The following is a 72,089-nucleotide window of genomic DNA, read 5'->3' as shown; positions in this document are numbered from 1 at the left end:
ATAGAATATGGTTGAGCCAAACCACATGTTTCAGCTACTTGAAGACTGTTCATATTAGCAGGAATTTCCCAACAAAGTCAAAGGCACCCAACTCAAAGAATGACAAAGGAAAAGAGAAGGTAGATGTTGAACACATCAAAGGAGAAATGAACAAGACATGGAAGAAGAAAGATGAGAGTAGTACATCAGATGAAGGGATCACTTCACCTAACAGGGCAAGTGGTCACACTTCATCAAATTAAGCAAGAGAATGCATAAAGGGTCTAATTTTAAAAGTTCTATCATACATCAGTTCCTAGAAAAGAAAGTACTAAAAAAGAATAGATCAACATGAACAAAGATGCAATTTTTTTTTTCAAGATTTCACAAGTGTTGCCGAGTTGCCCTCAGATGTCGAGTAAAAATCTAGCACAAGCCAAGTTAATTGTCAAGACTATAGGAGCCAAATGATTAGTAGGATCTAAGTTGGTAGAGGAAGCTAAGTGAAGAAGAAATCTTAGTTGAAGCTGAGTAAGTAACACTCCAATAGAAGTCGAGTAATGAAGAATCCTTTACAAGCTAAGTGGATAGCTGTAAATGCACTAAGAATTAAATGCAATGAAAATAGGGTATAATATCATATTTTCAATCATTTTTCTTCATTGTAAATGAAGAGCAAAGATGAGAAAGAGCACATAGAAAATCCAAAGAAGAGAATCCAATGTATAAGAAGATTTCTATAGCATTCCAAGCATGATTCCATTGATTTCATGGTATTTACGACTGTGCCAAGCTACATAGTTTCATGTTTTCTTTGTGTTGGAACCCTAGATTGTGTAAAATGACATCTAGCTCTAGAAAAAATTAGAAGAAGGAATCATTTGAAGTCCAATTAGTGTCCAAAGAGGTCAGACAACCCAATTTCCACCCAATACTTGAAGTTGCATACAAGAATGACCTAGCTGGAGCCCTATCCATCATACCCCCTAAGGTTGCAATGGTTCAAGATGTGAGGAAATTATATAATTGCAAGATAGGAGCCATAGGTGATATGGAAATGAGGGAGGCATATGAATTTTTTTGTGATAATGGAGTATTGAAGGAAGAGTACTAAATTGTTGAAAGGAAGGGTTTAACGTGAGCCCTAGAGTTCCCTACAATGTTCAAGACATAATGGATTAGACTAGTGTTGACCAGAATGCATGATGGTATTTTATGGTTGGAGGATGGCCTTATCAAGATCACAAAGAGAATTTTACATAGAGTGATAGGGTACCCAACCCTAGATCGACCAAAGACCCTTAGAAGGGATTCTAAGGAGGCAATTGAGAAAAACACAAGTGCAAATGGAATAAGAGAGGGATGACAATTGACACTATCCAAGACCCTCTAGTTGACTTTGTAGTTAGGGTCATTACACACAAATTCTACTAGTCCAATAGACTCAACACTGTGCCTTGCATTGTAGTAGATGTAGGATACAAACTGGTGAAGAAGGATCATACATATGATCTTGTAGAGTTGCAACTACAATAGGTCAATGAAAATCTAACAACAATTAGGAGAACAAAGGGAGCCCAATGCAAATTTGGTTCCATTTTGATATGTATTTTCTTTTATGTTCAGAATGAATTTCCTTCCTTTGGCAAAGTGGCATGGAAAACTGATAGGTCAATCATAGCTTAGGTTAATGGATACATAGAGCAGATGGGAGCTAATTTTGAGACCTTGATGATAAGTTATTTTGAAGACTTTAAGAAAAAAATGAAGCGAAGGCTCAGAATTCAAATTTCCTTAGTAGAGAAACATGTAAATGATGTATGTTTTCTTGTAGATATAGACTATACATACATACAAGCGGCCATACCAAGAGTGAGTTGGTTAAGACCTCTTGGGTATGAAATAAACATAGATGAAGCATCAATAGCAATAACTGCATTATTGGTAGAGGAAATTGACAAGGATGCACCACATTTTGGAACCTATGACATGGTGAGATCAAAAGTGGATATGGAGTTGAAGACTGCCTCCACTTTGAAGAAGAAAGACAAGCTTGTTAAGAAGCTGAAAGCTATGTTTAAGGAAGGCACTGCAGAAGAAGAAGGTAAAGATGCCAAGGGTGATGAAGAAGAACAAGATCAAGGGCCACTTGCCTTAACCCATGGTATGGGGGAAGATGCAGATGAAGAGGAAGGTGCTAAGCAGGAAGCACCAAAGACTAAGCCAAAGAAGAGAAAAGCTCAAAAATAGCCAATTGCATAGCCCAAGGGAAAGAAGAAGGCTACAAAGCTAAGCCTAGCTAAGCCAATTACAAGAACTAACACTAGGGCTACAACTGAAGGGGCAAAGGAGTAGGAAAAATAGAAGGTAGCAGAACAAGGAGGACCTACAGAGCAGAAAAAAAGAAGAAAGTATGTTGCACCTCCTAAATCAGACAAAGAGAGAACAAAGTCTGATGAAGAACAATTTAGATTGGTAAGACATTCTGCCACATCTAAATTGGAAAACATTTGCAATAATATTAGAGATAATACATATTTAACTGGTCTAAAGACCATAGATTTCAATAAGTTGTCAAAGGAACAACAAAACATAGTAGAAGAATCCATCTACACTATTATGACTAAGTTCAAGACCACCCCACTTGAACGATAATTCAATGCCTGAGGAGCTAAGCTCATTAGTTGAGTATAAATGACATTACTACCTTAAAATGGAGAAAGAAATAAGGGAGTCCACATTGGCTCATGTAATGCTAGACCTTACTAAAGGTCAAATAACAAAGGCAAGTAAAAAGTATGGGAGCAAATTTGCACCCAAATACAGAGCCTTCAAAATTTTGCAAAACTAGATAGAAGATGTCCAAAAGTCCACGCAAATGTGGAAACTAATATATGGTTTGACAACTATGAAAGAAGGGTAGGAAGACCCATTTGTGGGTAGAAATGATGAAGAAGAAGAAAAGAATGAGAAAGAGCAAGAAATAGAGAAATAAAAAGATGAAGGAGAGAAAGAGACAATGGAGAAGACACATGGTGAAAGGGTAAGAGCTAAAGAGTAGTAGGAAGAATAGAGTGTCCAAGACACCCAACTGCCACCACCAAGTCCTCCACACACAACACCTGCAGAAATAATTATTACAAAGGATATTCCTGACACCTCAGGTTAGAACATCACCTTTAACTGCAGAGGATCTCAAAAAGATCCTTCACCAATCTACATTGCAAGCACAACTTTGTACAAATCCAGTTTTGGTGAGTGTTGACGAATTATAGAAAGTTGTAGTAGAGATAACAAGGGAGAAGGAAAGCACACAAGAATAACCTACACAACCTCCCACAACTACAACAGATCAACCCAAAGAGCAAGAAGAACAAGAAAAAATTGCTAAGGTTGATTCTACAATAAAAGAGACAACAACTGCAGAGGAGTAAGCAAAGGAACAAATAGGGCAAGATGTTCCTTCTGCACAAAGTCAAGGTACACCTCCACAAATTATCCTCATTGATCAAGGTAGTAGATAAGAGGAGAAAGAAGACGTAAAAACCCCTAAGGAGTAGGAGGCAATACAAACATTGGTAAACTTTCCTACCTCAGGGACTCCAAATAAGAAGCCCAGCACTGATTTAGTACCATTGTACATTTTAGCACCAGGCTCAAGCTCTACCAAGGTTGCAAGGGTACTTTACTATGGAGACCTTGCACTTGATGAAGAAATAGTCATACCTGGTTATCACTCAACAACCATGAATCTACAATAGATAAGTGAAGTGCAAGAGGCACTAGAGAGAAGGAAGAAACAAGAAATACTTAGAAATGAGTTTAGGCAAAAGCAAGCACTGGTGGAAATGAAGGAGATATTTCTTGATGCATTCAACTTGCAAGTACCTGATGAAACCTAGCCCATAATGGAGCAACTATCCAACATTTTCAACCAAGTACAAAATGAGGACCTAGAAACTAATGTTAAATTATTAGAATGGTTAGAAAAGAAGTTTCGGATGAAAGTAAGTGAGAAAATATCAAGTGAAATAACACTTTCACAAGTTGAATTGGAAAAGAAGATTGAAAAAGTGAAGAAAGTACTTGAGAATGTATTCTCACTGTACAAAAATTTGTGAAACTAGCCAAAGAATATTGAACTTGGAATGAAATCTAAAGATTTCCAACACTTAGCTACCAAAAGATCTAGCTCAGAGTGAGAAGTATTTTGTATCTAGCTTCAAACACAAAAAGAATTAGTTGTATTGATAGCCAAAGAAGCCAATATTAAGGCCAAATTGATGCAAATTCAATCTTCCATAACCCCACATCTAGAAGTACTCCATAAGGAGCAAGCCTATGCAAAAAATGTTCTAAAAAAAGATCCTATGTTGGAAATATTTAGGATAAGACAGGTTACTGAGAGGGGAGGGGTGAATCAGTAACTTATAAAACTTTTAAACAATTTAACATTTTAACCATTCATCATTTATTCATCTAATCTACTACATAAATGAAAGATCAAGCATTCATTGCACATGTACACAGAGATTTGGTGACCCAGAAACCTTCCAAATAGAAAGTAAAACTGGGGTGGGGATGATGCCCACAAAACTTCAATACTGGAGCATAAAGTTGGTTTTTTAAGGCTTACAATGATCACTTCTAGTGATCTGCCCTGTTAGGAGCAAGTAGGACTGCTAGATCCACCTTGTTGAGGATTTACAAACATACAATAAAATATGCACTCTGTTAGGAGATTTACAAAAAGACTATTAAGTCTACCCTGTTAAAGGATTTATAAACTGATTCACCTGTTAGGATGAAACAGTGGATCTGCTTACAACTATTTTCTAATAAGATCTTTTTTGCATTGATCACCTGATGTGATAGATATAACTTTTTTGCTCCTATGTTGACCTATTTGTATTCCTTTTACTTTGCTGTTGATTCACTTTCACTTATCTCAAAAATAGCAACACCTTCTTCACATGCAAAATTCACTTTCTTCATACCCTCCATACTACAAATGATATCATACATTACATATATACCATTCCAATATTTATAATTACAAGGTCAGCCAAAACACAAGTGAACAAAACATTATTGAGTTGGCTCAATAGTAAATAACTCAGGTTCACTGAACTGACTCGGTGATCTTCTGATACTCGACATCCACTACATTACTCGACATCATCATGCACTCAGTAGGAATAGAGGCTCAGTTCATACTAGCCACACAACATTTCCTAGAACTCGGTAACCATTGGTGACTTGGTAGATATAGTGTCACTCGGTAGAAACTAACTTCTTCGTTTACCTTGCTTTGCTCGGTGAACATTGAGTCCTTCATTTACCTTTTTCACTCGGTAAACACTGAGTCCTTTGTTTACCTTTTTCACTCAATAAACATTGAGTCCTTTGTTTAACTTTTTTGCTCGATAAACATTGAGTCCTTTGTTTACCTTTTTCACTTGGTAACCATTGCTGAACTTCTCATTCACTCGGTATCCTATGGAATGCTCAGTGAGAACTATTTACCTACTGAACTTATAAGGTCACCACTGAATGCTTGGTATACATTGTAGACTAAGTGATGAGCTAGATAAGCATTCAGAATTGAATAAGTGTTTGCACTAATGACAAATGTATCATAATTCCAACAATCTCCCCCTTTGGCATTAGTGACAAAAAACACTTATGAGCCAAAACTTATGTACAATATTTGATGTACTGATTTACATATATCTCCCCCATACAATATGCACAGAGTATTTACAAATATCTCTATCTTTACACATGGCTTCCTTATTTACATATATCTCCCCTTTTTGAAAATAATGCCAAATTACACAATATCTATTTACACAGAGACACCAAAATGAGAGATAAACTCAGAGTGTACCTTGAGAATAAGAGCCAAAGTCTTATCCCAATTTTATTGCAAAATTGTACAGGTGGAGAGTGCTATTTGAACTTTAGCTGAAAGTTCAATCACATGATCTGCAATTGAAAAATTGTTGTCATGGATCAATGTTTTGGAGTAGACAATGTGTTTCTACATTGTGTCCATGATAGGAAGGATCATATTTTGAATGTCAATCAAGGTAGACCTGATCCTTACTTCCTCTCTCAACAATTCTACTTGCTTTTCTAACAAAAATTTGATTCTAAAATGATGGGATGAACTTGAATTATGGTCAAGTTGTAGCATTTGGGCACTGACCTTCATATCCTCATCAATTTTTCTTTGATCTCCTTGGTGTACTCGGTAACATCACAAAGTTTGGCAAAAAGTGAAGTTACATTATTAAAGGAAGTTTCAAGATTGGCCCAAATTGTGGACAATTCTACCTATTTTATTGCAATGTGCTGAGCAATGTGCTCAAGCATCTTATTATCAAATTTCTTTTCAGCCTTTTCAATCAATTTTTCTTGACCAAAGGTGTCCTCATTGAATTTATTTATAGCCTCTTCTAACTGAATCAAAATGTGTTGAGTAGAATCTACTTCAACACCTATAGCATCTATAATTATATTTTTGGCATTCTCAATTATTCAGTATCTCTTATCCTTTTCAAACCTTAACTGCTTCTGCATAGCTTTCATCTCAATTAGTTGACTAGCAAATCTCATCTCTTCAATGGTAGCATTTTCATAGTCAATCTTTGGAATCACTATCTCTGTGTCTAAGTCAATATCTTCTGGAATTTCCTTTCCAGTGATCAGAAGTCTTAATGGATGCTTTTGTTTGACTTCTGTGATGACTGGTTTGACCTTAGGAATAGACATAATAGTGGAGATGGAAGGACTAGTAGTAAAAACTGGGATAGGATTTGAGGATTGAATGCCAATAGAAGTATTTACCAGATAAAAAATTGGAATACTTCCCAAAAATGATGATACACTCAGTATAGCATTATCTGAACTAATTGGGTTTGAAGTAGATGTAGATAATGCTGACAAAATTGTAGAACAAGCTGGAACTGACAAAATTGTGGAACAAGCTGGAACTGACAAATTTGTGGAACTTACTATTATATTGACTGATGATGAAGGAGCTGAGGAGGCTGGCTTGGTAGCTGAAGAAGAGGGCTGCAGCTCGGTAGATGAAGTGGTAGACACTTCCATTGATGATACTTGGAGCTGTGATGTGGTAGGTGCAGATGATAAATTTGATGTAGATGCTATCAAACCTGCTAAAGTTGACTCCAACCTTGATGTTGTGATAGTTTTAGGTGGAGAGTGAGGAAGGGATGCAATAACTGCTGCTGCAATTTTTACTCGATCATCTTCCTCCTTATCTTCCTCTTCAGCTTCTTCCTCCTTGTCTTCTTCCATTAGTGCATGCAGCTCTCCTGGTGAGACTATGATGGATGGAGTGCCATTAATATCATTACTATCACTTCTGTCATCATCCTTGATTTCTACTGGGTCTTCATTGGGCTTATGCAGATGATAGATGTTTTTCCACATGTTTGTTGCATCATTTACCACATGCTCAATGTCTTTGATTAAAATCAAACAGGTGTGAAATTTGATCATCATTTACCTTCATGGTTTTTCATTTCAGTCTTTATTTATGATCCAGTGAGACTTGGTCTAAGATTCTTCAGAGATTGCTCATAGATGTCTTTTACCATTTGGGTGGCTGACTCCCATCTTAGTTGTAATCTCTCGAGTAGTTCTTTGGAGATTTGAGAGGCAAGCTGGTCCGAGGAGTATTTCCATTTACCCATCTTGGAGAGCACCAGTTCCTCAATCTGTATTTTCTCAGCATCTATTCTTGTTTCAAATTTCAATGCCTTGAAATTTGTGATGCTTGCTCCTTCTTCCAATTGTTTGAGCCTTTCCTCAAATGTGGGTGGAGGCCTGACTAGTATAGGTTCCTATTTGCTTTTTCTGGTTCTTCTGGTGAATACTGCAGTAGGCTTCTTCTTAGGTTTGGTAATGATTGCCTTACCTTTCTTCTTTGGAGGTTCTTCTTTAGATTCTTGTTCATCTTTTCCTTCTCCTCCTCCTTCTTCATCATCTTCTTCATCCTCACCTTTTCCTTCTATTAGCATGAGAGGGCTGGTTGCAGTTTTCAATTTAGCTATCTTCCTCTTGCCTTTGCTTATGGCCTATGGTAGTTTGATTTCAAGCTCAATTCTGGCCTTGGCTTCATCATAAGTTCCAAAGGTAGGGATGTTAGGAATAGTTGGTTCATTCACTAGTGCCTCAATGATGTCTCTTGCTTCATCAATATTTAATTCATAAGGCAATGGTTTCACCCATGCCACTCAGGGTATGATTGCATGTATGTACACTTTATCACAGTCAACCATGAAACATATATCATCTTTATAATCCTCAACAAGCTTAGGAGGAATTGTGAACCTGTTATTCATTCTTTCCTTGAAGTCTTCAAAATAGTTATCCATGACTTTGTCAAAATTTTCACCCATTTTTGCTATGAACTCATTAATCTGATATAGAATTGGAATGTCTTTTCTCCATACTATTGTTCTTTTTGATGTAAAAAATTTTTGTACATAAAAGAACAAGAAAATTAACAATGAGCAAAATTTACAAGGGTTATTCTTTGAAGTCGTAATACTTTCCATATTCTTGTTTAATTGTTTCAACAGTAAGTTTGCCAAGTCATATTCCAATTTTTTCTTTAATATCTTAAATGCTAAATCCACAGCCTCACACGGTACACTATTCAATCTACTGGAATTGTATAGTTTTTATGCAATTACATGAATGCCAAACCTTAGTTCCATATTAGATATTTGTTAAGCTTCAGTCCTCTTCTATCCCATTCTGCTAGGGTTTTCTTCTGCAACTCATCCTGATCTAGGGTTTTAGTGGTTTTGGCTTTGCTGAGCATAGGCAAACCTGTGATCTTATGAATCATCTTCTTGGTTATCAATATGGGTTGCTCCAACCACAACTGACCATTGTGTACATGACTCAGAACATATCTCACCCATTTAACTTGAAAATTCCTTGGTAGGTGCAGAATGTGGGTCAAGCCTTTGTCTTCTAAGTGTTTATGGTTAGGTTTTAGGGCCCCATCAACACATAATTGTCCTAGGGTATTGTCCATATCTAATGTACCAATTTCTTGAATAATGCATTTGAAATGAGTGCAAATATCATTAACAAGAAGTACCTTGGGTGGAATTTGCGATTGAGTTCTGTGTGGGTCAAGGGATTCAGCAATTGCGAGCACTAGTTTGAATTTTGGGGCTTTCCATTCGACTCCTTTCATGAGCATTTCAGAACCCCTTTTCACCTTGCTGGTGCTGGTGCTTGCAGATGCCATTGCTACTCGGTGGATGATAAATTCTTCAAATAAATTCTTCGTAGGAAATTCGCTTCAAATCACTTAGAATCACTGGCGTGCGACTATAAATCTTTTAGCTCTGAGTATTCTTAAGTCACGGTGAAAAATGAAATTGAATTCTGCCCTTTTAATGGAAATACTGTCATTAATGCTTGGTACGAAGGTAGATGAGATGACATAGTGCTTGTTAGTCTATCATTGATCTACTCAGTATAACCTTGCAACTCGGTGGTTGAAAAAAATCTTTGATATTCCCGACCTAGCTGGGTAAGGTCTTTAGCCAACCTTGCTTGGTAGATGCAACATGGTGAATGATAACTTTTCTTTGATCCTTGTATCTGAAATACTTATTTTATCATTTGCACTCTTTCACTCTAGAACTGCTTAAGATATGGCTAGAAAATGCATTTGTTGATTCTTCTTAAATCTAATTGGAAATGGTGGAGTCACCCACTTCTTGAGTGATATGACCATTATTTGAATTGTCTTGCTCGGTAGATTTAGGAATCCACTGTTGTCTCATCTGCTTCCGAATGTTATCAGCTTTAGCCTTCTTTTCATCTTCAATTCCTCCAATATTCATGCAATTCTTGGCTATATGACCAAGTTTAGTACATGTGTAACATCTTATGGTTGTATCCTTCTTTCTTAGGTGATGTCTTGCATAGTTTATCCCAATGCATCCATATTCTCCACAATAGTGACACCTGCACCAAGTATTGTAGTCCCAACCAAATATTACTTTGATAATTTGTTCTGTTGGATTGAATATTTTCAATTTGCATTCAGATGCCTTGTGACCTTGTTTCTTGCATTTGTGACATTTGCCTTCAAATTTTGCTTTTTCTTTGCATTCATTAGCTTTGTGACCATGGTGATTGCAGTTGAAGCATTTACCATTGAATTTTTACTTTTCATTACTCCAACATTTGTTTGATATATGACCTATCTTGCTACAATGATTGCAAGTGGGTCTTTGATTCCTTTGTGCACCTTGTTTGGAGGTTTCACCTTCTTCCTTATATCCAAGACCAGCTTTACCTTTTTATTTATGAAGATTCTGCTCATTTTGTTGATTTAATTGATTCATGTCTGCTTGAGATTTCATCATCCTTTCATTGACTTGCTTTTCAACATTTAGGTCATTTTCCAAACTTTCATTGATTTGTCTTTCAGATCTCAGATCACTTTGTAAGCTTGCATTGATTTGTCTTTCAATGATTAAATCATTTCTCAAAATTTCATTCTTAGTTCTTAGATTCATAATTTCTTCATTTGCGTTAGATAGTTGACCTACAAGATCTTCATGCTGAAGGGATTGATTATTTCTTGCCCTTAAGTCTTCATTTGCCTTGTTTCTCTGTTCCAAAACTTCACATAGCCTGATTGATTGGATTTCTTGTTCTCTTTTAAGCTTTCTTACTTCTTCCTGCAGAGAACCATTCTTTGCTAGGAGTTCCTTGATTGCTTCATTAGCTTCATTTGAACTACTTGTTGGTAAAAGGTCTTCAATGTTTTCTTCAACATATTGATGATCATTCATTTGTCTTGCAAGTTCCTTCCTTATTTTTAGAGATTGAGAAAGATGCTCCTTTGCTTTTTTGAGTTGAGTCATGGCCATTTCCAGATCTAGCTTTTCATTTTCAATGGATTTGTCAAGTTTGAATATCTCCATAGTCCTTGATCTTTGCTCAAGCTATCAAACTTTATCTTGAGAACCACAAATCTCTGATACCAATTGTTGGAAATATTTAGGATAAGATAGGTAACTGAGAGGGGAGGGGTGAATCAGTAACCTATTAAACTTTTAAACAATTTAGCATTTTAACCATTCATCATTCATTCATCTAATCTACTGCATAAATGAAAGATCAAGCATCCATTGCACATGTACACAGAGATTTGGTGACCCAAAAACCTTCCAAATAGAAAGTAAAACTAGGGTGGGCATGATGCCCACAAAACTTCAATACTGGAGCATAAAGTTGGTCTATTAAGGCTTACAATGATCACTTCTGGTGATCAATGCATCACAATATTTTATTGAATCAATTCAAATCATTTTCGTTGATCAAATTGCAATTAATTTAATTATTTCGATATCTCCTAAGGTTTGATCATTTCATTAATAATCTTTTTTAATTAAAAGAAAATATGCTTTTAAATAAATAAAATAATCTTATTTAATTAAAATAAAATCTCTCTTTTAATTAAATAGTTTTATCTTAATTAAAATCTCTCTTTTTATTAATTAATCTTATCTTATTGTATTAAAAGCAAACAACATTTTAAATAAATAAGATAATCTTATTTAATTAAAAGAAAATCTCTCTTTTAATTAAATAGTGTTACCTTATTTAATTAAAATCTCTCTTTTTATTAAATAATCTTATCTTATTTAATTTAAAGAAAATCTCTCTTTTAATTAAATATTTTTATCTTATTTAATTAAAATCTCCTTTTTTATTAAATAATCTTATCTTATTTAACTAAAAGAAAATCTCTCTTTTAATTGAATAAATAAATTCCCACTTAAAGTTCTTTTTTTATTAAAAAATGAAATAAATTAAATAAAATCTTATAAAGATTCCTTTTTCTTTGCACATATTTGTATGTGGTGGGCTTTTTCCTCTTACTTTCCTTTTTAGGGATTTATCCCATATTGCTCTTGTGAGAAGCCTCCCACCTCCACACTTTCCTTTATAAGGAGTCCTCTCCTCATTTGGATAGATGTTAGTTGCTATAGTATTGTTATGCTACAATTTTGGAGGAGTTTGAGCATTAGGGTTTGGGTATTGGAACTTCATTACAACTTCTCTCTTCTTGTCTTCTTCTCTCATGCATCCATGACTTCCATCATCATGCCTCATCCTTGCATTTTCTTATTAGCTTAGAGTCATATTTGATTTCATAGATTTATCTTGAATTTTTATTTTTTTTCATAGATTAGATTTCCTTTCCTGCATTGCTTTGCATTGTTATCATTTAGATTAGCTTGCATCTTCATTTGCATGCATATTTTGATATTTGAATCTCTCATTTTATGGTGTACTTTCATGGGCACAAACTAGGTCAAACTGAAGGCCTCTATTACAAACCCTTGAACTCCATGAATAGAGAGCTATGAGTCACCATTTGAGATCTCATTCTTAAGAAATCTTAGATATAATGACTTATAAAAGTGTGTCAACATTTTAGCACACAGAAAGCATTAAACACTGCCTCACACTGATCCAACCAAACATACTTCTTCCCTTTCTGCTGAAGAGAAGTGTTGGGATGAGCTACACTTGACAAATCATTCACAAAGAGACAATGATAACCCACCAACTCTATGAAACTAGGAACCTTAAAGACATTAGTGAGTACCCACCAATCCATAATAGCACAAATCTTCTCCGAATCCACTGTAATTCCATCACCAATGATGATATGTCCCAAATACTTCACCTCTAATTGGAAGAACCCATGTTTACTCATATTTTCATACAAATAATGGTCTCTCAAGCATTGTAAAACTTGGCATAAATGAATTTCATGCTCCTCCACAGTCTTCAAATAGATCAATATGTCATCAAAGAATACAATGACACATTGATTGAGGTAAGTACAAAATACTCCATTCATCAAACTCATAAAAACTGATGGTGCATTGGTTAACCCAAAGGGTACGACCATGTACAAAAAGTTGTTCGATGAATATTAAACTCTTGGATATGAAGATAATGGCATCTTGAATTTAGATTAATCTTTTAGAACACTTGTGCTCCTTTCATCTAATCGAACAAGTCATCTATCCTTAGCAAAGGATATTGGTTCTTCACCATCACCTTTTTCAACTTCTGGTAGTCAATGCATAAACACAATGATCCATCCTTCTTCTTCATGAAGGTGACTGGTGCACCCCATAGGGATACACTAGGATGAATATGGCCCTTGGCCAATAATTCCTCCAACTACAATCTAAGGTCACTCAACTCTTGAGGAGTCATGTGGTAAGGAAATCATGAAATCAGCTCCGCTCCTAGTACAAGATCAATCAAAAAATTAATGTCACACTATGGTGGCATACCTATAATCTCATCAAGAAACACGTTTTCATACTCACAAAGGAGTCAGTGATCATCAAGTGTTACTATACAACTCTTAGCTTCCTCAAGATCACTAATAGAAATAAGAAAAAACTAATAACCCTTCTACACACTCCACTTCAGTTGATTAGCTAAGATCATTCGAAGTGATACTGGTCTCTAGACTCCCAAAAGTTCCACTTGCCCAACTATGTCATCAACACATTGTACCAACTTATGGCAGAAATCTATATCCACCTGATGAGTAGCTAACCAATCCATTCCCAACACAATATCATACAATCCCAGAGGTAGGATACAAAGATCCACTATGTGGTGAAGGTTCCCAAATTCAAAGTACAACCACTAACCAAGGAGTCTACAACCACTTAGGAACCCATGGCTGACTCAACCTGCCACTTATTGACCTAATGTACTACCACTAGCCCACATCACTAAACAAGAGGTGGGGAAATGAATGAATTTGAAGCACCAAAATCAAACAAAATTGAAGATGAAATGCCATGCAATGTACTTGTAACCTCAACTACCATACCCTGATGTTCATCTTTGTAGTTGTCAACTATTGCATGTATATGAGCAATGTTAGTATGCTAATAGAAACCAAATTTAAATAAAGCTTCTACAAACTAAAAAAAATTCATAAACTTCAAGATAGACTAAGATGAACTCTCAATTGATAATATGAGCCATTAATGGACTCTCTCAATGAGAAGCTCTCTTGTTGAGTGGCTTTGTCTAAATAGATAGGATGTATGCTCAAACTTATGCTTGAAAAAGGGCTTCAAATGGAGTTGGAATTTGGGTGTGAGTGTATGGTTTTGATGTAAAATGGCTTCTTAAAATGGCATTATGACTTTACTTCATGGATTGTGTTATTTTGCAAAGGGGAAGGATCCAATTTATAGGCAAGAGGCTTGAGTGATTGAGGGCTAAGATGCAAGGATGGGAAAAAGCTCATGGAGGGCTCAGATTGCATGAGAAGAGAGCACATGGATTGTGCTTCTTTACAACCAATCAAGGAGTGACACATGTCACATGGTGAGAGGATGGAGTAAAGGGGAAGCATGAGTCAACAAAGGAGGCTCAAGGGATAAAATCTTCATAAAGACCCTCATAATGGCTTGTAAGAGCAATAAAAGGGTTTGGAAGAGTCATTTATGGCCTAGTGGGCTTCATAACGTTTTATGGTTGAGATATTTTGAGGGAGATGAGAGAAATTTTGACTTGGGCTTGATTAGGAGGGTTTTAAGCTTTCTTAGGATTGTGCAAATGATTAGAGGATGGATTAGGATGGTTTAGGATTAGCTTAGGGATAGGCAAGTGGATGGTATTTAATGAGGGTGGGTGAAGGAGGAGATATTTGTTAACTTTGGCTTGGGTTAGTAAGTCTTAACCCATTTTAAAGAAATGTGACAAGGTTAGGAGGGGATTAGGATTAGGTTTAAAGACATCTTCTAGAAGAGTCTAGACTTTAGATGAGGATAAAGACTTTGTAGAATAGTCTAGAACTTCCTAGGATGAGGATGAAGACTTTCTAGAAGAGTCTAGAACTTCTTAGGATGAGGATAAATTAGATTTTTAGGAAATAAATAAAGTTTTATTTATTTCAAGGGTTTGGGTTGAGGAGATATTTATTAAAACTTTTTTAATAAACATGAGGATTAATATTTAATCTTAATTAAATATTTTGAGTTGGGATTAGAGGTAGGAAATGATGGGATTAGCCTTTAGTCAAAATTAAAGAAGGATTAGAAGATTTTGGAAGAGGTTGGTGGTCTTAAGGAAATTGGCCAAGTTTTGGGCAAAATTTTTTTTTAAAATTTATTTTGGGTTTTTTGGTCAATTTATTAATTAAATAATTAATAAATTAGGAAATAATGTTTAAATAAGATTTAAACATTTTTGGGAGGGATTCCTTAATTAAATATTTTTAATTAAGATAAAGGGATTTAATGGCATAAAAATAAATAAATAAATAAATAAATAAATAAATAAATAAATAAATAAATTAATAAATGATGATGTCATCAGGATTTTTTTAGAAAATAAAAATACTTTATTTTCTAAAAGTTTTTAGGTGTCTACATTGCAAAGACTTGATGATTTCTTCCAACATCTCCCACTGTAGGCTTAGATCTAGCTACACTCTTACTAGGTCTTGTAGGTGGTTTAATATAACACTCAAAAGATCTATGGTCAGGCTGACCAAAAGAATAACATTTCCTTGGAAAGCTGGAACTTGTTCCACAACAACCCTGAGTAGCACTATAATAAGGTGCACTACCCCTGCTAGAGTTTTGTTGACTGCTCTAAGGAGGGGAGTCCTTCCAGGTCTTCTGACCCTGTCTTTGGTCATCTGCCTTCTTTCTTGAGTCACCAACATTTGGTCCACCTTAAACCATTTTCCTTTTGAATAGAAATGATGACTACCACCTTGTGAGGGTGATGATTGGGTTTGGCCCTTCCTTAAGGACTGGTTAAACTATGCATCCTATCTTGAGTTTTGTATACTCTAGTTTTGAGACCCGAATTTGCTAGTAAAGTCTCTAGCCAAATTACTCTCTACAATACATTCCTTCTCAATAATGAGAATAAGAGTCCTAGGTTGATGCATATAGACTTCTCCATTAAGGGCATCCTTAAGGCCTCGAATGGAATGTCGAGTTATTAGTGAATCATCATGATTGTAGCATGAGTACTACCTAATCTCAAAGAACCAAATTTTGTATTGATCCACCATTATGTTACCTTATCTAATCTCGTGGAACTCATCAACATTAACCTATATGAATAGAGGAGATAAGAATCTCTCTCGGAACCTCTCCTCAAAGATCTCCCAGGTAAGATCTACAATGCTGATTTGGAGCTTCTGCCCCTCAATATTCCACCATATGGATGTGTGATCCCTTTGTTAGAAAGGACAAGGTTGTCATTGCACCAAAAGATCGACTTGTTAATGCTTGATATGACCAATAGTCTTATAGAACCACAAGAGGCAGTTAAGCCATGTCACAAATCCTACAAGAGATATTGGCCCACTACCAAAAATCCCCCTCCCAGAGTCACTCACCATGGCCAGTAGGATTTGAACCTATGACCAAGCTTTGATACCAATTTTTAGAAAGGACAGGGTTGTTGTTGCACCAAAAGATTGTCCTTTTAATGCCTAATACAACCAATAGTCTTATAGAACCACAAGAGGTGGTTAAGTCATATCGCAAATCCTACAAGAGATGTTGGCCCATTGCCAACATCCTCAACTACATAATTACATAATGGGCCTTCATATTGGTTGCATATGGGTACAGGGTGAAACAACACTTCATGTCCAATAACCAAGTTGCTACCTTGAGGCCACTTCCCTCACCATCATGCAATGGTGGTTTGGATTGTTGAAGAGATTTCATGATATCCAAATGGATGGAATCTTCACTATTGTGGTCTGTACTACCCTGATGGTGCCCTTGGCCACTCGATGGAGTAAAAAAAAGTTCATGATCATGCTCCTCCTCTTTATGCTCTAACTGTTGGGAATCCCTATGATGAGATCCCTCTTCCTGATCATGATCTTGTTGGTGTTCCTCTACACGAGGGCCCAACCAAGAAAGAATTTGTTGAAGCATTGGCATCAGTACCTCAATGCCACCCTGATTGTTATTACCTTGATCTCCCCCACGAACTTGAAATTCTTCCTCTTGGTGTTCTTCTTCATGATTATTGCTATGGGTACCACCCCGACCACTAGGTCTACATGTAGGAGGCATCACTAGGGAAGCAACAAGATAGGGTTGGAACAAATGAGTCACAAGAATAAGAGTTACAACAAGATATCAAAATAATACTTAGTAACTAACAATACACAAACAAAAAAAAAACTATAGTAGAAGCATAACACAAAGATCCTAATGTTGCAACATTAGCTCTGATACCAGATGTAATGTCCTACCTAGAGATCCTTGGAACAAGGATAAATATAAGTGATGATTATTATTTAAAAAAAATTTATGGATGCACACGACATGCAACATACAAGGATCACAAAGATCACAATTGAAGACTAGACAATCATCCAAACACCAATGAATCTCCAAACGCCACTACTAACCAAAATGATGAACCACGAAAGGATGCAAATGATTTAAAATACAAAAACATTTTGAATTCAAAATCCAATTCCCAGGTATTTGGGAACACTATAAAGGGTATCCAGAACACCTCCAAGAAACTTTTGGTCAAATTGAAAAGTTCTTGCTATCTACCTAGACAAGTTTTTCCAAAACCTAGGTGATACTCTAATACAACACTGTGTGATACTTTCTAGTATCCTATGACCTTTCTAATGAAGGGGTGTGATACTTTTAAGGTTTGGGCAACACTTCTTAAGAAGGCATGTGATACCTGACAAGTATTGTACGACCTTTGTCTAATGTACATGTGATACTTTCTAGTATCACACGATATTTCTATAGAAGACATGTGATACAATCAGGGACCACACGATATTTCTCCTTTGGCCATGTGATACTTTAAAGTATCACCCAATTTCGATGCATGGTTGCCAAGGAACAATAAGAAATGGTCTAAGGAGAAATCAAGGGATAAAATAAGAAGGTATAACCTCCATACTAGGAAGTACCAGTTCAACATATTGAGGAAAGACACTCAATCCAATAACTACAAGATGGGAACTGCATGTAACCATCTAACATAATAGTGAATGGAAAAATAGAAAGTAACATCATATAATTGAAACATCATTGCAATGAACTAAACAAAAAAACTGAGTGCATGATTCCTCCCAACTGTAATAGCATCATGAGGCCTTGAAGGTTCGAGCCATCCCCCACATGTAACATCCAAAACTACCAACTGAATAGTTGGAGCTATCTTATAAGGATGTCACTACTAGAGTGTAATAAAATCATAAGAATAGGAAATCTAACATGCTAAACCATAAGCAATAGATACTCCAACAAAGTAGATAACATCATAACTTCATATGCTAAACATCATAATAAGGAAATGTGCCAATACAAACATCATCTAAACATGATATACAAGCATTCCAATCAAAGCATAAATCACAAGGAAGAATACTCTGGAACCCAAAGTACCAAGTGAAAACATCTAGCAATGGTCAAACTAGGTCAATAGATCATCTTTGTAAACCGGTCCCCAATAGTGTGAAGGTAGCAACACCTCCCAACCATGTGAAACCCATAGGTCCACTCCCATCATGCTGATGGAGATAATTATCCAATCACAAACACACTTAAAAAAAAATCCATGGCTAACATTTACGCTAGACAATAATCATTACTAAAACCAAGATGAAGAAACAATGCATAAACTACATGTCATAGTTAGACACTCAATGGGCTACTAAGTAGGAACTGACATCATGGAGAGTCGCTTCGCATCCAAAAACTCAAACTAGTTTTGGTAGTTGCACTCCCCAATAGAAGGCACACAATCTAGGTGGTACTCTCCCCAATGGAAGGTACACTTCCCAATTTTTTAATTATCTTATATTTATTACTACCCAATATTTTAATTTAGTTATCACTTATATTTTAATCTAGGTGGTACTCTCCCCAATGGAAGGTACACTTCCCAACTTTTTACTTATCTTATATTTATTACTACCCAATATTTTAATTTAGTTATCACTTATATAAAACTTCCTTTTCCAACCAATGTGAAATAGTCGCTAGGTTGCAAGATAGAATCCCCTCTATGTGCTACCCTACCCTACCCATGCTCATCCAACGATGAGTGCCCATAGGCATGCATATCCCCAACCCAACCCCTAATGGTCATAACTTTTGACAAGTCCATGTAAGATTGGGCCTCGCAAGTCACCCAACAAATGCATGCACACATGCTTGTGTGTGGTGCACCACCATCACAAAGATCATAACACAAGGATTGGATGAGAACACAAGCAAAATATCACTCAATTAAAACAACTCATGAGGATGGATGTGACATGAATCCTAATGTAACATAAAAGTACAATAATGGTATGATTGATATCCAAATAGATGATCTAGGTCCATGACCAACATCATGCCTAGAAAATTTGAGAAAACAAGGTGATGCACAAAATGAGGTAAAAACACCAAAAATTGGAAAACTTTGAAATTAAAACCCATTTTGTTTTAGGGCACAAAAGCCTCAAAAAACTAATAAAAGTTGGGTTCAAACACTATATGCAAAAATGACTAGTATAACAGTGCAAAACTCAAAACCCTCATCCCAAAAATAGGGAAAATATTCATACCAGACCAACTGGGTAGAACCAACAAACAAAAATGGAGGGAAACACTAGTTGTCAGCCTCTAGACAAACAACTACCAAACATAGATACAAAATTTGAGCCAAAAAAGAAAACGGGGGAGCCCTACCTGTTAGCAAAAGGGGCTAAAGTGGTAATCAATCTGATAAAATTAAATCCAATGAAAGTAGCCAAAAATTGTGGCAAAGCAAGGTCTTCTTGAGCTAGATCCAATGAGATTGATCTTGTGAAGATCCTACACCCGAAGCTCTCACAAAAAATAGAAACATGATCCTCCAAAAGAGGATTCTCAAAAAGCTCTCAAATTTGTGTTTCACAGAAGTGAGAAGTGAGGAATTAAATTCCTCTTTCAATACTTATTCACTTTTTGAGTGGACTATTTGTTAGGGCAAATAACTAGCCAACCTAGTTAAATCTCAAATCAACCCAAACAAAAATAGGCTATTCCTATAAATAGGAGTTAATCTATGGAAAAGTTTCCCAAAATTAAATTCAATAAAAATTCAATAAAATTTAAAGCCTGAAAACTCAAAATCACAAAAATTTCCTTAATAAATTTTGCAACAATGTGAATTTCTAAATGCATAGACACACTCACTAATCTAGTCACAAAATGCATATGAGTTTGGATCTACTAATCATTGAAAAGTTTAATTTAAACAACTAAATAAGGATACATCGACCATACAAGGATGACATTGGTGAAATATGAATAGCTAAATCACTAACTTAACTAGGTTGGCTAGTTATTTTCCCTAAACAATTATTCACTCAAAAAGTGAATAAGTATTGAAAGAGGAATTTAATTCCTCACTTCTCTTTTTTTTGAAACAAAAATTTGAGAGCTTTTTGAGAATCCTCTTTTGGAGGATCACGTTTCTATTTGTTGTGAGAGCTTCGGGTGTAGGATCTTCACAAGATCAGTCTCATTGGATTCAAATCAGGGAGACCTTGCTTTGCCATAGTTTGGCTACTTTCATTGGATTATTATTTTATCAATTGTAATTGCATATAATATCATAGCCGAAGAAATAATGACTAATTTAACTTCGCCAATAAAAAAATATCTTACTTTGCCACATAATCCTTCATATAATATTCTAATCTAATTGCATGCATGAAAGAATGAAAGAAAATATACATTCATAACAATTTGACACAAGATATGGTGACCTAGAAACCTTCCAATTGGAAAGTAAAACTAGGGTGGGGATGATACCCATGAGATTTAATATTTTAGTATAAAGTTAACCTATTAAGGCTTACAATTGACCACTTTTGGTGATCTTCCCTATTAGGAACAATAAGGACTATGAGGTCCACCTTGTAAAAGGATTTACAAATATACAATGAAGTAAACAATCGGTTAAGATATTTAGCAAAGACTATTAAGTCTACCTTATTAAAGGATTTGGATGATGCACCTGTTAGGATGAATCAATGGATGATCTATGATTTGCAACTTGTATTTGCTAGATAAGATTCCTTGTATTAAAATGATCACCTAATTGTGATAGATAACACTTTGTTGTCCCTTGTACTTCTTGTAGCCTTCTTTAATTTGCACTTTTGCTCATCATATTATCTTTACATACATTCGTGGATATGATATAATACATTAGATATATACCAATCCAAATCATAACTTATTAGAGTTGACTACAATACTAGTTTCATCATAATTCATAAAGTCGGCCCAACTATTGTAACTTAGGTTCTGAAGACAAACTCGATGATGTTCTAATTCACAAAAAACACTATCAACATCCAAAAATCTTTAGCACTTGATTGAACTTGAAGTTCAGTCCATACTAATCAATTACAAGTAGCTTGAACTTGGTCAACACTATGTGACTCGATGAACTCTGAGAAACTTTATAGCAACTAGATCACTAGGTTGGCACTATATGAATCAGTCAACACTAGATCCACTTTGTTAATGTTGTGAGCTCGATTAACACTATGAAATTCTTGATTTCCACTACCTAGCTAAGTAGCCTCTGCAATGCTTAGATTGCATTGAACTTTGTTTCTAAAGCTTGGTAAACACTGTAAATAGACTACTTAGCTTGGAAACAATTGAATCACTTGGTTAACACTACAAACTGAATGATAAGGTTGGTAGAAACTATAGATCTTGGTAGAAACATAGCCAATTGGACTAAGTTTTGAGTCATTGATAGAAAAATTGACCTTAATGTCAATAGTTGAATCATAGAATCTAGTTCTTTTGTGGCTTCAAACTTCTTAGCTGACTTTTCTCCAAGATACCCAAGACTAGTCTTATCATAGGAGGGTCTTTGTATAAAGATATGTTCATCAAGATTTTCACTACTGGAATACAAATTCTCAAGAAGTAGCTTAGACTAAGTTAGTTCTCCTTTTAGAATTGTATTGTACTTCTCAAATTATGTATACTAGGACTTTGTTGACTACTCAAGCTTAGATTTCACTTTGGTAAGGTTAGATCTTAGATCTACATTCTTAGATTTTAAATTTGACTCAATTTTACCATCATCATCTTTCAAGTCCAACTTTAGATTTTTAATCTTCAGTTTATGCTTTGGTATTTTATTTTCTTTCTTCAGTCTTGAAACTTCATTGGTACCCCTGATCTAATCTTTAGGATCTTTCTTTGACTCTAGATAATCCATCATATCTTTAAAATTTTCAATGTAATCTTTTCCATCTTTATACTTGTCTTTCAAAGTATCTCTTTGTTCAATAAGAATATCAATATGCTCAAGATCTTCTTTTAGGTACTTCTGTAACTATTCCATATCCATATGGATCTTACTGAAGTTGTTAGACCTTTTCTGGGTAACTGGGCTCTAATACCAATTATTAGAAATAGAAAATAGAGAGAGTGGGGAGGGGGTGAATCAATATTTGATAAATTTTTTCCCAAAATTGGATATCTTTAGCAAACTTATAACCTACATATGAAAGTATAATAATTATGTAGAATAGAAAACTCAAACATAAAGTAAAGCAACTCATAACACCATATCTTGTTAACTAGGGAAACCTTGGCCAAGAAAAAACCCAATGGGGATGGTACCCACAAAATAATCCACTAATCAAAAGTATCTTGTGAAAGAAATTAACCTTGTTACATCCATATAGTGTCTCGATCCTTGTTAGAGGACAAGGCCTTGTTAAAGCCTCAACCCTATTAGAAGTTTTTATTATAATATAAAAAGTATGCAAGATGAACCCACTGCCCAAAACATGCAATTTATAATGAACTTCTTCAATACAAGAGATAAATATAAAACCTCTTAATTGCTAATAATATCTTCAAAATGTAAACTTTGTGGAAAGTGCAAATGTAAACTTTGATGAGCACACAGAAGTCCAAGCTAATGAACCAAAAAGAAAGAAAGAATATAGAACCTTTGTGTATTCTTATGAAGGAATGACTGTTGACGAGGATTCTGTCAATCAAATTGAAACTCAACAACAAATTTCAGTTTCGGCCGAGTCACAACCAGTGAATGCTGAGTTGCATTCAGAAGTTGAGTTATAGAATGAAGAAAATGCACAATCTGATCCTGAAGTTAGTTTACATGAAAGAGATGAAGAATGATGTAGGAGCATCCAGAGGTATAAGGGCAATCTTGTGTCACCCAAAAAAATGTACTTAGACTTAGTTTCTGTTTCATGTCTTTACATTTTTGGATACCCATTTGGGTCAAATAAAGGTTCCAACTCTCACAGTTCCACTATCAGTGTGTTTGAAAATCCCGAAAAAATAGGAGCATGCAATTTGGCCATCATTTTGGTGACCTAGAAGGTGTGAATTGGCCAGATGAATGTAATTGTGATTTAGAGCATTCTAGAAAAAGAATCAGGTCAAAAGGCCCCACGGTTTGAAAGTTATTGCAGTTTTTTGAGTTTTGGAGACCTCCTAAGAATGCTTCAAAGTCAGGTTAGGGGCATTAAATGACCTCGAAAAGGGCCAAAAAATGGGGGATGAGCAATGCTGGTCCATAGGGCTATAGAGCGCTTCAAGAGCTTTTCAAAAATGTAAACGGTTCGTCAATCGGAGCTACGGTTCAAAAGTTATGCCTCCCGGAAGTTCGATTACCGTTTCTAGATTCTTCTAGATTTGCACCGACTTCTAACAACGCTTTTGGAACCTTCTATTTGGTTGGTGGATGCCTACTAGCACTTTCTAGAATGTACTCCTAGTCCTTAACCCTCTGGGGTCTATTTAAGGAGATTTTTGGCATTGTAAAAGGCAGTTCAGAGTGGATTTTGAGAGGAGGTACCATAAGGAGAAATTATCTCCAGATTTATGCTATTGTAAGCCCTTAGGGCATGTTTTGAAGTTTATTTTCCTATACTGGTTGTACTAGCTTATTTTCTCAGTTAATATAATTTCCCTTTTCTATTGTTTCCATTCTGTTCTTGGGTTGTGTCCCCATCAAAGAACAACCTGACAACGAAGTGCATAGTGATCCTGAATCTGAAAGATCAACCATGGAAACATGAACAGAACCAAGATTATCCAAATATGTAAAAAGACATCACCTTGCTGAATAGATAATTGGTGATAAAGATGCAAGGCCAATGACAAGGAATAGACTAAGACATGAATCATGTCTGATCAACAAATCTGAACCTAAGACAGTATATGGTGCATTACAAGATGATGACTGGTATAAAGCTATGGAAGAAGAGATTGATCAAATAAAGAGGAACAAAACCTGGAGTTTAGTTCCGAGACCAGTTTACAAGAATGTGATTGGCACCAAGTGGGTATTCAGAAATAAGGTAGATGAAAATGGTGAAATTACTAGAAACAAAGCTAGACTAGTATGCAAGGGTTATGCTCAAGAAGAAGGATTAGACTATGGGGGAACATTTGCCCCTGTTGCTAAAATGGAAGGAGTAAGAACTTTACTTGCATATGCTTCATATAAAGGTTTTAAAGTCTATCAGATGGATGTAAAGTCTTCTCTTTTAAATGGTATATTGGAAGAAGAAGTCTATATTGAACAACAAGAGGGATTTGTTAATGAAAACAATAGGGATATCATTTGTAAACTACATAAAGCACTCTATGGTTTGAAACAAGCACCCAGAGCATGGTATGAGAGACTTCACAAGTATCTAGTGCAAATAAGATTTGAAAGAACTGATGATAACAACAACATGTACATCAAATCAGAAGAAGGTAAGGATATTATTGTATCTAAAATCTTTGTGGATGACATAGTTTTTGGAGGAAAGGAAGTAATTTGCAAAGGCTTTGCTGACAAAATGAAACATGAGTTTGAAATGTCTATGTTTGGAGACATCAAATTTTTTGTTGGATTTCAAGTACATCAACTAAAACATGGCATATTTGTGACACAATCAAAGTACATCAAAGAGATACTTAAAATATTTGGATTAGAGGAGTCCAAACCAGTCAGCACACCAATGGCGATAGGAAATAAGTTATCCAAAAATGATGAATCAGCTGAAGTCAATCAAACAATATACAGATCCATGATTGGGAAACTACAATATGTTGTACATAGCAGACCAGACATAGCATTAGCAATTGGAATAGTGGCTAGATTCTCTACTAATCCAAAAGAAAATCATCTCATAGTAGTAAAAAGAATAATGAGGTATCTCAAAGGAACTGATAACTTTGGTCTATATTACAAAAAGAATGAGAAGTTTGAACTCAATGCATATATAGATGCAGATTGGGGAGGCAACATTGATGACAAAAAAAGCACAAGTGGAGGTTTATTTTTAGATAAAAGGCTAGTTACCTGGACTAGCAAGAAACAAACATGCACATCCCAGTTCATTGTAGAATCAGAATATGTGGTAGCAATAGTCAATTGTACAAATATTGTGTGACTCACACATCTATTGAAAGGAATGAAAGAAGAGGTAACTAAACTTGTGATATTGTATTGTGATAATACAAGTGCTATAAACATATCCAAGAATTCAGTAATGCATGCAAAAACCAAGCACATTGCAATCAAGTATGACTATGTCAGAGAGTTGGTAGAAGACAAACAAGTGAAGTTGGAGTACATTCATACAAAGGAACAAACTACAGATATCTTCACCAAACCATTGCCCAAGGATGTGAAGTTGGAGTACATTCATACAAAGGAACAAACTATAGATATCTTCACCAAACCATTACCCAGGGATGCTTATGAATATCTTAGAGGCAAGTTGGAGATAATACCCCTAACTCAAGCAGTATAAAATAACAAGGATGTTGCCTTGTATCAACAAGAACAAATCATTGAAATATCAGAAGAATGATGCAGAGGAAGACAATAGGAGCAGAAACTCCAAATCAGTCACAAGCATGGTGACAAAGGGAGAAAACATGAGATGCAAAGCTCATATTTTACATGATAAAGATGCTACATCTTTGGCATTTATGTCAAAGAGGGAGAAATATGGAAAAAATTGATCAATACAAAGCAATAGGGAGATATAAATGAAAGAGGGAGATATAAGAGATCAGGAGTAAGGATGCAGCAGCCAAGAAAAGTAGCAGACAATGTATACAATCTTGGTGGTAACTAAGTTGATCAATTGATCAATTTGGTTTGCCATCAATGCCAAAGAGGGAATTGTTGGAAATGATTGAAAATATCATGAGGGAAATTGTTGGAAATGATCATATGGAACTGGTAAAGAATGTTCTCAATCATTGTTTTGTCATTGATGTCAAACTTGCTACTTGCAGGAATGATAATTACTTTAGTGATCCAAATACTATCAATTAGTTGATTGACAAGGAGGAGGCAATCAATAAAGATGTAACTAGAACACCTAGAGAAAGGTTGAAGTTATGTTATTGTAATAAAGTACAAGGATTAGCTAAACTATTGATGAAAAAGTGTACTGATGACATACTCTAAGACACAGAGAATGGGCACACTGAAACATATCAAATATGTAAGGTTTTAGCTAAGTCATTTGTAAAGCCTAACTAAGTAGAGAGGAAGTCGAGCAAGCTGTTAAGTGCCAAAAAAATTCCTAGTTGAAGCTGAGCAAGTTCAACTTCAAGTGCCAAGTGAACTTCAGATGTCGAGTAGATACAAGTGCCAAGCAAATACAAGTGCCGAGTAAAATCAAGTGCCGAGTAGAATCAAGTGCCGAGTAAAATCAAGTGCTAAGCAGAATCAAGTGTTGAGCAAATACAAGTGCTGAGTAACACAGAGATGCTGAGCATCAGTAAACCAATAGTGCCGAGTTGCTACATTATTTCAAAAATCAAAGATTCACCAGATCTAAGATGACAAGGTTGTTATCTAGAAGTCTATGAAATAAATAGAAGATAAGAGTGATGAGCTGGTGGCACAGAACACCATGTAGAACATTTTTGGAGAATACAACTGGAGTCTAGACAAAGTTTCTAGATAAGAGCAAGATATAGGGTAGATACATTGTATTCTACCTAATCCATTTGAAACCCTAAAGTTGGAAAGGGAGAGTCAAGCGGCAAAGGAAAATCAGATTTCTATTTAAGGAGTCATAAGGTAATGAAGCAGAGAGAGGAGGTCAAGCATGAAAGCATAATTGCTGAAGGAGGTGCTAAAGAGAAAGAAAGCACATTTACTCTTCTTCAACAGATGACAATAGATATGGATGCATTGGTATGATTAGTAAGAAGACTCAAGGAGACGAAGCTTGAGATGTCAAGCTGTAAGAACTGAAGTGATTAAAAGCCAAGCAAAAGGACCGAACTGAAGAGTGATCTAAAATCTACAAAGTATGTTGTAAGTTGTGTTAGATAAAAAATCCATTATTGTTACTCTCTAGCAATTGTAACAGATAGTTTAAATCCTATGGACTTAGGTTGATTTAATAGTCATGTTGTAAATCCTTTAACAGGGTGACATTCCAAGTGAATGTTCTAAAGTCCTTTGATCAGGCCCATTCCTAACAGTATGGTGAAATCCTCTAACAAGGTCACATTTAACAATGTGTTGTAAGCCTTTAACAGGGCAGGCTTTTAACAGGGCATCACTTTAGAAAAGTGAAAATCAAGTAGCATGTTACTGGTGGTTTTTCCCAAATTGGGTTTCCACGTAAATCATTGTGTCATATGTTGATCTTGCATGTTTTATTCTTGCATATTGATTTACTGTAACCTACTAAGATGGTTGATTTAAGCTTGGATGGATGAATAGTTTAATGGGCTCACTACAATTAGTGAAAAAGTATTATTAGGGCATTTAGACCTTGAATAATTGATTCACCCCCCCCTCTCAGTTATTCTAAAGAATTCTAACATATTTCATGTAGTTCACAAGACACAAGTTGTATATTGTTGATCTTTTCAAGATAAACGGGTAGTGCTTACCCACTATATAAAAGTGCTCGACATTTAAGTAATGCGGGCAAGTGCCAACAAGACATGTGGCATGTGATTATGTCATGGACCCACATCTTTGAAAAGTAATAATGCAGTCTATATTGTGGTAGTTGTCAAACACGTTGGAAAAAAGAGAAACATTCTATTGGTTATCCTAGTTGACTAGATTTTACAAAGGCATGATCTTGTAAGATTGTTGATCTTGGTAAGATCAACGAGTAGTGCTTATCCGCATTATCAACTTGATTGAACTTTAAGTGAAGTGGGGAAATGCCCACACACCATGTGGCAAGGTGGGACCTATTGTAAAAAGGATTGTCGAGTCAGGATAGAATGGAAAAAGGTAATGAGATGGAACAAAGTAATTGGCTAGATAATACAATGCTTGCCAGGTTGGAAATAAACATGTCGATGGGGTCACATTTTAAAAGGCTTATTTACAAGGTTTTAATGATTTTTTCAAACCGTCGATCTTTGGCAGATCGATGATTGGCACTTCATCACATTATGAAAGTGCTCAAAGTTTAGGTAATATGTGAATGCACCTATTCAACATGTGGTATGTTTTATAAGGTTTTATTGAAGCTTTTTGTTTTCCAAAGGAGGTCATTAGATGACCGAGAATCAACAGTCATAATTCAAATTTTATAGTATAGCACAAATTTGATCTGTGCATCACTAACCATGATCAATGCTACCTCATGCGACCTTAATGTTATAGTATAACTTGAAAATTCACCATTACTGAGCCACACAAATTACAAAATTCTTAGAGCATAAGGGTTTCCAGAGCTTTGGCACAAGATTCTACAAGACTTTCAATAATTTATAGAATAATTCACAAAAAAAAGAAAGTAGGAATTAGTGGGTGAGTGGTCTATAACCTATTAAAAAAATGAGAAATTATAGTTGTGCTAAGTCAAATTGAGAAGATGCCTCATTGAAAGGAATTTTCTACCATGATAAATTATCTAAAAAGATCTGTTCATGATGATTTTCTTGAGCAATTGCTTCCATCTATAAATGAATTGACAAAGGGTAGAGAGTTCATCCCTAAAAACCCTAGGTTGGTGGTTAGTGAGGGTTTTTATGACAAAGCCATTTATTTAAGAGATGCACAAGTTTCAGTGGGGGGTTGGAATTGTTCAAAAGATGGTTTGCAAAACATAACTTGGACACCTCACTGAGCAATGTTTGGGAGTTTGACATTGGGAAATTGGTGATTCCTGGGGTATTTTTTGATAGTGACCTATTAATTGACATGGCTAAGAAATATGACCCCATTACTAGAATTGAGAAAAACCATGCTGGGGATAATCTCTTTAGGGTTTCTCTCAAATTGATCAGAGAAGTGTTCAAACTCAACCCCAACCATGCCATCCATAAAAAAATTGACATGAAAGAGTTCTAAGATAGGTATGATGTGCAAAGGGTATATTTGATGGGAGAACTATTGCAACAATATTTTGTCAAAATTGGGTCACTGCCTTTGGTTACACCAAATACCCCACAACCTTTGCTAAAGAAATATTTTAATCTTAGGGCATAGGCCTTATATTTTTCTTTATGCAAAATATTTGGAATAGATGAACACGACTATATTCAAGGATCTATTGTCCTTATTATAGCTCAAACCTTGTAGTTTGGAATGAGCTCTATTCTTGATTTTGCCACCGACCTTGCTAAGGAAATTCACAGTGGTTTGATTGGGATGGATCAAGATAAGGTAAATAGGCATTTTTTCTGGTATTCTCATTTGATGTGTATATCTCTATATAAGGTAGTAACTTTCTTCTCCAAGTAAATGAAATTGGAACTAGAGAGAGATGGAGAGAAGCTCCTAGTTCAGTTATGGAGTGCTAACATGACATGGGAAGTTATAGATGCTAGCTATGTTAGATTTGATAGGTATTTTGCCTGAAGGCTTAGACTACTTTTGAAAGGAGACAATCCTAAAATCCCACAACCTTTGTTAGAATTGATAAGATCCAAGGACCATGCCAAAGGGTTGTTGGTCTGTCATAATTAGGGGGATATCATCCATACCCCATTTCCACTATGATCAGAGCCTATGAAAGTATGGGAAAACCCCATGTACTACCTTATCACGTGCCTTTAAAGATAGGAATTCTAAAGTTATTGTGACAGATAAGATTAGTTGAGGAAAGGGATCTGCTTGGAAAAGGTAAGGGAACATTTTTCCCTATTTTCATTGCGGTGCATGATTTTGTTTTTGTGAAGAAAGGATGGAGAAATTTGGGCATATTTTTGGATAAGTATCAAATGGTGCAGTTACATTCCTACTACATCAATCTAGAAGGATTCCATGACCTCCTTAGGGGAAGGAGTAAAAAGCTAATACACAAACTATGTACTTCCCAAAGGATGTCATTAGAAATATACTTTCATTACAAATAGATAGTGTATAGAAACTTTTTGGATTTCATATATGTTTTTGAGCCCAAGTATAACCCTTTGGTAGGCAAGAAATATTGGGGGGCCAAGATGAATATGTTGATGAACACTTTTCCTGGAATAATGCAAACTTTAAATGGGAAGAAGGACATCTTCGCAAATGCACATCCAGATAGAGCTATTGAGGTGGAAAGTAGAATAAATAGGAGAATGGTTGTGACTCCAGGCCAATATACATTGTAGAAAAGGGCTAGATATGTGGTATCTCAAAATATACAATGCATTCCCCCTTACAAAAGGCCAAGATCAGAGATCCCATCTAACATTAGTGCTCATAAGAAACAAAGATTAGAGTAAGGTTCATCCTCTTAAGCAGGAGAGTACTCACCATCCTAGACTGCACTCAGAATTGATGATGAGGCATCCGTGAGAGAACAACTAAGGAAAATTAGAGGGGAGAGAGATATAGTTGTTACAACTACTGATATTCAAAGAGGAGTGCTTGAGGAGCCTCCCATGCCATCCTTTGACCTCATTATTGCTGATTATAGAGGTAAGGAAATAGATCCAATAATTGCACAAGCATCCCAAAAGTTTATAGATGATGAAAATTTTGTAAAATCTAGGGCTTTTGCACAATTTTTATGGAGGAAAAACATTGCCAATTTTGAGGAAAAATGTAAAACAATAAAAGTAGAGCAACCCAATAAATTGGACTCTAAAATTAAGGAGGAGGTTAAAGCTAAATTTTTGGAATACTTTTCCCAATTAATACCTGAGGCTAGGAGACAACTAGTTAAAGAGTCAGGAGTTTTGGTTCTACCTGAGTGGGACATAGCTAATGCTATGATCTTTGATTTTGTTAGAAAAGAAAAAGATGTGCAATATAAAAATGAGGAAGAAATATTGCAAGAACATAGAGGAATGAAGTTTAGAATTGATCACCAAGCTATGGTGATCTAGTCCATTGAAAAAGAGACAAGACTAGAATACAAGAGATCTCAAGTGTTGAGCATACTAGTGCTCTTACAGTATATAGAGTTGATGAAGTGGATAGTGAAGAAGCCATCAAGATGACCAAAGAAGTGGTGGCTTTCAACTCAGTATTTGTTGGGAAAGAAAAGCATAAATTCCTAGATTTCAATGCAAAATTTAAAGAAGTATTAAAAGCATATGAGGAAAGAGGAGACATAATATAACTACTGGAGAAACAAATATCCCAGTTAGATAAGAAACTAGGAAAGAGGAAGGTGGGAGAATCAAGCAGGCCTCAATTTATATACCCTCGCCCTCCTGTTGAGCCATTCAAGTCTACTCCAATTGTTGAGTTGCCTAATAGCCCATAGAGACCTGAATTTTGTACTACAAAGGAATTTGAAAAAGAAAAGACCAAGTTATGGGAATTATAGGTGGAGTTGAATAATCAATGTGAGGTAAAACTCAAAAAGACCATCTTATACTTAGTAGATAGGATTGACTAGCCAACATTCTATGACCAGCTGGTGGGGATCCTTAATATGTATGATAAAATAAAAAGTGCTAAAGACATTCTGAAGCCAATTGTTAAAAAATGGAGTGAGAGAGAAAAAGATATTACTCTCATGTGTCTCTTAATTATCCAATTATCTTGTGAACAAATAGAGAAAACCTTTGATATAATTGATAATTTGAAGGAATTTAATGATAAAAGTGTTTCTATTCAAAAAATAGTAATAATTTGTTTTTCAAAATATGTAGGAGAAAAATTTGATCTTTTCCCTAGTGCACTCAAAAGGAATGATTAGGTAAAAGAAAAGGAAGAGTGGGGGAAGGAATTGGATGATTTGCTTTGTTATAGAATGAATGAAGTTATCAATGAAAAAGGACATGTGTTGTGGGCCATGACTATTGAAGAATATGTCAACGTACAACTATTTTACAGTGCTATCAAAAAAGAATTTGTTGAAATAGAAAAATTAGGAGGCTTTGTAATCAAAAAATAGTGTGAAATCCTAAATTTTGATTGGCCTAATGATGTTGTTTTTGAAAAATGGAGGGAAGACCTTGTGTCTTTATAATAGATGGAAATAGAAGAAGGGGGTGCGGGCTAGGAAGAAGATCAAGTAAATGACACCTCATAAGAAGAAGGAAAAATAGGACAATCACCCTTAGTAATAGAAACATAATAACCAACCATAACTGCTAGCTTGGGGGACCAAATTGATGATGTGGTAGTTGAGGACTCATAAATAACTATTGTTTTAACAGTTCATAATGATGAAAGTGTAGAGCCTCGATTTGAAGTGACCTTGTAGAAATCAGAGCTCGACACATCATTGAAACACTTGATGGCCACATATTCTGAGGATTCAAAATAATAAAAGGGAAATCATGGAATTTTTGGTATTTGAAAGTGTAAGGGCCCACCAAAGGAATATTATGACGTAAAGTCTTTTCTATTTCACAAAATTTTATCTTATATGATAGTAACAATTGAAAAAAATCTTTTGTATAAAGGACAAGTATCAGTTCTCTATGCCTGAAGCTTGTTGCATCTCACACTATAGAAGTGAGATTCCAAGGCTAGAGAAAGGGTATGAATTATTGTATAATTTTAGTTTTTACTAAGTTGTTTAGTCCAGTCTATTGATGCAAACTTTGTGATGTATTTTCTCTACCAATATTTGAGAATACATTAATGTTACAAGATCTTAATGTCTTTTCTTGAATCATTCTTAGTTGTTTCAATTGTATACAATTTTCAAAGGAAATTAATCCAAAGATTAATTGTCCCCATATCTATTCTTGTTGAGTCTTGTCTCCATTTTTATTACCTAGTTATTTTGAAGTTGTATGAGCAAATCATGTATAATTGAATGCAATTAAATCAAGGTGTATGTCAATTCACTATTGCTTTTAGTGCAAGGAATTGAGTAAATGCTTCAGTGAGATTGATGGGGTTTCTAGGGTAATAGGAAGACATTTGTAAGAATGATTTTCAATAAGAATTTCTGATAATATTGATTTTAATGCAATCAATTTGATCTAGAAATTAAATGGACTCTGAATCCCAATGGATGAGGCACTAACCTATTGATTCAGTCTGTAAATGAAAGATCATGAACAAGCGTCAAGTTTAAATTCAAAATCAATTTTACTTTATTGTTTGAAGAATGTCAATGTTGGTCAGCACTTGCTTACATGTTATCCTTGTGTTTTAGTTAGCTACTATTGCCTAGAATTATTTGTAAATCAAAGAAAAACTATGACCAAATCTGCTATAAGGGATATGTATTATTGTGAAATTTCATGGAATGAATAAAATTTGTATGTAATATTAGTTTGAAAAGCTTTCATCCCTCAAGTGCACTCGCTTGGTTTTGTAGAGCCTAAAGAGTAGAAAATCTTTATGATTTTGTTGAAGTTGGGTTCAAATTTGAAGAGCAAGTAACTATTTGTAGGAAGTAGTTGATCCTTAGGTTATTGTATTCTTTATTATCTTGATATTAAGTATTTTGTTTCTTAATAGATGAAAAACACCAATACTTTAGGAGAGTGCAATTTTTGTGAGGATTGATTCATACACCATGGTTCTTACCCTAACTAGGTTTCAGCAACATAAGTACTATGTTATCTATTATTATTCTCATGTTCTTTATTTTTTCTTGATCTTAACAAACTAAGTTATAGGAATCAAAAACCTATAGACAAGTGTGAAGTGTGTTAAGGAGCAAAAATTTTCAACTAGTGAGTATATTGATTCACCCACCCCCCCACTGTATTGACTTCTAGTAGGACCAACAATTGGTATTAGAGCCTAGGTCCTCTGAAGTAAGGAGTCTAACAACTCAAGGAAAAGATCAAGATGTTTAAAAGACATGCCCTAAAATTTTCTCAGTAAAACTATAGCTCATGGTGCACAAAGATGTGTTTACATTTGAGAACACTTGGTGATGTGTACTAGACAAATGTAGAGGTCAAATAATTTGAACTTGCTGGTCAACTCAACTTGAACCAATTGAAGGAGAAAGAAACACACATAGCCACAATGGATTATCTAGAAAGCACACTATCCTTTTATAAGTACAAAGACGTGGAGGACATAGAAACTGTATCTGAGCAATGTTAGTATGCTAATAGAAACCAAATTTAAATAAAGCTTCTACAAACTAAACAAAATTCATAAACTTCAAGATAGACTAAGATGAGCTCTCAATTGAGAATATGAGCCATTAATGGACTCTCTCAATAAGAAGCTCTCTTGTTGAGTAGCTTTGTCTAAATAGATAGGATGTATGCTCAAGCTTTATGCTTCAAAAAGGGCTTCAAATGGAGTTGGAATTTGGGTGTGAGTGTATGGTTTTGATGTAAAATGGCTTCTTAAAATGGAATTATGACTTTACTTCATGGATTGTGTTATTTTGCAAAGGGGAAGGATCCAATTTATAGGCAAGAGGCTTGAGGGATTGAGGGCTAAGATGCAAGGATGGGAAAAAGCTCATGGAGGGCTTAGATTGCATGAGAAGAGAGCACATGGATTGTGCTTCCTTACAGCCAATCAGGGAGTGACACATGTCATAGGGTGAGAGGATGGAGGAAAGGGGAAGGATGAGTCAAAAAAGGAGGCTCAAGGGATAAAATCTTCATAAAGACCCTCATAATGGTTTGTAAGAGCAATAAAAGGGCTTGGAAGAGTCATTTATGGCCTAGTGGACTTCATAAAGTTTTATGGTTGAGATATTTTGAGGGAGATGAGAGCAATTTCGACTTGGGCTTGATTAGGAGGGTTTCAAGCTTGCTTAGGCTTGTGCAAATGATTAGAGGATGGATTAGGATGGTTTAGGATTAGCTTAGGGATAGGCAAGTGGATGACATTTAATGAGGGTGGGTGAAGGAGGAGATATTTGTTAACTTTGGCTTGGGTTAGTAAGTTTTAACCCATGTTTAGGGAATGTGACAAGGTTAGGAGGGGATTAGGATTAGGTTTAAAGACATCTTCTAGAAGAGTCTAGACTTTAGATGAGGATAAAGACTTTCTAGAATAGTCTAGAATTTCCTAGGATGAGGATGAAGACTTTCTAGAAGAGTCTAGAACTTCTTAGGATGAGGATAAATTAGATTTTTAGGAAATAAATAAAGTTTTATTTATTTCAAGGGTTTGGGTTGAGGAGATATTTATTAAAACTTTTTTAATAAACATGAGGATTAATATTTAATCTTAATTAAATATTTTGAGTTGGGATTAGGGGTAGGAAATGATGGGATTAGCCTTTAATCAAAATTAAAGAAGGATTAGAATATTTTGGAAGAGGTTAGTGGTCTTAAGGAAATTGGCAAGGTTTTGGGCAAAAAATAATTTTTTTATTTATTTTGAGTTTTTTGGTCAATTTATTAATTAAATAATTAATAAATAAGGAAATAATGTTTAAATAAGATTTAAACATTTTTGGGAGGGATTCCTTGATTAAATAATTTTAATTAAGATAAATGGATTTAATGGCATAAAAATAAATAAATAAATTAAATAATTAATTAATTAATAAATGATGATGAAGCGCCGAACAGATTGAAGCTTTCCCTAAAGAGAATGAAGTTGTCGCAGTGTCTAGGGAGGAGGCATGTCTAAGATAGCCTTGACCTTCTTGGGGTCGATCTCTATACCTCATTTAGAAACTATAAAGCCTAGAAGCTTGCCAGATGTGACCCCAAAGACACATTTCTTGGGATTCAACATGAGATGATATTTGGCTAACCTATCAAAGACTTTCTCCAGGTCAGCAAGATGATCCATGAAGGTATGAAACTTGACCAAGATATCATCCACATAATCATCCAAAATGCTATGGATGAGATCATGAAAAATGGCTATCATAGCTCTTTAATAGGTAGCCCCAGCATTCTTTAGGCCAAAAGGCATCATGTTGTAGCAAAAGGTTCCCCAAGGGGTAGTGAATGCTGTCTTATGCTGATCCTCTTCTGCAATCTTGATTTGATTATAACCAGAAAATCCATCCATGAGGGACAAAATTTCATGTCCAGCTATAAGATCTACAATCATATCTATGTTGGGCAAGGGAAAATCATCTTTTGGACAAGCTTTGTTAAGATCTCTAAAATCAGTGTAGATTCTGATGTCACCGGAAGGTTTAGTGACAGGGACCATGTTGGAGATCCACTCTGAGTAGTCGATACGTTAGATAACCTTAACAACTAACATTCTTTCTAATTCAGCTTTGACCAATAATGCCACCTTGGGGTGCATTTTTCTAAGCTTTTGTCTAACGGGCTTGATCTTTGGATCAACTGCAAGATGATGAAATACAAGCTTTGGATCAAGTCCTGGCATGTCCTGATATGACCATGCAAATTGGCCAATGTTCTCTCTTAAGACCTCAAAGAGGAGATCAACTTGGTCTTGTGATCGGGATGCAGCAATGTGAACAAGCCTAGGGATCTTTGAAGAACCGATGTTGACTTCCCTAGTATCCTCAATTAGAATAGAAGATATCTCTAGTCGATTATCTTGAGGAGGTAATGCTAAATCCTCATGTTTTGCTTGTGGCTTTGGATGCTCTTGCTGAGTGGTTCTCTTCACTGCCTTAGCTAGTCTTAGATTCACCTTAGTTCTAGTTTTGGGTGTATCGGAACTAGGTTGGGGATTTTCTCCAAAATATCCCTTGGGATCTAGCTTGTAGATATAGGTGGAATCTGGCTTTGTTTTCTTGTGAGTTGTTTTAGCTCCCATGAATCTCAGAAGTGCTTCCTCTGATGTGAACTCATCAATGTGTATGACGCTTGGTTGGTCCCAATCTATGAGTTGTGGATGGGCGAGTGGTAGGTCAATGAGGTGGATGGATAGTTCTTAGAGAATAGAGTCTCCGAGGGAGATTTGGTCTAGGATATCATTGTAGGCTCTCTTTTCAACTTCCTCAGGAATATCTTCAATTTCGACAAGGTCACGGTGAATGTTTGAAAAAGCATGACCGTTCTCATTGGTGCCCCTAGTTGTGGGTATGCCAAAGCCAAGACCTGACTACGATTCCCACTTGTGTGTGTCGATGCGGCACTGCATACCTCTTTCTTCTGGTCCTAGACCACCACCTTGATAGTTCCATTTGTTAGTGATGAGCTTATGTTCTTGGGGATACTTTTGGCTGAATTGATCAAGGCGTGCTTGATTTCTTTGAAGTGCATCCTTATGTAACCAATTTTTGATATCGAGAGTGAGCTCCTCATGAAGAGGGATTTTCGAGGATACAAAGGTTGTTGGGCCAAACTGTTTGTATCGAGGAGGTGGAATCTCCTTAGCTTTGTGATATGTTGGTCTTCCCTGGGCATGTGGATCAAGTGGGAGTGCCCCGACAACAAAGGCATCTGATAGACTATACTCTCCACAACCTTTTTTATTGATCTTCACGGTAGATAGGGTGGAGGCGAGGATGGTTTCTGGATCATTACAAGTGTGGGATGAGCTAGCAATGGCTGCATCAATATTAATTCCAGGGAAATGGTTTGTATATGAGGCTTCAACCGCATTGCAGTAAGCAAAGGGTTCTGGATCGGCATGGATGGTTACCTCAGTGCCTTGATGCAGAAATTTGACGCACTGATGGTAAGTGGATGGAACGACTTTCATGGCATGAATCCATAGGTGATCGAGGAGGATGTTGAATGGTAGGTTTAGATCAATAGCATGGCAGAGTGTCTCTTGGATGATGGGCCCAACATTGATTGGTAGCAAAATAGTTCCTTCTATGGTTCTTTCTAAGTTATCATAAGCTTTGATGGTGATAACCTCACTGATGATATCTGCCTCAGTATACCTAGCTTGTTTTATGAATTTTAGGGTGCAAATATTCAAGGCTGATCCATTATCTATCATTACTCTTTTCACGGAAAAATTGGATACCATGATGGCTATGCGAAGTAGAAGGGTGTGATCTGGCTCAACCATGGGTATGTCGATGGGTTTGAAAGATAGGGCACATGAGGATGAAAGGTGTCCAACAAGATATGAAAATCAGTAGCATTGATATTAGAAGGGACATGAGATTCTATGAGAGCACTATCAAGGATGTTCTTGTACATAGGACTAGTGTGAAGAAGGTCTAAAATGGAGATTTGGGCTGGCATGTTCCCAAGGTGTTCCAAGATATTATACTGGCTTTTTGATGGAGCTGATGGTGCTGGTGAAAGTGGTGGGCCTACAATGTTAAATTGCGCTCTTCGAGTGGTGACTGTACACTCATTGTTTGGTCCTTGGATATTGATAACATTGATAGAAGGCTCTTTCTTGGATATACAACCTATAAGGCTACCATAGTCTATATAGGATGAAGTGTGGTCATTGTTCTTCCCATGTTGTTGGTTTGGCTGACGGTTTTTGGTGTTGTTGTTGTTGGTTTGGATAGGTGCTTTTCCAAGATTTAGGTTGTTGTGTGGAGGAAAAGCATTTTGATAGATCTGTAAGCCTGCATTGGGAGAGGTTTGGGCACCAACAGTGATTTCCTTCCGATCAATGAGGTCCTGCACATAGTCTTTCAGTTTCATGCATCTGAGGGTAGTGTGACCTTTTATCCTATGAAATTTGTAGTACTCATTGTCTTTGTACCATGCAGCTTTGGATTGTCTTGGGTCAATTTGCTAGGTAGGAGGAAATTTGATGAGGTTTTCCTTGACTAATTTCTCAAAAATGACATCTAATGGCTCACCAAGGGGTGTATAGTTTCTAGGTGTAGGTTGGAATCTGGGCTTTTGTCCTACAACTAATTGATGGTATTAGCTTGATTGCTAGACCCTTGGAAGTTGGGTTTTGGATTGTGGTTTTGATAGCTTTGGTTATTCTATTGTTGGTAGTTGATAGCTTGTTGATTGTTTGGTTGATATGGTGGGTTGGACTGGTTGTGAGAAGGACCAACAGTATTCACATGTCTGGTGTCAGTGATGCCATCTATTGCAATGTGCTTGTTTTTGTTCCAATATCTAGACTTTTCATTGGAATGTGATTGATTTTGGTTGGCCTCTTTGTAAATCTTGACCACACCATCTTTAATGAGTCCTTGTTCAAGGATCATTCCTTTCTCTTTGATATCTTTATAGGTCTACAAACAGTTGATGGTCATGTGGTGAGCCAAGCTGGGATGGGCATTATAAATAAACATTTTCACCACACGGTGCTCTAGCAAGGTGCAGGATATGCAGGTGGTAAGGGTTTTCCATCTTTGCAGGTATTCAACAAGGCTTTCTCCACCTTTTTTCTTAGTGTGGACAAGGTCAACTATTGATAGCTCTGTTTCAACAAGATGGGCATATTGGGCTACGAATGCCTCAGATAATTCAACAAAGTTTTTAATTGTGCCATAGGGGGTTCTGTAAAACCATTCAAGAGCTGGTCCAACCAAGCTTTTGGAAAAAAGGTGCAAGAGGAAGACATCATTGTATGCCACGTCCTGGCAATGCATGTAAAATTCTTTGATATGTGTGATAGGGTCTCCTTTTCCTCTGAATTTGTCAAATTTGGGTACCTCAAAGTGTTTGAAAAATGGTGTCATGGTAATGGCTCTGTCAAATGGGTAAGGACACACATTCTCAAACTTGAATGTCTTCGAATCATTCCCTTCTTAGATGGCTTTCAGAGCTATCTTCATTTGCTCCCATTCTGAATTGACAGGTGATGGCTGGGGTGCCCCCAATGTAGGAGTGCCTTGAGGTAGGTATGCGCTAGATGGGGCCACTGAATATGGATGGCTGTGAGGGATTTGCTGATAGGGATTGTACATTGTTTGGGAAGCTGCATGGTGGATGACGGGTTGTTGAGGGGGATGTGGTGCATATTGCTGCATGTGCTGCGAGGCTTGCTGTTGATATGGGATTTGAGGTTGGGATTGAGGAACATAAGCTGGCTGTGGGATAAATGAATAGCTTTGTGGAGGTAAGGTATAAGATTGTTGTGAAGCTTGGGGAAAGGATCAGGGGGCTTGTGGGGTTTGACAAAGGTATGTGGGTTGCACTCCCATTTGGGATGGTACCTACAAATAATTGGTGGTTGGCTGGATTGGTGGGTTACCTCCTAGAAGTGGCATTGAAAATTAGTTGGTAATAGGAGGTAATGGATTAGTTGGTGGTGGAGGTGGTGGGAATTGAAAGCTACGAAATGGAATTGATGGGGTTTGATAGCTTGGTGGCTGGATTTGGAAGCTTGGTAGAGTGGTAGTCGGAGCTTGGGTCACCTAAGAGCAAGGCAGAACATTGGTAGTAGCTTGTGGGGTTTGATAGCTTATTGGAGTGAGGGTAGTAGCTTGTGGATTTGTGGCTGATGGCACTGAGCTTCCAAGACCTAATGGAAATGATGGGATTGTGCTTTGGGCTGTGGTGAACAAGCTGGGGGTGATGAAAGGTTGATTACTTGGCCCCATGGGCGGCATCCCTGTTGTATATTGCTGATGTTGGCCAAAGATGCTAGCACTGATTTGGGAGATGAGTGGATTTGGAAGGCTGGGTTGGGGAGCAGCAACAACAATAGTGAAGGGGGTGAACAGTGAGGTGTTTTGGGTAAAGGGGGTTTGGAGCAGAGAGGTATGAACCAAGGATGGAGTGGTGGTGGCTGGGTTGGCTTGCGGCATGGAGATTTCAACTTGTGTGGATGATGGTATGTTTGGGTTTGTTGGATCATATGGATTGGCTGGAGGCTCTTCTTTTGGCATATATTGAGGATAATTTGGATCATAAGAGCCTATGGTTGGTGGAAGCTGCCCAAACAATGGGTGAGATGGATATGATAATGGAGGGGGTCTTCCAAAGTGAAAGGTTCCTACATTGTCCCTTCAAAAATTAGCCATTATTGTCTCTTTGTTCTTGTTTATAATGGCATTTACCAATACTGCATTTTCTAGTTGGTTCATGAAAGCTTCAATGTCAGTAGATGATGGCATAGCTTTCTCTAGGCTGAAGGATGGCTGAGTGCTCAAGGGGGGTGAGGCTGTTCGATTCAAATGATAGGGTTCCATTATTTCTTTCTTCTTGGCTAAGCGAGTGACGGGTGGCATGAAAAATGCTCCTAGGGATGAGATGCAACAAATGCTGGTGGATGCAAAAGGGAGGAAGGCTTTTCTATGCAAATGATTTCCTAGGTTGAGACAAAGCTATATGACAAAACCTAAGGAGGATTGGGTTGGGGATTCTAACTTCAAAGATATGTTTCCAAAGCACAAAAGGTCTGCTTTCCTATGTGCAAGCTTGGTGGTGATTGTGGATGCCAACCTTTAGCTCAAGGTGATGAGGGATAACAAGTGGCAAAGCTAGATTACCCTAGACAAAGCTTTGTCAAAAGGGATAACCTTGGTGAGATTGGTGGTTTTGAAATTTTTTAGGAATGGCAAACTTTTAGCAAGGTGACAACAATTTTGAAAGCTTAGATGTGCAGTTTTTGGATTGCTGGCTAGATGGTTTGATTCTAAATGATATGGATGAGCTAATAATGCTTAAGGGGATAACCTAAGATGGCTGGCTTTTCTACAAAGATGACTCTAAAGTGAAGCTTATCCTAGAAGATGTGGAGAAACAAGGGTGTCTAATCATAGAAATTATGCCTAGTTGGTAAGGCATAAGCAGGATTAACTCCTGGATGTTGGCTAAATTTGATGGTGCGCTCTAACCAAGCCTCTTGAAGTGCTTCATCGGTAGCTTTATCCTCTGCTTTGTGGAGTTTGGAAATTTGAGGACTTGGTATTAGTTCCTTTCTCTTGGTTGAAAGTTCTTGGTATGCCTGAGATGGTTTGAGTTTAACTTTGTGGAACTTCTATTTGGGTTTGGGTTGCTCTGACATCAATTCTTGAATCTGCTTGGCTTTGAGAGACCTCAGTTATTTTTCTTCAACTTGTTCAGCTTTTGGAATAGATAGTGACTACGCTAAGTGTACCCTAAGCTAGGATTGACCAAGTGAGGAGTGTGTATGTTTTACAAATGTTTCAATCAGTCACTTCAAGCACATTAACATCCTAGATGGTTATCTACAAGGCTGACAGTTGGTTTAGTTAGGGAGTCCTCAATATACCCAAGGTATGCGAGGCCCAAATCTATAGATAAAACCAAAAAGATGTCACACATCCAAGAGGAGCAGTAACCCACTTCTCCTCTTTCACTTCTCAAGGGTATAAAGTTCCTTGAGGCTTAGCCTGAGTGAAAAAATCTTGATCCCAAGAGAGTTGTCTTTCGATTCACCTCCCAGTTCTTATACTCCATCGGAACACGGGAGTTAAGGTTGTCCAAGGGGTGATGAAATCCCCAAGCAGGCCTCCTAAAAAGAAACAAGGTTTTGGATCCTAATCTTATGCACCCAAGATGGCCTCGAAAGATGACAAGGGGAGAGAAGACTTGGATGACCTTGGGCTAAAAAAAAATATGCTTGTTCTTTTACCAACTGACTCTTATGTGTGCTAATCTAGACTTTGCAAGCACTCATGTTTAAGAGACAATGTTCAATTCCAACTTGAAGTGCCAACAAAAGTAAATTGATCGAAGAATGCAAACAAGAAGAAGAGTTAGGGTCAACAAAAGCAAACTCGCGCACCCAGAGGCCCTCCACGTCAAGTATCGATTAATTTACTTTAAAGAATTCAAGAGTTGGTGTGAATTTGTTTTAAGCCCAAAGAAAAGATGTGTGAGACTCGATTTGTCAAGCGTGCGCCAGGAGGCCCTCCACGTCAATAGTTGTTCAATTTTAGTGCCCAAACTTGAAGTGTGATCGATTTAATCTAGAGTTTTGGTCATTTAAAATTTTTGATAAAGTTAACGCAAACGTTCAAAGACCAAGTGAGTGAGTTAGATTGTGGAACATTTAACACCTTTTTCAAGTAGACCCATCCCCATAAATGGTGCTGAGATTGCAACCAATGGTTGAATTGATGGGTGATTAGAAAAGAGGTGAGTCCAAGGAACTACTCAAATTGATTTTTGTAAATTTTTATTTAACTTAACAAAGTTTCTTAAATGTCCAAAAATCAAACTTTACCTAAATTGCATGTGGAAAAGAGATTTGTTTTGTTCAATTTTAGAAGCTCCAAATGAAGTGTTTGATATTGCAATGGTTAATTGATCCTTGGCATTCAAGATTGGATTTGTTGTTTTAATCATGCATTCATAAAAAAAAAAAACTTGATTTTAATCCATGGCACTCAAGAGTGATTTTAGCAACATGCATTCAAAGACAAGTGATTAAACATTCAAGTTTTTTCCTTTGAGCATTCAAGATTGAGATTTTGTGTGTTGTTTTAAGAACTTTAAAGTGCTTTGTTTAAACCTTAGATCATCCAAGATTGTTTTGGACTCAAAAGTGAAAATGACTCTTTGGACTTTGATTTTCATTCAAGATTTTGTGTTCTAGTTTGCATATTTTAAACCCAAAAATGATATTCTTAGATTGTTTTGATGCATGAAAAACCTAAGAAACAGTCAAGATTTTGCAACAAGATATTTGTTTGGAACAAATAACAAAGCTTTTAGGACAATTTTTTGGCAAGGACTCTTAATTTTTATGAGATTTTTAAAAGAACTTTAAAATATTTGCAAATGAGGTTCATTTTATCCTTGATTGATGCTTTGAGTTTGATTTAGATTTTAGTGTGCACTTAGTGTTGATTTTGAACCTTTTGAAATGGAAACTTGAAGTTCTTTTTAAATTTCCAAAAATGAAGTGTTCCTAACTTTGCATGAATGCATCTAAAACCTTGATGTTGCAAGGATGCAAATGATTGGATTGGTTTAGTTTCACTTGTTAAAAGATTTTTTCTTTTTTGCAAATTTTTAATTTTTTAATAGATTTAAGTATGATTTGGTGGTTCATTTTAAGCACTAAAAAGAAGTGTGTATGATTTTGCTTCCTTAAAAAAAAATGGCCAAGATCTCCCAAAAGAAGAAGAAGAAGTAGATGGAATAAGAAGAATATAGACAAGAAGAGGAAGAAGAATTTCAAGTGCTTTGTCCACCTATAAGCTTGAAAAATCTGCAAATACGATGAGATAGACTATGAGTTCCTTTGTCTTCTTCATGCTCATGTGGACCTACAAAATCAAGTTATACAATCCTACCAATCACAAAAACAAGAAAAATTAGCCAAAATCAGCAAATGACATACAAAACTTGACTAAAAAAACTAATGAAGATGACCCATGCGGGGTCCCACCGGGCGTGCCAAAATGTATATGAGCAATGTTAGTATGCTAATAGAAACCAAATTTAAATAAAGCTTCTACAAACTAAAAAAAATTCATAAACTTCAAGATAGACTAAGATGAGCTCTCAATTGAGAATATGAGCCATTAATGGACTCTCTCAATAAGAAGCTTTCTTGTTGAGTAGCTTTGTCTAAATAGATAGGATGTATGCTCAAGCTTTATGCTTCAAAAAGGGCTTCAAATGGAGTTGGAATTTGGGTGTGAGTGTATGGTTTTGATGTAAAATGGCTTCTTAAAATGGCATTATGACTTTACTTCATGGATTGTGTTATTTTGCAAAGGGGAAGGATCCAATTTATAGGCAAGAGGCTTGAGGGATTGAGGGCTAAGATGCAATGATGGGAAAAAGCTCATGGAGGGCTTAGATTGCATGAGAAGAGAGCACATGGATTGTGCTTCCTTACAGCCAATCAGGGAGTGACACATGTCACAGGGTGAGAGGATGGAGGAAAGGGGAAGGATGAGTCAACAGAGGAGGCTCAAGGGATAAAATCTTCATAAAGACCCTCATAATGGCTTGTAAGAGCAATAAAAGGGCTTGGAAGAGTCATTTATGGCCTAGTGGACTTCATAAAGTTTTATGGTTGAGATATTTTGAGGGAGATGAGAGCAATTTTGACTTGGGCTTGATTAGGAGGGTTTTAAGCTTGCTTAGGCTTGTGCAAATGATTAGAGGATGGATTAGGATGGTTTAGGATTAGCTTAGGGATAGGCAAGTGGATGACATTTAATGAGGGTGGGTGAAGGAGGAGATATTTGTTAACTTTGGCTTGGGTTAGTAAGTTTTAACCCATGTTTAGAGAATGTGACAAGGTTAGGAGGGGATTAGGATTAGGTTTAAAGACATCTTCTAGAAGAGTCTAGGCTTTAGATGAGGATAAAGACTTTCTAGAATAGTCTAGAATTTCCTAGGATGAGGATGAAGACTTTCTAGAAGAGTCTAGAACTTCTTAGGATGAGGATAAATTAGATTTTTAGGAAATAAATAAAGTTTTATTTATTTCAAGGGTTTGGGTTGAGGAGATATTTATTAAAACTTTTTAAATAAACATGAGGATTAATATTTAATCTTAATTAAATATTTTGAGTTGGGATTAGGGGTAGGAAATGATGGGATTAGCCTTTAATCAAAATTAAAGAAGGATTAGAAGATTTTGGAAGAGGTTAGTGGTCTTAAGGAAATTCGCCAAGTTTTGGGCCAAATTTTATTTATTTATTTATTTTGAGTTTTTTGGTCAATTTATTAATTAAATAATTAATAAATAAGGAAATAATGTTTAAAAAAGATTTAAACATTTTTGGGAGGGATTCCTTAATTAAATATTTTTAATTAAGATAAAGGGATTTAATGGCATAAAAATAAATTAATTAATTAAATAATTAATTAATTAAATAATTAATTAATTAATTAATGATGATGTCATCAGGAATTTTTCAGAAAATAAAAGTACTTTATTTTCTAAAGGTTTTTAAGTGTCTACAGAAACAACATATGATTTGTGGGAGAAGCTCAAAATTATCTATGGTCGAGATAAGAATTATTGAAAACAATTGATTAATTGTGTATTATCTTTGATGTTACACAAAATGTCATATCATTGCTAGTTAGTATATGCCAAGCTCACTCAGGAATTAAAAATAGTTTCTTGGTCTACTGAGCATTCCAAAATTTGCCTAGTTCTTAAGACAATGTCTACCAAGTTCACTTGGACATCAAAGGAAAGTTTGTGAAAGTTGAGTGTTAATCGAGCTCACTCGGTTAATAAAGGAAATGTTGGATTGAACTAATGTTAACTGAGCTCACTTGGTTACCTAAGGAACTTTGTGAATAGGCAGTGTTAACCAAGCTCACTTGGTCAACACAAGTTAATCATTTCCAAGTTAATGTCTACTAAGCAGGGTTTGCTAACAAAGGATTTTCTTGTTTTGGCATATTAAGTTCAATTTATTTGTCTGTTGGTTCTAGCCAACTGAGAAGATGAATATTAATTATTTTAAGTTGTATTCAAGCTGAATTGACAATATCAAAGATATAAATATAAGGTCAAGTTGAGGATTTAAAAAAAGGAGAATAGTGGAACATAATTAAAGATTTGATGATGCCAAGGGGAAGGGAATTATAAGGATAAGTAGAATATCCTTATTGAGATGCAAAAATACATTTAATCAAGAAGGATCAAGTATACAAGGTAGAATTAAGATATGTAATCAGCAATTCAGTTGCATTAGTAATCAAGTCATCTCATTGTTACTATCTAACCATTGTAGCAGTGATTAAAATCTCTTAATAGAGTTGACTTAACAACTATCTGTAAATTCTCTAACAAGGTAGCATTTCTATTGAATTGTCTAAAGACCTCTAACAAGGCCACTCCTAATAGGGTGGTTAAATCCTCTAACAAGGTCACACCTAATAGTGTGTTTTGTAAACTTTAACAAGGTTGGCTCCTAATAGGGCTCACTTTAGAAGATTTAAAATTAGTAACTAGTTACAATTGGTGGTTTTTCCCAAATTGGATTTCTACGTTAAATATTGGTGTCAAGTGTGTTCATGTTGTTTCTCTTATGTGTATATAAATAAGTTAAAGTAATATTAATTAGTGACAATACCTTAAGTTTTTCATGTTAAGCATTTACTAAGCTATTTCAATATTTACCAAGTTATGACATTTTGTCTGTGTTTTTATTGAGCTTCAACAAAGTTGAGTTCTCATAGAGTTTGTTTTGTACTGACATCTAATGGATCTAGAATTTATTTTAGTAGTAACTAATTCACCCCTCCCCTCTTAGTTACCCCTCTTATATTTCCAACAATTGGTATAAGAGCGTTTGGTGCTTGCAAAGAAGGTTGTAAAGACCAAAGCTAAAGATTAGGATGTCTTACATAATAGAGATTCCCAAGTCAAATTGAGACAACTTTGCAACATGGCAAGGACTTATGATGTTACATTTGGCAGCTATCAGTGATTCAAGATGTAAGTATCTTGATAATGAATACAAGACTCCTACTGGAATATTATAAGTTGAAGATATTACTGAAGAGAAAAATCATAACATCATGATGATTGACATTGCTTCTACTCTTAATTATGCTGTATTTGATGAAGTCAAAAATTGCACCATGACTTATGATATGTGGATCAAACTAAAAAACATTTATAGAGGAGTTGATTGTTGGTATTATGTTGTATTTGTCATTAGTGATAACACTTATTCGATTCTAAATGGTTATCAAGCTCATCACTCAGTCTACAATTTATATTGAGCATTCAGTGGTTGCCATGTAAGTTCATCACTTCAGCAATTCACATCGAGCATTCCTGAAGCTACCAAGTGAGTGTGCAGTTTAGTAGTGTATACCAAACTTATAGTGCTCACTAAGTAGATAGTGGTCACCAAGCTTCACAGTGTCTACCGAGTCATCAAATTTTGTGATGTGAAGCCAATTTTTACTGAGTGATGGATGCATAGTGTTTACCGAGTGACACTATATCTACCGAGTCTCCAATGGTTACCAAGTTCCAAGCTACGTTGTGTGATTAGTATGGACCAAGATTCTACTTCTACCTAGTGCATGATGATGTTGAGTAATGTAGTGGACGTCGAGTATCAGAAGGTCACCAAGTCAGCTTGAAGAGCCTGAGTTTTCTATTGTTTGGTCAACTTAGTAATGTTTTTTTTACTTGTGTTTTAGCTTACCTTGTAATTGTAAATATTGGAATGGTATATATGTAATGTATTGTATAATTTGCAATATATGGATGGATGTATCAAGGAATGGACATGTAATGTTTGAGAGGAGTGAATGCGAATCTATAGCAGAGTAGAGTATACAACAAGGTCATCAAGGAGCAGTAAAGATATATCAATCACAAGAGGTGATCTATACTTCAAGGATCTAATCAGCAATCAAGTTGTAAGTCAGATTCACTGTTTCATCCTAACAGGTGAATCAATCTCCAAATCTTTTAATAGGATAGAACTAAAAATCTTTGTATAAATCTCTTAACAGAGTGCATACTTCATTGTATGTTTGTAAAAGCTCTAACAAGGTGGATCTAGCAGTCCAAATTGCTTTTAATAGGGTAGATCATCAGAAGTGGTCAATGTAAGCCCTAATAGGCCAACTTTATACTTCAGTAGTGAAGTTTTGTGGGTATCATCCCCACCCTAGTTTTACTTTCTATTTGGAAGGCTTATGGGTCACCAAAATACTATGTTCATGTGTTATGAATGTTTATCTTTCTCATGCATGCAATAGATTAGATGAATTAATGATGAATTATTTATATTGCTAAGTGTTGAATTGATTTAAAATTTTTGAGGTTATTGATTCACCCCTCCCCTCTTAGTAACCTAGCTAGTCTTGATTATTTCCAACAATTGGTATCAGAGCTTTGTGGTTCTCAGGATAAAGTTTGACAGCTTGAGAAAAGATCAAGGACAATGGAGATATTTAGACTTGATAAAACTATTGAGAATGAGAAGCTAGATCTGGAAATGGCCATAGCTCAACTCAAGGAAGCAAAAGAGAATCTTTCCCAATCCTTGAAAAGAAGGAAGAAACTTGCAAGACAAATGAATGACCACCAATATGTTGAAGAAAATATTGAAGAATTTTTCCCATCAAGCAGTTCAGATGAAGCAAATGAGGCAATCAAAGGACTCCTAGAAAAGAATGGTTCTCTGCAAGAAGAGATAAGAAAATTGAAAAGAGAACAAGAAGTTTAGTGAATAAGAATGTGTGAAATTTTGGAACAAAGGAATAAGGAAAGTGAAGACTTGGAGGCAAGGAAAAATGCAAATCAAAGTCAATCCCTTCAGCAAGAAAGTCTTATCAATCAACTCTCCAATGCAAATGAGGAAATCATGAATCTGAGATCTGAAAATGAAAGTCTAAGGAATGATTTGATCATTGAAAGACAAATCAATGAAAGATTGAAAGCTGATCTAATATTTGAAAAAAAACTCAATGAAAGGATGATGAAATCCCAAGCAAACATGGATCAATTGAATCAGCAAAGTGAGGAGAATCTCTATAGGCAAAAAGTTAAAGCAGGACTTGGTTACAAAGAAGAAGGTGAATCCTCCAAATAAGGTGCCCAAAGAAATCAAAGACCTATTTGCAATCACTGTGGTAAGTTAGATCATACATCAAACAAATGTTGGAGCAATGGAAAGAAAAAATTCAATGGAAAATGCTACAATTGTAGTAAACATGGTCATAAAGCTAATGAATGCAAGGAGAAACCAAAATTTGAAAGTAAATGCCATAAATGCAAGAAACAAGGTCACAAGGCATCTGAATGCATATCCAAATCATTCAATCCAGTAGAACAAATTGTTTTGGTTGGGACTCACTAGTACCAAAACAACAATATATTACTAAATAAACTACTAAAAATTGTAAATATATGACTAATTTTGATCATGTGACCAATGGTAGTTTATTGCTAGACATTTATCTCCCAACCAAATTTATGACTAAGCTATTTTAATCATTGATTAGGTCATTGATCTAGTCATTTATTGTTGTTACTTGGTAGTTTATATGGTAGCTTATTTGGTAATTTTGGTAGTTTGTTTGGTAGTTTTTTGGGTAGTATATTTGGAAGTTTTTTGGGTAGTATAATTGGTAGTGTATTTAATAGTTGATTTAATAGTATATTTGGTAGTTTTTTTGGGTAGTATATATGGTAGTATAATTGGTAGTTTACTTGGTAGTCTATTTGGTACTATATATGGTAGTATATTCGGTAATATATTTGATAGTTTATTTTGTACTTTATTTAATTATTAATTTAGTCATATTAGGGCACGATGGAATTGAATCACCATCCTCCTACTTATTAAGTAGGTGCTCTTCCATTGAGCTAGTACCCTTAAAAGAATAATGCAAAAAATTGACAAAGTTATCTTCCCAACATTAGATCTACCATGATCATGGTCACTGTAACATGATACACTCTTCTCAAAGAACACAAATTTTAGTTATTATGAGAAAAAAATATAAATCTTTATCAATAGCGAATTCAACAATTTCAAATTCTTTTGTTCAAGCATTTTAAAATTATATTTCATGTCAATTACACTTCTCTAAATTATTGTAGTAATATACTCTTCTAAAATATAATTTGGAGCACTTTGGTCACACACAAGTATTGTTTCTTGTGCTAACTTCTCAGAAAAAGATACAAATGATTATGCAATTTATGTCAAGAAAATAGATCTTTGCATTAAATAAAAACATCAAGCCCCATTAAAAAATCACATCAAACTAGCTATTTTTTCTTTTCATAGCCTCTGCAATAATTGAGACTAACTTTTGTGCAATGCAAAAATAGAGTCACTTGCTATAATGACGAAATGTAATCACCATAATAATACCAATGTCAAGAGCATGCAAAAGCCATGTACGATGGATGTACAGAGGACATGTTGAACTATCCCAATTCCTGCCATGACCTAAGAGATTCTTTTTTGGAAGGAAAGTCTTGTGAGGAAAAAACAAAAGACTACCAAAAAAATGATCCAACATGCTACAACTCCAAGAATGACAATGCAGCAAAATTTCTTGTCCCTGCATTTCCATTGTTAGACAAGTCCAAACCCATTACAATAGTTGAGACGTGAATGTGTTGAATAACATCTATTGAACCTCTGGCTAATTAATTTTATCGAAGACATTAGAACTATATGTGGTAGAATAACAAATATAATCAAGAAAAGAAAATACTAACATCATATTTACACTCTTTATGAACAAAATCTTAAATTCTATTCAACACAGTTAGAAGGTGTAAATAGGGTTCATTAAAAAACATGATGAAAAAAAAGGTTCAAGAAATGTAAGCTTTGCCAAGACAAGATTGAGAACCTTGGTTAAATCATTATTAGCCTAATAAGAATATTAGGGACCATTAAAAAAGTTTAACCCTAAACATCTTGTATTGCCAACAACTCCTTATCGCTCCATGCTACTGCAACTAAACAATCTAGAGAAAGAACAACAATAAGACTTATTCGTTAGAAAACCCATGAATCTTGAGGCATGAAAAGTGATGAGAAATACCAATTTCAAAATGAAAGATGATAGCTTACCTTTTCAAGTGATGACTTTACCAACAATTTCTGCAAATCAATTCTTGGAGGTAGCTAGGTGCAAACTTTATTGTCAACTAGGAATTTTACATTAGCATAGATTAAATAGAGTACAAAACAAATAGAATAGATGGAAAGTAGAAATCCAAAGGTAGTACTTTCTATATTGTTCATGCAAAAATTTTACAAGATGAAGTACCAAGGAGTTTTGTGTATTTTTAATGAGGAATTTAGGACAGGATCTAAATAGATGGAAGAATTAAGCTTACAATTCAAATATTTAATCAAGTAAAACTAATTACAGAACAAATAATTGTCGAAGCTCATGTTTGGCATAAATTCATAAACTAAAATAATTCCTAACTACAAATTCCAAGCAAGTGGATGAGATATCTGAGAAGAAAGTTGTTGATAATCTTAATATATATAAGAAATTCTTTCATAGGCTATGATGATTTAGTTACAAACAGATTTTTAACAACAATCTCTTTTCATCTGCAAGTGCCCCTGAAAAAGTTCATTATATTCAATAAAAGATCTTCCACACAAGATTGTAATATGAAGTAGATGAAAGAAAAATGAACATCATAGGGTGTCAATATTGATGTATATGCATTCTCTATGTAAATAAGGAGAAGTCAATATAAAACATTAGAACTAATTTGGCATGATGTTTCCATCTACAAGTTTGCATTGGATGAAAATGATAGATAGAAAAAGATAAGAGGAAATAACTCATGCATAAAGAAGCTTGCTTACAAATTTTCTATTTCAGATCTCAAGATGATTTCTAGATAAAGTGACCAATTATACTTGGTATCTCACAGAACAACTTTATAGGTGACTTATAGGCAAACGAGATCAAAGTTTCATTTGAAATTATTATTTAAACAACAAACTCTAGAGAATAGCTATCTAAGGATAGAAGACAATTAACACACTGAAACAATACAATAAAAAAACTATATTGACTTAAAAGATAATAAACTCAAAATACAATTATACAAAATCTCTCAAACATAATTCTAACCTCATTATGAAGAAATATATGTACTCGTAGAGCTTAAAATAGTTGATGAAATTTGATCTTAATACTTTTGACTTCTGACTAGTAACAAATTGGCAAGTAATTGAATTTAATTATGGGTTTCATTAACTCCACTATTTGCCACTTTTGATGTATTATAGCCCGAATTTAAAGAGACCATTTATAGCAAGGCATAGTATTGTGCATAAAAGCCTGCACGTGATGAAATATGGAGGGAAGCAATCCTAGAAATCCAATAAATCTAGGGTTAGCAAGAAATCATTTAGGAAGTGAAATATGAGATTTTATAATTAACCTTTCTCCTTATTTGAGTTTGAAATCATTTTTATAGCAATCTATTCCAAGTATAAAGTGAACTTTTTAAGAGAACTGAAATGGTTCAAAGTCTGGTAGCCATTATGAGTCTAGGTTAGCTGAAGTTAATAAATCATAAAGACAAACTCAAAAAGGCACTCAGAATGAGAAAGTGGTCCTCGTTGACTAGATAAAGAAAAAACTGCCCTAATGGCATAGTGAACTACATAAACAAATAGTGAAAATAATTGATTCCATGCGACCACCTAAAAGGTGTTTGTATCTCCATTAATCATAATGATCACATGGAGCAATGCCAGTTTGTGACATTATAGTGTGAAAGCATAATTCTTTGTGAGTCTCTTACAAAGTAAAATTGAGTTGCAAACTACAAATAATTTAATGCAATTTCCTCTGATAAATCTCCACCTATGCTAATGAATTGGATGGAAAGATGGGAGAAATATTAGATTGATAGCAAATTCCTTTTTTCTGTAAGATTTGCATCACGATCACACTATCATCAGGATATAAGAGATCAAAAGAAGTGATATTGTTAAATTTAGGAATTTCATATATAAGAATTCCAGTATGAAAATATTGAAATGGAAATAGAGTAACAACATGTAGGGTGTTGTGTGTGTCACTATTGGGACAACCATTACAGTGTGACTGACTTATCCATTATAGATAGAGATAGGAGAATATTTCTGTCACATTTTGTGAATAACCTAGCTGTTTCTTTTAATCCATTTGCACTGGAAGACTGACATTGCCATGCTTGGTTGTGACTAGAAACTTCATATTTCATTTCTATTATGTAGAAACTCTAACAATCATGATTGAAAATAGAACCTTAGTAAAAGGTAGTTATAATAAGAAAAAATTGGATATTCTCGAGTTTGATTTGAGTCAAAAATATGTTATCAACATTCAATGTTTCTTGAAGGCAATGGGCCTTCCCCTTTTTAGACAACAATACTATGTAAGTTTGGATGAATGATGAATCAATGGTGATGCAACAAAGGAATTTTACAGATCTCTTTTTAACACTCCAAACTTAGATTTGGAACAAGGGATCAGAGATGTTAATAATTGATAATGTCTATCATTAGAGTTCTGTAATATTTTTTGTTGATCCTACTGAGATTGATTGTGCTAAAGTTTTCCCTCAAACCTATCATCATCTAAGAATGAAAACCTCTTACAAAAATGCATTCAGTCCCAAGGAGAACTGGACTGTAATATTTCGTATATGACTGGATTGGGCTTAAGATTTTATCTCTCTCATGGACTTGGGTCTTTTATTTACGAGAAAAAGAGAAGATCTTAAGTATTCTCTTTGGCATCTTTTAAAATACAGTAATTGACCATCACATTGAGCCAAATAAACAACATAGCTTTGCTTCCTACTTTTAGGAATCTAACTGCTCTGCCAAGTTGTTGTAGTTTGAGAGATTTATATTATTCCATATCTTACAAAGTAAAAGCACTTATAATTGACATCAGATAAAATAAAGACAATGTCTATGAGCTCATTTTCTATACTAGACTAGTAATATTTTGAGAGTAGTATAATTAATTGTCTGACCTTAATAAGAAACAAACTGTCAATTCTGGGTGCTGGGTGCTTGATGAAGACAATACCTTATATATTGAGTAACACACACACACACACACACACACACACACACACACACACACACACACACACACACACACACACACACACACACATGGACACACCCAAATGTATCCAAAATCCATCAAAAAAAAAATCATGCAATCCGAGCATCAACACCCCGCACCTACATTAGCATTAGAACTAGCATCGGTAACTTAGTTTATTGTTAACAATTTCATTTTAAAGATTAGATATTTTCTCTGGCTGGTTGGTGCTCAAGTGAACTTTCAATTTTTTTAAATAAGTATGTAATTGCTAGCAAGGTCCAAGAATTTGGGTATTTACATACTGGCAAGGTTTCAACCTTTTACATGTTTGTGATTGCTACAAGACTCCATAGAAAGACTACGAATCTGCAGGGAATAAAAAGAAATCTTTTGGACAATTCGTATAAATATGTGGGAATACAAGCAGATTGAAAAGGTCTGAGAGTAGAAAACAATGGAATTTCAATGTTTTGGTGCAAAATACAAAGTTAAAAGGAAGCTCATGGAAATCTGAAGTTTATCAGGAATCAACATTTTAACTGATCAAATTTTATGAGTAAAGGAAACATCCACAAGTCTGAAAGATTAGATTATCACAAGGTCTTACAAATTCTTTGCAACAAGCTTACACTCAATGTTGCATTCAGAACATATAAAGAACGTATTTAATAAGGGAGTGAGGAACCCATATTACTAATCAATATCTATACAAGTATTAAACCATAAATATTGAATTGGAGTTATGGATAAAATAGGAGATTTAGATCAAAAGGATTAATCAAATCATAGTTTATAAACATATAGTTCATACTCAACACAAGAATCAGATTCATATATCATATAAGTTAAGAACTTCTTAAAGGAAACTTGAGGAAAGATGACTTGTGACATATACACATCTTTGAATACAAAGAGACATGATACATTACTAATCTTTATCCACCCAAATATTTGGGCTAAAGAATTTTTGATACCCTCTATGGAATTCAATGACTTTGGTGATTATAATGCAACCTCAACTTTTGACATCAATCATATTTGGGATTCAACCAGCATAGTAACATCTATTTGGAGTATTTGAAGATCCTCAATCTATTTAAATGAATACATTCAAGTGCCTCACATACAATGGGCTCACTTTCATTTCCCCTCTGATGGGATCTTGCAATAATATGAGGCGCAGAACGTATCATAGGAATTGAATATCCTACCAAACAATTATACCTGCAAGAGATTCACTGAGATAGGCCTTATTGAGGTTGTGATGAATAGATGGAGCACATAACATGTGTCTTTTGATGCAGCAACTTGACACATTCATGCTTGTGTAGAAGAAGATTCATTGTAGAAGTTTCTCATCTTTCTCAACGTGTGTGAATATTACAACCAATAAATAGATAATTATTTTATACAGGAATGTCATGAGGGGCAAAGAGGACATAAAAGGATAAGATAAGAATAAATAGAGAATAGAGGAGAGAGAAATATAAACAAAACTATATATATACTGGATTGGAAAATCTATTTATCCATATTTGGGTGACTGCAGATATATTTGCATCTTACTAGTTATTAACCGCATAATAAATAAGAATATATATATCAAAAACTAAATCAAGTCAATGTAAGTCCCATATTTGACTGGTATTGATGCTTATTTGACAGAAAGAAGTTACATTCCATAGAGTTTTAAAGAACTCAATCACAAATCCTATAAGACTGGCCTAGGGACATTACAGAGGGAATGAAATTGTTTATCTTTTTTCTTTCCATTTTAATTTGATTCTTCAGTGATGACCTATCTAATGTGTAAAGATATTCCAATTTTTTCCTCCAATGATCATTCCCATTTATCGTACAGACTTCTATATATATATATATATATATATATATTACTCTAATTATCTATGACTTGTTGATTTGGGCTGCGATTTTATCGTCAAGGGAATGTGTCTTCCTGGTCTTCTTTTCTATATAGATGTGCACTATTATTCTATCCAATAACAGGTTACTTCCACAAGGGATATGCACTGGCATATTTAACAGATGCCACAGAAAGGATGCACTTTTTACTTGGAAGTCCAGGCATGGTAGCTCTGGACATTCATGTGGAGTTATGTGGCCTGTACAAAATCATTGACTGCAATTTAAATGCATACTCAATCACGTTTTCAAAGCATCAAAAGATTACTTTTCTGTAACTGTCCTATATTCTGTTGATAGTTACAACAACTTTCTATGTTCCTTCAATGTTTTATGAATGATTGGGAGAGTAATTAGAATAGAATCTTAATGCATTGAATCAATTTTATTCTAGTTTATGAAGCACAATATTTCATTGTGTTTTAAAAGACAAATCGTATTCTCTCTATAAATTGTCATAACCCTCAACTAGTGTATCCAACAACAAATAAAATGTAGATTCATTTTTTTTCACATATAGTAAGTCCCCAAAATTTGTACAGAATTGCAATACAATGCATCTTTCAATAATTTTCAGGGAACCATAAGTCAATTGGCCACGTGATTGAAGCACTGGAAAGTGATTGTTCCAGAGCGTAAATAAAATTGACTGTCTCAGAAAAAATCAGTCTCATTATGGGGGCTATTTCTCCCAAACCAACCGTTGGATCATGGTTAGTTTTGGATATGTTTTTCGTAATCAAGTTTAGAATAATCTGACCAGGGCGATTGAAGCAATTTGTTATGATTCAAAAGTTACTTACTTTTGAATACAGGTCTATACAGAAAACTAGTAAGTTCTTTTGTTTTTGTCAATAACATTGTTATGTTGCTAAGAGAAAAACTATGTGGGTGTTTTTTGATTTAGCAAATGATTGTACATGATTGTAAGATGGTTGACAAGATGTGGGGTGCAATGAAAATAGTTGGCTAATTGATGATTCTTTGCAATGATTCAAGCTTTGTGATTGACGACAGCATTCTTAAGAATAGTATTTGTTTGTGAATCCATTGTGCTCTGCATCGCTAATACAAAAACTAAGGGAATTCAATTGACTGTAATAAATTGGATATATATCATGATGACACTTTACATAGTGCCAAAGTATTAGTTCTCAATGTTTCTTTGCTTCTCATCCTGTCAAGTCCTTGAGAGTGAGAGTGAATTTTATTTTCAACATCTTTATTGATCCATGTTGTCAATCATTGTTGCTCATTACATATAACTAAACTTTGTTGTTCATGACATTCAATCATGTATATTTGTAACAGTAATGTGCCTATATTTTAATAAATCCAACATTTCATACCTTTTGGATACAGTTTGATGTTCTCTATCAGTCATTTAAAGTTAGCAATCAAGTTCATGACAACACCACTATCCATTTTAGACCATAACAACATCTCATCTTCTGCTTCCATGACAATACTTTTCTCACATATTTGGATCTTTGAACCCTATCTTTTCACATGTAAAAGTAATATTCTCAAGCAATTGGAATCACTTTCATAATCACTAATTCACATTGGTGTAACTAAGGTCTATTATAATCATTTGCACTACCATTTTGATCATTGCATCTTTACCCTTATCAATAATTTTCACTATTTCCTTTTGATAGAGAAGTGAGCTTCAAATTGTAGGTGGGCTTCATAGATTAGTGGGTTGTGCGAAGACCCAAGAATGTCCCTATGCCTCTTCAAAACTATTGCACAAACCCACTAAGACAAAAAACATTCTTCATAACACTGAAAGATGCTTGCTATGAAAACATGAGATGTTCTTCAACAATAGTGGACACATTGTGTAAAATAATAAAATTTAGGAATAATGAATATTTCCCTATAGAGAGTAAAAGGAATGCATACAAGAACTAGAAATGAATCACAATTTCCACAAAGGGTGAATGATTCAAATTAAGAGAGCACACATGGATTCTTTCCAAAAAGCAAGTTAAAACATGAAAATTGTTGGAACCTTATAATAATGTCTTGAGAGCAGAGAAATTTAGAAAGATGTGTAATGAATGCACATCCAAATGTAAGTTTTATAGAAGGGATAAAGAGATATGTTTTCCCTCTTTGACTCTTGTCCCATCATTTACATGAATGCTACATTTTGTTGTTATTGGGTGATTTGCCCATCCATCCTAGTTTAGGAGCCGTAGATAGAAAGAAACAAACACATTTTTAAGGATAAAGAAAAGAAGATCCATTCTTTTTTGAATAAAGTTGAAGCAGTAATGATAGAGGTTGTTAACAATAGGATAAGGAAACTTCCCAACCTAGATTTAGTAAATAAGATGCTTTGATGAAAAAGAACTAATTTAATGTCAAGAATTTTCCAGTGATTGGATGAAGTGGTTGAGAGACTCACAAGTGCAGGGTAGAAGCAAGGCAATTAGCTCCACAGTTTAGATGGGTAAAATTTAATTTTGGCAAGGCCTCGAAGGGAAACCTAATCAATCCATTGTCGGTTGCATCAGTAGAGCAAGTGCTGGTTATGTATGAACACAATTTCTCACCCTATCCAAGTTGGGAAAAACATCACAAACCTCAAAGCCTTGATTTTGGGACTGAAGAAGTGCTTGGAGCTAAAATTAGATCAAGTAGAGATTGATGGAGACTCAGCCATAATTATAGATTCCCCGAGGAAGGGGTCACCCCAAACTAGGTCCTCCATTCTCATTTGGAGGAGGCTCTTGAGATAAATGGGAAACTCGACTTAATTAACAACCAACTATATGCTTGCAGAAGCTAATACATAGGCTGATCGAATTGCTAATATGGAAGTAGAGATAATTGAGATGTTATATATCTGTAACACTATGGTTGTGGATTCAAACCTTCTTTCAATAGGGAAATGGTATAATCAGAAAGTCTAGGATTAAAGGTTTTAGTATCTTGGTGATAATGACAATATGGCTTTCAAAAATTAAAAAGGACATATGACTATTAACTTATTAAGGACTTGCCTCTTCTGCTCACATGATTGATCTTTTCATATTTAATTTCTCTGTTGAATAGACCATTACAATGCATTAAATAAGAAGCAAAGATTTGTGAGATTTTTTGAGGAATCACTTTATTTCTAGCATTCATAGAATGGAGTCTCCCCTCCATTTTCTTGATAGAAAATGATAAATGGCATTTATTGAGTATGCCTCAAATACAAGACTAATTCCATCTTCAAGACTTTGGGTACTCTAGAAACTCAGGTAGTGGGATCATTTTCTGTTTTCTAGTTCAAGATATACTGTAAGTAGCAATGTGGCCTCTCATTTCATTGCGATTATAAGAAATCAATATTCTAAGGGCATAAATACTTACAATAAAAAGACTTTCGGTAAAGGAAGAGTACCTGGATGATGTGTAGGACAATGGCATGTGTTGACCCAAATCTTGGGATCCTTCAGCCCAAATAAATGTCCAAGTCCTTGGAGAGAAATAGGATGGTTGAAAGATTACCCTTTGAAATGGATCACTTGGAGTGCCATGGGTTTAAGTTGAGATAGGTATGTTCCTTACTGAAGATGTAGTATTACATAGCACCTAGTCTGCAATTCTACATCAGCAGCTCATTTATCAAGGCTTGCTACTTCTTTTTCTACTTGCCACATTCAAGGTCACTTTGTTGGTTAATGAATTGATCAAGGGTAGCTTTTGTCAGATTTGATTTTCTTGTGGGATTTTGACCATCAAACTATCAAATTGAAATTTGAATTCACTAAATTCTCTTATTGGTGAATTAATTGTGGCATTGGTGATGCTACTACCTCTTTCTTTTCATACAAGCGGATCCTCTTAGGCACACAAGTAGTTGGACTTTTGATGAAAAGCTACTTGTGCAATCCTTTGACAAGGTAATGAAGTGGACATGCTTTCCATATTATCTTTTCTACAGATAATTCTAGTTTTAAAGTTTTTACAACTTACTATTATAAGAAAAATATGTTGCAGGTTATTAAGAAAGTCTTTAGGAAAAGCCCTATAAATTTGTATTTGAGGGATGTCGAGAGGCTTATATTTAGAACAAGAAGAATGCATAACTTATTTTGCAAAATTTTTGATGCCATGTTTGAATTAAAATTACCATGTCTTCAACTCTTTGTAATTCGTATGGGCCTTGGAGCTTTTATTTCACTCTGGGTTTCTGCTAGATTTGTGAAGATAACAGGGCCAGATTAGAGGCAAGCTACAAGGATACTTAGGCCCTGTTGATGTAAAACCTAAATATTCTCACTTCAATCATCCAAAAGGATTCACAGTCAATGACAAAGGGAATATCTACATTGCAGTTACCCCGAATTTGGCTATCAGGAAGATTGGGCAAGAAGGCAGCTAATCATGTAGGGAAATGTGAAAAATAAAGACTGAGTTAAATTTGTAAAGAAATTGTAAATTGGTATTTTGATGACTAACATAACAGAAAGAAATGATGTTCATTCTTCAGTGAGATGGGTGTTTCTTGGTATAATTTTGATCGAGGAAAGAATCTCCAAAGAGATTAAAGCCATAATGGACTAATTTCCTATCACAGATTGCAGACAAAATTGACCGCTAGGCATGAGTGTCATTAGAATATCTCCCTTAATGTAGAACCACATTTAAATTAAGGATATCATCGAGAAAAATTCCACTTATCTACAAGCTTAATGCTTTGACCATCCCATAGGTTCTTTTTCTCCATACATAGCTTTTATGAGGACTATGTCAAGGGTCTTTGTCATTCAATTAAAACTTCAATAATTGGGTCTAAATTACGCATCTAAGAGTTAGGTTGATGGCTTGGAATTTACAATGTTTTTTTGAAGCTAAGCACATTAGCATCTGCTTGATAATATTTACATTACAAGATTAGATATGCGATTTGCAGTTTTTCATCTACAATGATCTTTTGTTTTCTTTTTTGGTACTTCTGAATCTAGATGATATTGGCCAAATTTTTATATGATTGATAGCTACATCATAGTTAATCTTTAATTTTATTGGGACCTTAAAATGAAGGTGTAATGACTATTGCTGATGGTAGGTCAAATAAAGCTGGTCATGTTGATGACCCCCATGAAGGTGCCAAGTTTTCAAGTGATTTTGATGTTGTCTATGTGAGCAATACATGTTTCTTGTCATTTTTGATAGGGGAAACCAAGCTATTCAACAGATTTTCCTTAGAGTGTGATGATTGTGAATATAATTATGTGACAAGCTACCCTCAGGTATGCATCATAGTTAACATGCTTAGTCTTGCCTATTTCTTGTAATATTAATGACAGAAGCTATTTTAATAGATCACAATTATAATTTTAGGAATTCCATTCTTTTAGCTAAGAAAAATTAAGTAGAGGGTTCTCCAACAAAGTCTATGACAGGTGAAACATGCCAAGTTTGATGATTGAAATGGTTCTGTAGGATTTAAACTTTGAATTTTAAATTTTCTTGTGAAGCTAAAATATTAATAGCTCTAATAATAATCTTTTGGCTTATTAGTTCCTCTTTACCTTAGCCATGTAAATTCAATCTACCTTATCTTATTCTTCGATTGATATCGATAACCTCTTCCAAAGCTTTGAAATCTGCAATGATTACAGTCCATAAGGCAACTTCTCTTTGAGTCATTTTGTCAAACAGTTATCATGTGGAAGGGCTGTGTGGAAGGAGCCACAATCTCATTTGTTGCAGGGTTCTCAATGTACATGTTGCATATGGTCAAGTGTTATAAGGAGAGTGTTGCTGGATATATGGCTTAGCGTGATTCTATAGTAATATTTGAAACAACACTTCAGCTTTATTGGAAACATTAATGCATATATCATCACGCATGAAATAATCCAATGTGTTATATTAAAATAGCAAAAACATTTATACAGATCCTTTGACCTGGGGAATAAACAAAATTCATTTCATTTTACAGAAAACATTCGATGTATTTGATGAAATCAGAAAAACAAAGCTACAACGGGAAGGTTGATCTGGTAGCATTTATCATAAAATCCAAGGGATCAAGCATCAATGAGAAAAAAACAAAAAATATTACATTACAAAACAAGTGATCTGATAGAGGGTGGACTCCCTTACCAAAATAGCGTTATCATTGAAATCCATCTTCCTTCCACACGTTTCAAGGGCATAGGGAGTAGGAGTTGGAGTTCATTCCGTAGAATCATAGTTTATTGCAGGCCATTACCCCTAGTATTCTAAAGGGTAATCAGTTTGGGTGCTTTGTTTGCTTGTAAACATGAGCAGCGACTCTAGTCCAGTTGTACCAAACAATTAGAAATCATTTTCAAAGCAAGCATCAACAATGTTAAACTATTGAGAGATCAGAAGAACCCAATGGAGAGTTCCCTAAATTGATTAAGTAAAGAATAAAAAATAATTTAGGACAATAATATATTTTTATTTTAAATATTGTATAATAGTGATTAAGTCCACACACACACACACACACACACACACACACACACACACACACACACACACATGACATGAACATTGCTTGTCTAACAATGAAATGGATATAGGTATGAGAAATATCTCTACTAAATAGATGAATTTGCATAATCTTAAAATGTTACAATTTCAACGGCAATATCATAACATTGAGCTAACATAGAATAAAATCTTACATTTTAATATATAAGTTTAATATATATTTTTTATTTTTTATTTTTTTATATATTATATAAATAAAATTTATATTAGATAATATTAATCATGAGTTTTTTTGACAATTTTTTCATTGCTATTGAATTTCATTCATATGTTATCATTTTCGCTTAAAACTCAAACTTGAATTGTACTATGACATAAGTACTCTCTATTTGCCCACAAAATTACTCTACTAAACTTTGCACTCCGTCTTAAAAATATTTTTATAATTTTTATAACATGACAAAAATGATGGGAATATACATTGTTATTGTTTGAATAAGTCAAAATATTATCCAAAACTAACAAACTAAACTTATTTTCAAGAATTCAATTGTCTTGGTTATCAAGTTCATGTAAGTATTTAATTCTTTAGTCAAAGAAAAGAAAAAAATGCTTCAAACTCCTACTATCTATAATTTAACTTGGAACATCATCGCCACCCAATCTTAGTGGATTATGATTTCTGCTAAAATTAAAACAAATATCAAGAAATAGAAGGATTTGTTACTATTAGATTTATAATCTATTGGAAAGCTCTAAATGGTATAGTACTACTAGAAATAATGCAAGCTTTATAATTAACAAGCTTAATAAATTATTCAAAAAATTCATTTGAGAAATCCTTCTAAAGAATAATCATCTTAGGTTCTTGTGGCCTATTTGACATAGACTTCCATTACACTATGATTCTTTTTTTATGTGTACATTTGATTAGAATTTGGGTGCACTTAAGACCATATGGTTGATATAGTCATGGTGGGGATTCCTACATCTAATTTTGAGTCGAGCTTAATGAATACAGGCAAGAACTAGCAAATCTGAGTGTAATAGCCTATCTTGGGAAATATTGAAAATCCAACTCTTTAATTTTGTATTGTTTCCTACCAAATGTTCAGAGATCTTAATGATGGACAACCATCTTAGAGATCTTAATGATGGACCAACCAACTTGATGCAAAGATTTTGAATTTTGGATTTCTTAATCTAGATTAGCTTAGTTAGCATTCTTGCTTATGTATAATAAGAACTAAGTAATAATAGACAAGTATAGGATATTGGGATGTTAAAATCAATTTCAATTTGTGTATTCGTGCTAAACCATTTATATGGTTGATTCTACTTTAAATTGAAAAATAGTCCCTTTTCAAAGGGTTGACCTATTAAGAGAACTATTCCCTTGGATATCTATCAATCTTCTAAAGGTATTTATATGTATCATTATCCTTTATAGTAGAGAAAAACATAGATTTAAAAAATTAGACAAGTAAGAGATTAAAATTAGCTCAATTTTGTGTGTGTGTGTGTGTGTGTGTGTGTGTGTGTGTGTGTGTGTGATTTAAAGGCATAAGCTTGTGTGGATAAGGAAAATGGCATTCAAAGAGTATAGAGAACAAAATCTTCATAAATATCTTACATAATTAGTCATTGAGGTAAGTACTATTTTATTTTACATTTGATTTCCACAATTAACATTCAATATTTTTATTATATCATATGAAAATGCTTACAGCCTAATTATCTAAAATAATATATTATTATATATCTTACATTAATCAATTGTCTATACATTGTTTTTTAAGGAAAGTATACATTTTCAAGAATATACTCGCTAAAAAGATATTGAAATGTAGGCTTAAAAAATAATTTAGATAAAATGTTCAAAGCAAATATTTATGTAATGTAGTAATTATTATTTTCAAATTCATTCTAAGAATTTAAAGAGGCGGGCTTAAAAATATTTTTTTAATCAAAATTTTAAATAAGTATACCATCCTTTATAATTATTAAAAGACTTCCACATTTATTAAATTAATCAAAGTAAAATTATTGTTAGTTTGAATAAACTCCTATGTTTGTTTTCAAATGAATCCTCATGGGTCGTATGTGTAATATGAACATTGTTTGTATTTAAATTATGTTTATTAAAATATTTTCCTTATATTATCAATAAATATAACTAAAGTAATATATTTTTATTATTTTTATTATAAAATTATTTTATTTCAATGTTTAATATTTATTAAATAGTGGTTCTCACTATTTACTAAATACTAAATTATATTTATTATAATGCTAATAAAATGATGTTAATATATTTATAAAGAAGATTATTTATTACATTTAAATGTAATTAATAGTAATTATATGTTGAGATTATAAAATACTTAATTGATAATTAATGTTTTTTTATATGCAGAGATAGACTTGGAGTTTTCTTTTCAGTGGATAGAGAGTTTTTATCTTCTTTGAGAGTTCATAGATAGATCTTGAGGAGTTTGAGTATGCGTTGGGGTGATCCTAAGTTCGCTTCTAGTTCAATATAAAATGAGAGGAAATTCTAGGAAGTTAATTGATAATGATGTATTGATAGGACAAAAAAATCATCATTGAGTAAAATAAACTACAAAAGATTTAAAGAATATTTAAATATTATAAAAAATCATCAATCGTTCATTTAGTCTTTTGTTTGGGTGATTAATTATTAGTGACCAATTATTTAGTTATTTATTTGATCAGGTATTTAGTCACTTTTTTTTTTTTTAACCTTGTGATTTTACACGATGACCGAATCAATCATTTATTTAGTCACCTATACTTATAAATTAAAAAGCATTACTAAACTTTAATTACTTTTAGTCATGTGACTAAACATTTTAGTCTTGTAACTAAATTTTTTAGTCACATATTCATCTCTTGAGAAAGAGAGGTTCAACAATAAGATGCTATACATGCACTAAAATTGGTCATATAGCTAAAAACTGCATGAATATAGGAAGAATTGAAAATGAGAAGAAAGCTAAAGCTGATAACATCAGGAAGCAGATGAGATAAGAGTGGATTCCTAAATCTATTAAGCAGAACTATTCAAATGATGGCCATGTCACTCAAGAAGTGGGTGACTCCACCATTTCCAATTAGATTCATAAAGGAGGAGCTAGAACTGTATCTTCAAGCTATATCTTGAGTAGTTCCAATGAAAGAAAGTAGAAGATCCAATTCAATATTTCAGATACAAAGGGATCACATGAGATCAGGCTTTATTGAGTGTGGTTGGTCATAGACTCAACCGAGCGAGGTCGGGAGCAATGAAAGTTTGTTTGATCATCAAGTCACAAGTTTTTACCAAGCTAGTGAGTGGATGATAGTTTGTCACACACTACATCATTATGGTACCTAGCATTAATGGAAAATCTTCATAAAAAAGGGCAGAATTTGACTTCATTTTTCACCACGACTTCAAAATTCACAGAGCTAAGAGATTTCAAGGTGCACTCAAGCGATTTCGAGTGAATTTCCAGCAAAGAATTTGTTTGAAAAGTTTCTATCATTTATCGAGCAGCCATGGCATCCAGAAGCACTAGTAGTGGCAAGGTGAAAAGAGGTTTAGAAATGTTGGTTAAAGGTATGGAGTGGAAAGTGCCAAATTTCAAGCTAATTCTAGTAGTTGTGGAGGCACTCGACCCTAATGGTCCTCAATCCCAAATTCTACCAAAGGTACTTTTAATTAATGACATTCACACTCATTTTAAGTGTTCTATTCAAGAAATTGGAACCCTAGAGATGGATAGTGCCTTAGAAGAAATGCGTGTTGATGGTTCATTAAAGCTCGAGCATAAGCACCTAGAAACCAAAGGATTGACCCATATCACACAACTGCCAAGAAGTTTTCAAATCAAGTGGATTAGATACATTCTCAGTCATGTGTACAATGGTCAACTATGGTTAGAGAAACCAATGTTAATCACCAAGAAAATGATTCATAAGATTACAGGTCTTCCCATACTGAACAAAGCAAACGGTTGGGATGAACTCCAGAAGAAAGCCTTAGTAGAGTTGGACAGTAGAGGTTTGAAAATTAGCACTATTTCTGATGTAGAACTAAGATTTGGGATTCATTTAATTGTCCACAAGATTTATAGCTCTAGTTGATTGAACAACATGCCATGTGAGGCAGTGGACTTAGCATTTAAGGTTGTAAAGAAAAACATGGAATTTGATTTGTCAGAATTACTATTGAAACAATTGAGCAAGAATATGGATAGTATTAGGACATCAATGAACAACCCTTGTAAATTTGGCTCTTTGTTGACATGTCTTTTCTTTTATGTGCAACAATTTTTCCCATCAAAAGGTTCTATTGCATGGAGAAAAGATGTTCCTATTCTGCATCACATAAATGAATTCATTGCAGAAATGGGTGTAAATTTTGACAGTGTTATGGATAATTACTTTGAAGACTTCAAGGAAAGGATGAGCAATAGGTTCATGATTCCTCCTAAACTTGTTGAGGATTATAAAGATGATGTGTGTTTCATGGTTGACTGTGATAGAGTATACATTCAAGTAGTCAGGCCCCGCGTTGCATGGGTAAAACCTCTCCCATATGAGATAAACATTGATGAAACTAGGGATATTATTGAAGTATTGGTGAATGAACCGGCAGATCCTAAGCAACCAATTTTTGGTACTTATGATGAGAGACCAAATCCAAAATTGAGTTTGAAATCAAGCTACCCCAGATAATCAGCAAAGGAAGGAGGAAGATAGCCAAGATGAAAACTACCACTAGCCCTCTTATGCTTACTGAAGATAAAGGAGAGGATGAAGAAGAAGAAGAAGAAGAAGATGAACAAGAATCTAAGAAGGAGGTAGAGCTAACAAAGAAGAAAGGTAGGGTAATCATTACCAAACCTCCAAAAGCCTCCACAACTATTTTCACTAGAAGAGCAAAAGGAAAAGGAAAAGGTGAATTTGTGCTCAACAAGCCCACACTTACCTTCCAAGAAAGATTGAAATAGATGGAAGAAGGAGTAGGCATCACAAAATTCAAGGCTCTCAAGTTTGAGACAAGGAATGATGTTGAGAAGATGCAAATTGAGGAATTGGTACTCACCAAAATGGGAAAATGGAAGTATTCCCCGGATCAGATTTCTCCTCAAATCTCAAAATAATTGTTAGTAAGATTGCAACCAAGGTGGGAATCTACTATACAGAAAACAAATTATATATATGAACAATCTTTGAGGAGGTTACTACCAAATCTCATTGATGTAGAAGTCAAGGAAGCCATGAAAAATAATGAAGGTAAAATGATAATTAGATTCCACACATGTTTGATTTTAATCAAAGATATTGAGCATGTTGTTAGAGATGCAAAAAAAATGTGGAAGAACATCTATCATCTACATAAACCCAGTGATGACCTAGTGGAAATCAAGGATGATGACGGTGACAGTGATAATGATGAAGAGGATAACACAACATGTGTTACTTTTGATGTTCAAGACTATTAGGCATTAAGGGTTGATGATGAAGAGAAAGAGGAAGACAAGGAAGAAGATAAAGAAGATGATCAAATGAAAATAGCAGTAGAAGTCATTGCTTCCCTTCCTCATTCTCCACCTAAAACTACTACATCATCAAGGTTGGAGATAGCTTCAACAAGTATGATTGCCACCACCACAGATATATCATCTGCACTTGCTACCTCATAGCTCTAGGTATATGTAATAGAAGTGTCAACCAATTCATCTACCGAGCTACAACCCTCTTCATCAGCTCTTGAGCAATCTACTTTAGTAGTATGCACAGCTGCCAGTTCTTCAATTGTGTCAACTTCTACAATAACATGTATGGTAAGTGCCCTATGTTCTACAATTTTATCATCTACAGCTTTAATTGCACTAGCTTTTGTTCTAGTCAGTTCTTCAGTAGTAAGTATTCCAGTTTGTACACCACCTATTGGTATTTCATTTTTGAATAGTACATCAGTTTTGGATATAATTGGTACTTCTTTCAGTTTTCCTTCAACTGGACCCATTCAAGTCTTTTTTGTAAGTCTAACTATTTCTACTATTGTTTCTATTTCTAAGTCCAAGGAAGTATGCTCAGAAGTAAAACCAAAGACTCCTCTAAAAATTCTACTTACTAGCAAGGCAATTGATGAAGACATCGATTTGGATAAGGAAATTGTTATTCCTAAGTTGGATTTGGACACTGCCATAGTTAATGAAATGAGACTGGTCAGTCAAATTTTAGAGCAGAAGGCAAGGCAAAAACAATTAAGAGATGAAAGAGATAGAGAATTTACAATAATTGATAATGCCAAAAATATAATAACTGAGGCTATAGGTGTTGATGTAGACTCATCTCAAAACATTTTGTTACGGTTGGAAGAAGCTGTAAATAAGTTCAATGAGGATACCTTTGGCCAAGAAAAGCTCATTAAGAAGGCAAAGAAGAAGTTTGATGATAAGGTGCTTGAACACATTGCTATAAACTAGGTAGAGCTATCTACAATTTTGAGCAATCTTGAACAATCCTTCACCAATGTACCATCACTTTTTGGCAAGCTTTGTGATGTTACCAAATATACCAAGGAAATAAAAGAAAAATTAAGCAAGATTGATGTTGATATGAAGGCAAGTGCTCAAAGGCTACAACTTGACCCTAGTTCAAGCTCAAAAAATCACATGAAGGTGAAATTTTTGTTAGAAATGTAGGTAAAATTACTAAGAGAGGAAGCCAAGATCAGATCCACACTGATTGATATCCAAAATATGATCCTTCTAGTTATGGACTCAATGCAGAAACACATTGCATATTCAAAAACATTGGTCCAAGACAACAATTTTTCCATAGCAGATTATATGATTGAACTTTTTGTAGAAGTTCAAGTGGCTCTCTCCACTTGCAAAATTTTACAAGATAATTGGGATAAGATATTGGCTCTTATTCTCAAGGTACACTCTGAATTTCTCTCACATTTTGATTTCTCTATTTGAATATATTGCATATACTCTTTGGCATTATTGTCAAAAAGGGGGAGTAAGAGATAGTAGGAGACATGAGAGTTAGAAATGATAAGAGATTTGTGGAGAAAATAGATTGATTTATGTACAGAATAAAAGGATGAAAGGCTATGTATATACTATACCATATGTATGGGGGAGATATGTGAGATATGTAAGATATGTCTATACAACAGCTTTACAAAGATCAACTTTGAAAAATCAAAGTCAGAATGTCAGTGTACATAAGGCTCATAAGTGTTTTTGTCACTAATGCCGAAGGGGGAGATTGTTGGCATTATGTTGTGTTTTTCATTAGTGATAATACTTATTCAATTCTAAATGGTTACCATGCTCATCACTCAGTCTATAGTTTATACTGAGCATTTAGTGGTTGCCATGTAAGTTCATCACTTCAGTAGTTCACACTGAGCATTCCTAAAGCTATCGAGTGAGTGTGCAGTTCAACAGTCTATATCGAGCTTACAATGTTCATCGAGCAGATAGTGATCACTAAGCTTCATAGTGTCTATCGAGTGATCAACTTGTGTGATGTGATGCTAGTTTTTACCGAGTGATGGATGTGTAGTGTTTACCGAGTGACAATAAGGTAAACAAAGGATTCAGTATCTACCCAGTGACACTATATCTACCGAGTCTCCAATGGTTACCAAGTTCCAAGCTACGTTGTGTGATTAGTATCAACCGATCTTCTACTTCTACTGAGTGCATGACAATGCTGAGTACTGTAGTGAATGCCAAGTATCAGAAGGTCACCAAGTTAGCTTGAAGAGTCTGAGTTTTCTACTATTTGGATGACTCAGGAATGTTTTGTTTACTTGTGTTTTAGTCGACCTTGTAATTGTAAATATTGGAATGGTATATATGTAATGTATTGTATCATTTGCAATATGTGGATGGATGTGTCAAGGAATGGACATGTAATGTTTGAGAAGAGTGAATGCAAATCAGTAGTAGAGCAGAGTATATAGCAAGGTCATCAAGGAGTAGTAAAGATATATCAACCACAAGAGGTAATCTGTACTTCAAGGATCTAATCAACAATCAAGTTGTATGTTAGATCTACTATTTCATTGTAATATGTGAATCAATTTTCCAAATCTTTTAACAGGGTAGACTTAACAATCTTTGTGTAAATCTCTTAACAGAGTGCATACTTCATTGTATGTTTGTAAAACCTCTAACAAGGTGGATCTAGCAGTCTAAATTGCTCTTAATAGGGCAGATCATTAGAAGTGGTCAATGTAAGCCTAATAGGCCAAATTCATACTATAGTAGTGAGGTTTTATGGGTATCATCCCCACCCCAATTTTACTTTCTATTAGGAAGGTTTCTAGGTCACCAAAATACTGTGTTCATGTGTTATGAATGTTTATCTTTCTCATGCATGCAATAGATTAGATGAATTAATGGTAAATTATTTATATTGCTAAGTGCTAAATTGATTTAAAGTTTTTGAGGTTACTAATTCACCCCTCCCCTCTCAATAACTTAGCTAGTCTTGATTATTTCCAATAGATGATAATGTAAGAAGATCTAAAGCTGAAAGTCTTAGAGGGCAATTTGATCAAATGAAGATGAGAGAAGATGAAACTATTAATATGTTGAGAGAATTAAAGCAAGTGTGAGCACAATCAAAACATGTGGAGGAGACATTGATGACAAATAGTTGTCAGTAAGGTACTCAGAACCCTTCTTCCTATCTATTCAATTAGAGTGTCTACAATATAAGAGATGAGATGTGATCCAAATAGAAAAAAAACTTTGGATGCTCTAGTGGAAGATTGATAGCTTTTGAGTTGGATAAATATGATAGCTATGTCCCTAGTTCTAAAGGTATTGAGTCTACATTTGAAGCCAAGCTTTCACTTAAGAAAAA

The sequence above is a fragment of the Cupressus sempervirens genome, chromosome 5, assembly GCF_028749045.1.
Source record: "Cupressus sempervirens isolate cs-2001-9-10 chromosome 5, ASM2874904v1, whole genome shotgun sequence".
NCBI lineage: Eukaryota > Viridiplantae > Streptophyta > Pinopsida > Cupressales > Cupressaceae > Cupressus > Cupressus sempervirens.
This window is presented reverse-complemented; position numbering follows the sequence as displayed.